The sequence below is a fragment of the Pipistrellus hanaki genome (assembly GCF_964339955.1).
Source record: "Pipistrellus hanaki genome assembly, chromosome: 10".
Lineage (NCBI taxonomy): Eukaryota > Metazoa > Chordata > Mammalia > Chiroptera > Vespertilionidae > Pipistrellus > Pipistrellus hanaki.
The window spans coordinates 69,454,641-69,515,588 of NC_140512.1; the positions used below are offsets into that span (position 1 = coordinate 69,454,641).

Consider the following 60,948-nt stretch of genomic DNA (forward strand, 5'->3'; position numbering starts at 1 on the left):
CAGTTTCTTCCCGGAGTGGTGGCGGGTGTTCGCTGGACCTGGGACATGGATGCCATCTCTGTCACTTCCCACCTTCTTTAGAGGGCTGATGTGCAGAGCACTGGCTAGAGCAGTGCCCAGCAGTGTCAGGGTCCCCGCCCTTTCCCAGGGAGCCCCCTGCTTTCAGATATCCCTTCCCCTGAGCCCAGAAACCTGAGAGGTCATTGCCCTAACCGGTTTGGCTCAGTGGGTAGAGTGTTGGCCTGTGGACTCAAGGTCCCAGGTTCGATTTCGGTCAAGGGCATGTACCTTGGTTGCGAGCACATCCCCAGTAGGGGGTGAGCAGGAGGTAGCTGGTCGATGTTTCTCTCTCATCGATGTTTCTAACTCTCTATCCCTCTCTCTTCCTCTTTGTAAAAAATCAATAAAATATTTTTAAAAACAAAAAACAAAACAAACACCTATGAGGTCATCAGTACCGGACTGGAGCGCCAGGATGGACAGCACCCACGATGGCCTCTGGGCCAGCTGCCATGAGGCCTGGCCCGCACGTTCCTGTAAGCACCTTGGGGACCCACACGCTCTTACATGCTGTAGACTCAGGGTCAAGAAGGTGGGAAAGGAGCTCTGGCCAGGTAACTGTTGGTTAGAGCATCGCACAATATGCAAAGCTTGTGGCTTGATCCCCAGCCAGGGTACATGCAGGGAGTCAACCAAAGAATGATTCTCACTCTCCTCCTTCCTCTCTCAAGTCAGTACAGTTTTTAAAACCCTGACTGGCGTTGCTCAGTTGATTGGAGCATCATCCTGTGCACCAAAAGGTGGCAGGTTTGATTCCGGTCAGGGCACATACCCAGGTTTCAGGTTCGATCCCCCTTTGGGATGTGTGGGAGAGACAACCAATCAATGTTTCTCTCTCTTCCTCCTTCCTAAAAACAATAAAGAATGTGGCTAAAGGAAGTTGGCACAGACATTAATGTCTTTCTCAGACTCTAGGGGTCGATAGAGCTCTGATCACAAGACTCTCTAGTCCCAACTGCTCTAAACGCCCTCTGGCAGCATTAGAGTATTTTGACACAGTGACCTTGAACTTAAAACAGAAGTACATCTCCAGAGAACCAAGATGGCAACCCATACTTGCCACCTCCCACAACCACATCAAAATTACAACTAAAACACAGAACTACCATCTTTCAGAACCACCTGACGTCTGGCTGAGTGGAGGTTCTACAACTAGAGAACTAAAGAAAGCACCCTGAGACTGGTCGGAGGGGGTGGTGAGGAACAGGGTGGTCTGACACCCAGTGTGGCGTTTTCAATGGGGAGGGATGTCCTGGCTGCAGAGGCCCCTGTGAGGAGCAAGGTTTTGGCTCCACACCAGCCTCCAGCCCGGGGTTCCAGAGCTGGGAATAGAATTCCTGTAACTTTGAACTTTAAAAAATTGCACTTGACAGAAATGCAAATTCTAGCCCTGGCCAGTTTTGCTCAGTGGATGGAGCATCAGCCTGCATACTAAAGGGTCCTGAGTTCAATTCTGGTCGAGGGCACATGCCCTGGTTGTGGGCTTGAACCCCAGTAGGGGGTGTGCAGGAGGCAGACAATCAATGATTCTCTCTCATCATAGATGTTTCTCTCTCCTTCTCCCTTACTCTCTGAAATCAACAAAAGTATGTATTAAAAAAAAGAAAAGTAATGCAAGTTCTAGGGATCTATGTGGCCCAGACAGACTGAGCCTGAACCTGCACTAAGTACCCCCAGCCCCAGGTTGTAGGGCTGCTCCTGCGTTCATTCAAGTGTGTACAGTGTCTGTATTCTGTGTATGCAAATAACCTGGGGGTCATGGTCAACTCTCAGAAATTGGATTTTACTCTTGGTCTCACATGATTTGCTAGGTTGGCCTTGGCAATTGCCATGGACTGAATGTTTGTGCCCCACCCCGCAGTTCATAGGTTGAAATCCCACTTTCCAGTGTACTGTGTGAGGTGGTGGGAAGTGCCTGGGTCATGAGGGTGGAGTTCTGATGACTGAGATTAGTGCCCTCATAAAGGAGACCCCAGAGATTTCTCTCTCCCTTTCCACCATGTGAGGACCATGTCTATGAAGCAGGACCTCACCGGATACTGAGTCTGCCACCACCTTGACTTTGGACTTCCAGCCTCCAGACCCTGAGACATAAATTTCCCTTGTGATAAGCCACCCAGCCTTAGCATTCTGTTTATAGACGCCCGAACGGACTGAGACAGCAGGTCAGGCTCTGAGCATCCATCTCCTCTGGTGGAAATGTGGGCTTCCCATTCCGGTTCATCAGGGCATCAGGGACTGTCCTGGGGTTTTTTTGTTTGTTTGTTTGTTTGTTTTTTTAAGTTTAAATATATTTTATTGATTTTTTTACAGAGAGGAAGAGAGAGGGATAGAGAGTTAGAAACATCGATGAGAGAGAAACGTCAATAAGCTGCCTCCTGCACGCCTCCCACTGGGGATATGCCCGCAACCAAGGTACATGCTCTTGACTGGAATCGAACCCTGGACCCTTCAGTCCACAGGCCGACGCTCTATCCACTGAGTCAAACCAGTCAAGGCACTGTCCTGGTTTGAAGAGTGAAAATCCCACATTGCAGGACCTCGTTGTATTTATTTCCTGTCACAACCATAATCTGCGCTGTTTGGAGGAGAGTCTGAAGTCCAGGTGTTGGCTGCTCCTCCTGGAGGCTGGGAGGGAAACTCTCATGCCCGGTCTAGCTTCTGGGGCTGCTGTCAGTCCTGTGTCCTTGAAGGTCACTTCAAGGTACTGGGAACTGGGGATTAAGACTTTTGGGGACACAGTTCAACCTGTAAGGGCCCGTCAGTCCCAGGCAGGTGGGGCAGTGGCCCCTCCTACAGTTCTGTTGTTATGGACACACACACACACACACACACACCCGCTGCGCCCCTCATTCTCAGGTACATTACCTGAGTCCACGGTTCTCAGATGTGGTCCCCGAGCTGACCCAGCACTGTACCCTGCCCTCCCCCGACTTTGCAAGCTCACACGAGGCTCCGTTACACGCAGACACAGTGGCCATGGGGATTGGTGTGAAGAGCGAACCGTCCCAGCCGCTCCTGCTCAGCGCCGGGGGGGCCTCTGCTTAAGCCTTTTAGAGGAAAGTTCAGGACACACCCACCCACAGCCACGCCACACATACATGCCAGAGACGCGCTTGTGGCTTTGTGTGGCTTCTCAGCTAACCTGCTAACGGCGGGCCCAGAGGAGGGGATGCAGTGATCGGCTGGCACAGTGGCTCCCAGCCCCCCGGGGCAGGCAAGCCCGCGGCAGTCTGGTTTGGGCACCCCCCTCCCCCTCTTGGGCAGCAGGAAAAACTGGATGAAAGATCTTGATTGCTGAGGCCATAATGTTTCCAGAATCCTCTGCTATTTCTTGAGAAACTTCAGACCTCTGCGGTAGAAGCCAAGGCCATTTCCCAGGCGGTGACAGAGTGGGCGCTGGAGGGACCGTCAGAGTAAGAGGAAGCCCTCCGTTGAAGGACCGAGGTCCCTGCTCGGAGTCGTCTGTCCCTGGACCGGAACACACTCCCTACCCTGAGTGTGGGACTGAGCCCCGGGTCTGACCGTGACCTCCAGGGCAGCTGATGTGTGGACAGAGGATGGCCCAAATGGTTTCTGATCGCGGCAGATCATGTTCTTGATACCTTGGGACAGACTAGGATGAAATATTTTATTTTTGGATTTGATGAACTTGCGTTTAATAGGCTCTGGGGGCGGCCCGGGCTCTCAGACTGTTAACAACAGCCCCTGGCAGAGGGCCGCTCAGGCCCTGGAACCAAGACCAGAGTTGAAGGGAGTTGCCCGAAGACACACATTCGCTGCAGAGCTGGGGCCACAGCTGCCGTGTTCTGTCCTAATCCGAAGCCCCGTGCGCTCAGGGCTCCCTGTGGAAACCGGGGTCCGGCTCACGGTGGTGTTCCACGCGGCGCAGTGCGGACATCGGCCTACGGGTCGTAACTCTCGGGCCTCGGGCCCCTCCTCTGAAAACAGGGGCGCTAAGTCAGATGCCCGCAGCTTCTTCCCAGTTCAGCTCCAGAGCAGGCGTCCCATGGTTATTCTAGGACAGGCAACAAACATTTGCTCGGTGTAAACTTTCCCCCCTAATGTAGATCTTTCCCTCGGGGGGGGGGGGGGGGAGGGAGAGGGGCTGGAGCTCTCAGCAACGCCGGGGAGGCGTTTCCCTCAGGGACGGCCTGGTGGCAGCCTCCGCTGGCCTTGCCAGGGCAGCCAGGCCTTCTGCAAGTTCATTGCTCCTGGAGACACAGCGCAGCCCCGACAGGGCCCGCCAGGGGAGCAGGGCAGCAGCTGGGGCTGCGCTCCCCAGAAGCTAGTTTCTTGGGAGTCCAGACCTGTCCCAGGTTGTGAAATGGAATTTTTGGACTGGAACCCGGATTCTTTGTCTGTCAGAGTCGAAGAATGAATCCACGGACAGAGGGTGGTATAGCAAAGGTGGAGATTTATTAAAGAACAAGTACAGACTCCCACGTGGGGCGGGGGAAGAGTCTCACAGAACGGACTCCCACGTGGGGCGGGGAAAGGGTCCGAGTTCCTTTCCCTGTGGCTTATAAAGGCTGCAGATCCTGGTGCCTTGACATCCCCTCTGATTGGTCACTATTTCCTTGGACTGGTTACTATAGTAACTCCTGGGTTCAAAGGTTGAATCTCACTTGAGACATGTGAGGTTCTTTACCCCGCCCCCCCTCCTTATTGTTTCCCTATTCTCTTTGGGCTTCCTTCCTCTCCTGGATGAAGGGCTTCCTTCTCTTTATTTTGTAAATATAGACCTTGCTGTTCTCAGCTCCCCCACTCTATGGAAATGTACCTTCTGCAGATCTGTAGCTCTGTGCTTCCTTCATGGTCCCCTTAATTTCTCAAATGTCCTAAATCCTGTCTTTTTTACCCCCCAAAATTTCCTGTTTCAGTGGTCAAACCTGTTTTCATTTAACAACAAGCCAGGAGCGACAGCACATTCTGGGTCCTGGTAGCAGAGCACTGGAGCCAGCTGCGTCCCAGGCACTTTGCAGGGCCAGTGGCAGGAGGCCCCCAGCGGTCTGCTTGCTCTGCGCCCACGGTGGCTGAACTCGGGAAGTGAAGGACTCAGGAGGTCCCGGCCCTGTGAACTGTGGGGAATTTCACCGCTCTGCCGCGGACACGGTCTAGTTCAAAGGAATGTGTCCAGAATGCTTCCCATTGAAAGGTTATTTACTCATCCACTCAACAGGCAGGAGCTGCTGTGAGGCCCCGTAGAGCCACATCAGGAGCAGTGCCCGGGGACCCTGAGGACCCAGGGAGAAGGCTGGCAAAACTTTCCCCAAAAGTCAACTTGGTCACGACTCTGAGCATGAAAGGGTTGGACAATCTGGGAGTCTTTAAGAAAACTGTGGCTGGCTGGGAGCGGCCAGGCCCGGAGCAGCCAGGTCGGGTGCAGCCAGGCCCGGAGCATCAGCTGCCAGGCTGGGAGCGGCCAGGCCCGGAGCAGCCGGGTCTGGTGTGGCCAGGCCCGGAGCAGCGGCTGCCAGGCTGGGAGCAGCCAGGCCCGGAGCAGCGGCTGCCAGGCTGGGAGCGGCCAGGCCCGGAGCAGCCGGGTCTGGTGCGGCCAGGCCCGGAGCAGCGGCTGCCAGGCTGGGAGCAGCCAGGTCTGGAGCAGCAGCTGCCAGACTTGGAGCGGCCAGGCCCAGAGCAGCTGGGTCTGGTGCGGCCAGGCCCGGAGCAGCAGCTGCCAGGCTGGGAGCAGCCAGGCCCGGAGCAGCCGGGTCTGGTGCGGCCAGGCCTGGAGCAGCAGCTGCCGGGCTGGGAGTGGCCAGGCCCGGAGCGGCCGGACCCGGAGCAGCCGGGCCCAGAGCAGCCGGGTCGGGTGCGGCCAGGCCCGGAGCAACTAGGTCGGGAGCGGCAGTGACCAGACCCGGAGCAGCTGGTTGTGAAACAGACCAGAGCAACAGAGGCCAGGCCCGGAGCAGCCAGGCCCGGAACAGCTCGCTCCTCGCCTGCCCCCACCCCAAGGCTGCCTCTCAGACATGGCTGGAAACTTTTGCGGGAACTTGAGGGTCTGTTGAATCAAGTGATGAAGGCTTAGATCTGGATGTGTTGAGTTAGTATAGCGCTGGGGTGTTGATCTGTGAGTGCCTTGGCTGGGGCCTGGATGAGGCTGGTTGACCTATTTGGAAATGTCTTTTGTGTGAAGTGTATCATTGGGCATGTGGAGGTATTATTGATAGGAGAAAATGCTAAGTAACTGATTTACTATCTGAAAAGGGATTTACTATCTGGGAAAGGGAGGGAGGAAGAGACTGAACATAAACTGTGCACCTATGGATGAGGACAATGGGGGATGGGGAGGGGGCGGAGGGTGGGGTGGGAACCTGGTGGAGGGGGGAAGAAATGAGGAACCTTTGTAATAATATGAACAATAAAGATTGATTTAAAAAAAAAGAAAAAAAAAAAAGAAAACTGTGGCTTCTCAGCAGCCCCTGGGACGGTCAAGATGGGGTTGGAGTGCATCAAAGCCTTTTGCTTTGAGGATTGTCAAAACCTGCAGTGATGCCCGGTCAGTGTGGCTCAGTGGTTGAACATTGACCTATGAACCAGACGATCATGGTTTGATTCCTGGTCAGTGCACATGCCCAGGTTTTAGGCTTGATCCCCAGTAGGGGGTGTGCAGGAGGCAGCTGATTGATGATTCTCTCTCATCATTGATGTTCTGTTCTCTCTCCCTTCCTCTCTGAAATCAATTTAAAATATCATATGGAGCTAAAATTGGTTTGGCTCAGTGGATAGAGTAGGGGTGTCGAACTCAATCAGAGAAGGTGCCAAAATCTAAAATCCAGCCTAAATCGTGGGCCGAATGGTTTACTGAACAGTCATAAACTGACAATGTTAACCAGAAATGTGAATTTAAAATGAGTGGAACAATCTTTTCCTTAACAGTGCTGTTAACCAACTCACATGCTATCAAGCAAAACAGTAATATTGGTATCAAGCAAAACAGTAATATTGGAATGTACCTAAAATGCTCATTGTTTTGTTTTCTGGCTAGATGTCTGACACCGTTTTCCCCGGATCAATGAGTCAATGTTCGGTTTTATTTCTTGGGCTGTAGCAACCCGCAAAACAGCATGGAGGTTGTCATTGGTAATGCGTGATCTGTGCTTGTTTTTGTTCAGATTCATTATTGAAAACATCTGTTCACAAAGATAGGTGCTCCCAAACATGTATAGAATACGGGCAGCATGAAGTCAGAGCTCTGGCATTGAGTCAGGGGGCAGTAGAGGGTAGAAGTCCTCAATTTCAACATCCTGAAACCTTGATTTCAGGCCACTGTCAGACTGAAGCTCGATTATCTCCATCTGAAGGTGATGGGGCACATTGTTGACATCAACTGTAAAAGGATTGGCAAAGATGTCAAAGCCTGAGTGCTGTGTTCTAAAGTCAGAGAAGCGCCGCTCAAATTCACTTAGTAAACGGCTAACTTTGGTAGCCAGCCGACTGCAAGGAAAAGTACCAGAAATAGTGGTTGAGATACTCAAACAAACGGGAAAGTGGGCAAGATTGTCCTGTTCCAGTTGGGACTTCCCTAGTTGAAGTTTATGCTGGAATGCTGTGATCATGTCAGACTTCTTCGTGATGACTTGTTTGCGTCCCTTCAGCTTCAGATTCAGTTGGGCGAGATGCTCGCATATGTCACACATCATAGCAAAATCACATAGCCAGGCGGGATCCGACAGTTCAGGCAAGGGCTTTCCTTTACTTTCCATGAAAAGAGCAATTTGTTCTGAGCTCAAAAAATCTTTTGAGGACTGCGCTCTTGCTCAGCCATCTTACTTCTGTGTGGTATGGCACGTCTCCATGCTCTGCACCCACCTCCTGTAAAAACTGCTGGAACTGGCGATGATTCAGGCCACGTGCCCGATAAAGTTAATAGTTTTAATGACTGTGGTCATTATGTCATTCATGTCCAGAACTTTTCCACACATAGCCTCTTGGTGGATAATGCAATGATAAGTAATCAAGGGTGTGTGGCAGTGACTTTTTTGCATTCTTTCCTTCATTAGTCCAACCAAGCCTTTCTTTTCTCCGCACATTGAAGGTGCGCCATCGGTAGTTAGCCCCACCAACTTTTCCCAGGGTAATTTAAAATTATTTATAGATTTCTCCACAGCCTCAAATATATCTCTACCAGTCGTCGTCCCATGCATGGCAGCTACATCCAAAAGTTCCTCAGTGACAGAGAGGTCGGTCTTCATAGCACGTATAAAGATGGACAGCTGCGCTGTATCAGTGTTGTCTGTGCTTTCATCGATAGCAAGTGAAAAAGCGAGATAACTGCATGCCTGTTTGGCCAGCTGTGATGATAGATTTCCTGAGAGTTCTTGAACTCTATCTGCAATGGTGTTTCTTGACAAACTGACATTTTGAAAACTCTGTATCTGGTCTGGGCATACTTGCTCACACACTTTTAGCATGCATTGCTTCAAAAAGGCACCCTCTGAAAAACACCTTGAAGTACGGGCAATTTCCTCAGCCACTATAAAGCTTGCTTTCACTGCAGCATCATTTTTCGCTGTAGCCTTTGTAAACATTTGCTGCTGTGATTGTAGTTTGCCTTTTAGTTCTTTAACAATTTTATGCTTTTCTTCCAAAGTATATTTGCCATACTTAACATTATGTTTGGTGTCAAAATGACGACGTATATTGTACTCTTTCATCACCGACACTGTCTCATAACACAATATACACACTGGTTTGCCCTCTCTAAGCACAAACATGTATTCATTTTCCCATTTGTCATTAAATTGTCTGCCTTCACCGTCAACTTTTCTTTTCCTGGACATTTTGGGATCAATATTGGCAGTAAAAGATGTAGTTTATTGGAAATCTGCGTTAGAAGGAAAAAGTTGAAAACTGCACAGGGATAGCTTGATTTGGCAGATGGAGTGGAGAAAAAAAAAGTCAGTCAATAAATGCCTGGCTGGGTACAGATAGCAGATTCTGTTGCGATTTTTATGCCTGCACTTTATGCCAGGAACTGGCAGCTTCTGCTGTGTATTTTTTATGCCCGCACACTCACTCTCTCCTCTGCTCTGCCACCTGCACAACCACATCGGATGCTGGACTATAGGTCACGCCTCCTGAATCTCGCATGACTTGTTATCTATGCGCATGCGTAATAGATAGCAAGTACGGCAGCCGGTGAGGCGGCCGGGGAGATCACAAGCCTCCTATGTCACCGCGCGTCATTGTGATGGAACGTAGCGGAATGCAGTGATGACAGCGCGGTGTGGGCCACGTTGCAAGGCCTGGCGGGCCGGATTTGGCCCGCGGGCCTTGTGTTTGACATGTGTGGGATAGAGCATCGGCCTACGGACTGAAAGGTCCCAGGTCCGATTCCGGTCAAGGGCATGTACTTTGGTTGCAGGCACATCCCCAGTGGGGAGTGTGCAGGAGGCAGCTGATCGATGTTTCTCTGTCATCGATGTTTCTGGCTCTCTATCCATCTTCTTTCCTCTCTGTAAAAAATCAATTAAAAAAAAAAATATATATATATACCAAAATCCTGCAGTGCTTGGCAGTTCTCTGGAAAACCCTACCCACAAGGCTTGTCTTTAATTGACTTGCCTTTTCCCTGAAGTCGTTTGTAAAAAACAATTAATGGCAATTTATTTGATATGGGAGGGGACGGGAGGGGGGGCGAGCAACAAGAAGTGAAGAAAAAAAAGCGTTTTTCCCCTTCCTCCCCCAAACAAGAAAAAGCTGGAAAATGATATCCCCAATGTGGGCCCTGAAAAGCAACACTCTCCTACCTCTCATGTACCTGCTCATGAAAGACCTGAACAAGGTGGGTCAAAAGGTGGGCTGAGCAAGGTGGGCTGAAAAACCCTCCACCAAGAACTTGACATCCAGGAGAAACCAAGATGGCAGCATAGATAAATACCTAAACTGCTGCCTCACACAACAATTTCAAAACTACAACTAAAAGACAAAACGGATATCATCCAGAACCACAAGAAGGCTGGCTGAGTGGAAATTCTACAACTGAAAGGAAAGAGAAAAGCACATTGAGACTCAGAGGAGCTGCAGGAGGCAGAGGTACTGAGATGAGCACAGAGAGAGAGAGCAACTGAGTACATATCTGGCTTTCTCAAGTCACGGAGACAAAAGCTCCCGACTGTGCTGAACTCCAGGTCCAGGCGAGACTCTAGGGACCCAGACTCGTTAGGGGAGAAATTGAACTGTCTGGCAGAGGGCAGAACTTGAGGGCAGCTTTCTCTCAGAGGTGCTTGCAGCAATTACTGAGGGACACTGAGACCCAAGGGCCTATTAGGGCAGGGCTGACAGAAAACCAATGCTGTCTGCTCCGCCCTGAGACTCTGCCCCATCCAAACTGAGCACAGAGGCTTTTGCAGGTATTGTCTCATAAAGGTGTCTCCAGCACAGAAGTTTTCCCAGTGTAGACACAGCTGATCCTCACAGCCAATTGGCCTAGAGGTCAATTCCTCCCAGTGATACCAACAACAATCAAGACTTAACTACAAGGCTGTGCACACAGTCCACAATGGGATGCACCAAAAGTGTCCACCTCAGGTAACTGGGGAGGCTGAGCCCCTGGGCCATATAGGATACCTAGCATACAAAGCCAACCTATCAACACAGGGAATCAGCCAAAATGAAGAGACAAAGAAAGAGATCACAAATGAAAGAAATGGAGGAAAGCAAATGACTGAATATAGAATTCAAAACCATGGTTATAAGGTTTTTCAAGAGTTTTCTAGAAATGGCTGATAAATTTAGCGAGACACTTGAGGATATGAAAAAGGACCAAATAGAAATTAAGCATACATTGGCTGAAATAAAAAAAAATATTATACAGAGATCCAACAGCAGACTAGAGGATTGCAAGAATTGAATCAAAGATTTGAAATACAAAGAAGCAAAAAACACCCAACCGGAAAAGCAAAAAGAATCCAAAAATATGAAGATAGTGTAAGGAGCCTCTGGGACAACTTTAAGCATACCAACATCAGAATTATGGGGGTGCCAGAAGAAGAGAGAGAGCAAGATACTGAAAACCTTTTTGAAGAAATAATGACAGCAAACGTCCCCCACCTGGTGAAAGAAATAGACTTACAAGTCCAGGAAGCTCACAGAACCCCAAACAAAAGGAATCCAAAGAGGACCACACCAAGACACATCATAATTAAAATGCCAAGAGCAAAAGACAAAGAGAGAATATTAAAAGTAGTATGAGAAAAACAGTTTCCAGGGAGCACACATACGACTGTCAGCTTATTTTTCAACAGAAGCTTTACAGGCCAGACAGGAGTGGTAAGAAATATTCAAAGTGATGAATAGCAAGAACCTACAACCAAGATTACTCTACCCAGCAAAGCTATCCTTCATAATTGAAGGCCAGATAAAGAGCTTCACAGATAAGAAAAAGCTAAAGGAGTTCATCAACACCAAATCAGTATTATATGAAATGCTGAAAGGTATTCTTTAAGAAGAGGAAGAAGAAGATAAAGATAAAAATTATGAACAACAGCCGAAACCGGTTTGGCTCAGTGGTAGAGCGTCGGTCTGCGGACTGAAAGGTCCCAGATTCGATTCCGGTCAAGGGCATGTACAATACATTGGTTGCGGGCACATCCCTGGTAGGGGGTGTGCAGGAGGCAGCTGGTTGATGTTTCTCTCTCATCAACATTTCTAGCTCTCTATCTCTCTCCCTTCCTCTCTGTAAGAAAAATCAATAAAAAATATATTTAAAAAAAATTATGAACAACAAATACATATCTATCAACAAGTGAATCTGAAAATCAAGTGAATAAAAAATCTGATGAACAGAATAAACTGGTGAATATAATAGAATCAGGGGCATAGAAAGGGAGTGGATTGACAATTCTCAGGGGGAAAGGGGTTTGGGGGGTGTGGAAAGAGACTGGACGAAAATCATACACCTATGGATGAGGACAATGTGGGGGGAGGTAAGGGCAGAGGAAGGGGAGCTATGAGAGGAAAAAGAGGAACAATTGTAATAATCTGAACAATAAAGATTTGTTTAATTTTTTAAAAAAAGAACATGACTGGAAAACAAAGGGAAGCGAAGGCAGAGAAGTCACCACTGGCACACTTGTTCCATAAGAAACACTAAAGGGAATATTTCAGGCTGAATCAAAGAACACAGTGGAACCTCGTTTCTCAAACTTAATCTGTTCCAGAAGGCTGTTGGAGAAATGATTTATTCGAAAATGGACTCATTTTTCCCATTAGAAATGATGTAAAGTGAATTAATCCATTCCAGAGCCCCAAGTGATTCCCTGCTTTAACCTTTCTTATATACAGCACATGTCTCATGTCCTGTTTAATTTATAAATAAACACTTCTTTTCTTAAACTGATGGAACCACTTTCTAACGGTCTTAAAGGAATTTTTCACTTATCACTACCTCTGAAATGCTGTCATCAGCTAACTGCTTTTCATTTATCCATTAACAGGTGTCTTTCCCCCCCCCCCCTATTCAATATCCAGTGCTTGTTCTTTTGTGAGCACTTCCACACCCTTAGCAACACCAGCACTCTTGGTGGCCTCTTTATGTTTTAAAACTGTGCTCATCTATTTTGCCAGCAGCAAAAGCATTCTCTCCTTTGCTTGTTGCCTGAGAGATGCTTTCTGTCTTGTTGAGGTTTCAGCATGAAAGGGTTGTCAGGTTGAAAACTTTAGTTTTGGTGGACAACTGAGACATTTTTTCTGTGAACAACTTAGTCAAGAACCAAATTGTTTGAGATGGAAGTTTGACTAACTCTAATCCACGTGAAGGAAAGAGCACCAGTAAAAGTAACAGGTGATTTCTCTAAAAGACAGGATACATGTAATTTTTAGTGATATTTCCTCTCCTATTTGATTTAAAAAGAGACTTCATAAAGCAATAGCAGGTCTGTTGATGGATATGCAACATATAAAAATGTAATTTGTATGATAATAGTACAAATGAGGTGGAGGGGATGGGACTATATACAGGGGATGGTATTTACCCAAACTGCATTGTTAATTGTAATTCCCAGGGTAACAATGAAGAAAATAGAAAATATATATATACTAGAGGCCTGGTCCCCCCCCCCCCCCCCCCGACCCTCCCGCCAGCCTAATTGCCCCCAACTGTCCCCCTCCCCCCCTGCCAGCCTGGTTGCCCTAATTGCTCCCCTCTGCTGGCCTGGTTGCTCCCTGCCTGCCTCATGGCCCCTTCACAGGCCCCCCCGCTGGCCTGGCCGCCCCATACAGGTGCTTGTTCAGTTGTTTGGTTGTCTCTCACTAACCCCCCTGTCGGCCTGGTGATAGGAGTCATCTTGTGATTGCCAATTTGCATATAACCTCTTTTATTATTTAGGATACGAAACTACAAGGACATTAAAATGGTATTCTGGAAATCTCTACAATAGTCACAGGCCCTGTGCTAGGAGCTGGGGAACCAAAGGTGTTGGGGACACACCGATAGGTCACCATCTCTGCTGTGGTCACATCTAGTCAGTACACACAATACAAGGACCCAAACTGACACATGCTGTGCTGTATGATTAACCTCAGGCTCTGACAGGTGCACGGAGCAGAGCCCATGTGGAGCCCCGAGGAGGAGAAGCCTTGGGAAGGGGCAGCCTGCGCAGAGGGCCGGCAGCACGGAGGTGTCAGGGGCAGAGCTTTTCCCTGGGAAGCAACTGGGCCCGGGTGATGGGAGCCTGGCCTCGTGGCAGGGGAGGGTGAGTCAGGCAGCACGGCTCAGGCTGGGCCCCGAGGAGAGGCAGCTCGGCTTGGGACCTGGTTAAGGACTCTAAGCCAGGGAGTAACACAAGACTGTGCTTTAAACAAGTTGACTTGTAAGTACTTTGGAGGGTGTGTGCTATGACAGACCAGCGTGCACTGGAGATGGAGGAAGTGGGAGGATGCAAGCTTGGTTCGGAAGGCAGGGCCTGAGCCTTTACTGGACTGGATGGACTGGAGGTGTGTAAGAAAGAGGTAGAGAATGGCCCCAAATCCCTGGCTTTAGTAACTGGTGGGCAATGTTGTTTCCCCAAAACAGGGTCTAGGAGAGGCCCAGGTTTTTGAGGAAAATCAAGAATTCAATTTCATAATAAACTAGTGGCCCAGTGCACAAAATTCATGCACGGGGGGAGGGGTGTAGAGAGCGCCTGGGCATTCATCCTTAATAACTGTCAGCTGAGCCATGTCTTGGATACACATCTTACCAAAAAGGCAGATGTGTTCTCAGCATTGACTCATCTTTGCCCACATGTCGGGGAGTGGGTTTTGATACGTAAATCCAGTCTAGCACCAGGAATGCTCGAGCCCACCCAAGCTCTTAAGTTTTGGTGAAACTTCCTGATATTTGGGGTATAAAATAAGCATGTTGCATCGGCTCTGGGCCACTGTCTCTCCATTAGTAGAGGACAACGGTCCACCCGGTCCTAGCTTTTTCCTTCTCTCTCTGTGCCTCTTTCTTCTATTTCTCAATCCCCAGCCCCTGTACTCAAAGAACTGGATCATTCTCTTTCCGTGCTGGACACAGAAAAGAGACCCCACCATAGGCATGGGAGTGTCCCTCAGCCTGGCCTGCACCTTCTCCAATCTGGGACCCCTTGGGGGATGTCCGATTACTGGGGGATGTCCCTGTGGGATTGGGCTTAAACCAGCAGTCGGACATCCCTCTCGCAATTTGGGACTGCTGGCTCCTATCTGCTCACCTGCCTGTCTGCCCAATCACCCCTAACCACTCTGCCTGCCAGCCTGCTTGCCCCCAACTGCCCCCTGCTGACCTGATCACCCCCAAATGCCCTCCCCTGCTGGCCTCATAGCCCCCCACTGCCCTCCCCAGCCTCCATGGCTGGGTGCAGAACACCTGCCCCGTCACCAGGTGATGATGCAAGCGTTCCACGTCTGGCCAATGCTGCTGCCAGGACAGCCAGGCCACCAGACAGAACATCCACTGTCATTGCATGCAATTGGTTCAGTTACATCATAAATTCTACCCCCAACTCCATTCAGTAGGAAATGCCAACTACCGGGAGCCTGTGGAATAGCACCTGGTGATTCCCTGCAGGTGTCTGAGCTGCGTATGTGGGAAAAGGTAATATGTGTGTGTATCATTACCTATCTATCTATCTATCTATTTATCTATCTATCTATCTATCTATCTATCTATATTTAACTATCATATATCTTTCTATCTATCATCTATCTATTATCTATATCTATCTATCTATCTATCTATCTATCTATCTATCTATCTATCTCACAGATGTGTGTGCATGTGTGTGCCGAGGGAAAGGACACAAATTCAAGAGAGTTGGCAGCTATGCCTCAGGAGCAATGACTGGCAGGGACTGGTTCTAGACTGTAACTTCCCAATCCCTTCACAGTACATTTCCAGGACGTGTCCTGCCTCTGTCATGCCACCTGCTGGCAGGAGGCTGGCTCCTTCACCACAGCTGTTTCATGTGGGTCCTTTTGACCCCTGACCTCCCAGCATCCTCGGCCAGTATGTCAGGCATGCTGGTCGTTCACAGGGGCCCTAGCCCCGGGCTGTGCAGGCCCTGGGCTGATGTCGTTAGTCACTCAGTGTGGGCAGGCAGAGCCGCCGAGAGGCTGGCACACAGCGGGAGGGGAAAGCAGGAGTGAGAGGCCCTCTATATGCTGGGTGCTCCTGAGAGCTCCCACCCTGGCAGGTGAGCATGTGACTCTCCCAGGTGGGAAGAGAAGCGGGTGGCCGTGAAAGGTAGGGTCCTCCCCAAAGGCGATCGTGAGGCAGGGGCATTATGGGCCTTCCCCTGCGTGCATGGTTTCTGAACTGCGTCACGGGACCTCCAGCCTCTTCAGCAGCAGGAGACTCCGAGGAGGGCTGTGCCGTAGACCCCTCTCTGAACGCACAGGCAAGGCGATTGACTGGCAGCACTTGGGGCTCCATGACCTGCCAAGGGCTGAGGCCGGCCAGGTGCCCTGCAGGGCTGCTCCTCCTGTCTGTGCTTGGCCTGGCCGGGAGGCCCTCTCTCCGCGGGTGCGGAATGCTTACCTTACCTTGTCACTGCGGCTACGAAGCAAGCATTCCGCCAGGTCACTCATGCTGCCCGCTTTCAGCGGCTGCCCCTGGGACTGGGGGACTCCGGGGACTGGGTTCACCATCTTGTGGCTATGGGCACCACCATATTTGTGATGGAGTGAGTTAATTTGCATATTACTCTTTTATTAGATAGGATTTGAGACCCTCTGAGGCATTAAGACAAGGTAAGTCTGGAATCCACAGAGGTGAGGATAGGAGATACAAATTTTGGCCTTCAGGCAACACGGTAGTGAAAGCTATGGGACTGGAAAAATCAAGGAAGGGGGAGGGTAGGAAAGGGGTGTGTTTAGAGGAAGCACACAGAGTGAGCTGGGAGGATGGGGGCCATGATGTCGGGGAAACAGACTTCCAGAGAAGGAGTTGTCATCAGTCTGCAATGCTAAGGGTCAAGGAAGAGACCAGAAAGCACCTATTGGACTTGGTGACAAGGGTGTGACGAGCAATTCACATGACAGCGAGAGTGCCCGGGGGGACATGCCCGGGGACGTGCAGGCTTGAGAGGTAAGAGTAGACAGATAATTCAGTTTTAGCGAAATCTCACCATGTTAATGTAAATTTGTGTAATTTGCATTTATTATGATTTGTGATGTAGTTTTAAATGTCTAGTTTAATATTTGCACTTAAAATACTTGCATAAATCTTAAGACTGCATTAGCTTTTATGACATAATGCTTTGTCACTGATTTTAGACTCATTTCGATTTCAAAACTGTTAAAATGTAAAAAAAAAAAAGTCTCAGAAGTGATGAAATACAGAACTTAATAACAAAACATTTAAGTGGAACCTGGCCGTTGTAAGAATTCCTTCAGCTCAGATAATAGGTTAGCATGGCGGACACAGAATGCATTTGGTTGACCTTGGCCAATTACGACCGTGGCCAGTGCAGTGTCCCCCCACGTAGATAGGGTGGCACCTTCTCCACAGGGGAAATGGAGAGTGAACAGAACCCTAGTGCAAGACAGGCCTACCTCCCCCACCCCCACCATTGGGGGGGATGAGTGCTCCATCACAGGAAGTCCTTGAGAGCCGCAGGCCCCTCGGAACCGTAACAAGCTGCCCGTCAGGGGAGTGAACCAACGGCCTGGTGTCGGACCGCTGCCCGGGGGAGCAGGGTTGGACCTACCCTGCGGTGTCCTGTGGGAACCCTGGTCAGGGTACGCCAGATGCTCAAGGCCAATCTGAGCGTGGGAATCCTAATCAGGTTTCAAGGCTACATTGCTATACGCAGGTGCAAAAGCAAGGGCACAACAATCCAGACCCTGTGCAGGCGGGCCTTTCTGGATCCCAAACTGCTTGGTGTGGCGCCTCTTTTGAGCTTGTTCACGCTTGTATGTAAGTTGCCACTGACCAGCCAGTACAGGGCTGCGTTATGGGAAGACGTACTACTGGCCTCCAGTGCCTGGCTGCTTGGTCAGGCTGTTTGTATAGCTCCCGTGGAGGCTGCTTTTAGGTCTGGTTGCTATGTGTACAGCGGCTGCTTGGTATAGCTCCTGTGTGAGACTCTGAAGAACTACGTTGTCTAATGGCTACTTGGCTACAATGAAGACTGTCTTATATACCTACGACTTCTCATGTCTTCTCTGTTGAGGAGGTCCAGTCTTAGGAGAGGGGCTCGGACCCAACAGTTGGCATAGTTGCACAGAGTCAGGGAGGGACCTGCTCCCGTGTCCCCAGGTCTGAGGTCAGATGTTTTACAAGGGTTCAGATTTCTGTTGTGTTTATGGCACTTAGAAGTGTCCAGCACATAGTAGGTGCTCAGGAAACTGAACAGTACATATACAGGGCATCACGCTGCTACCCAGCCCAGCCCTGTAGGCCTCCCCGGGCAGTAAACTGCTTCCAGGTGCATGTGCCACCGAGGTGCACGCCCACAGAGACAGCTGCCGAGAAGGCTGGCGGGGACCCGGCCCGGAGTTAACGTGGGCCACACCCTGAGCACTGAGTCTAACACCAGGCCTACGAACAGCCCTGTTATCAAGTCATGATACTATATTGTCAAAATTTATTTTATTTAAAAAGTATTTGGTGGAGGTCTCCTAAAGCTCAAATTTCATCCTGGAATGACGAGACAAATATTTAAACGATCCAAAATGGCATATTCTAAAAAATTTTCATTAAAAAATTAGTCACCAAGCAAAAATACCTTTTATTAGTGGCAACATTTTCTAATGATAGCAATGGCCCTGTGCAATTTAACTGGGATGGGGCAGCATTTAAAACACACTGGACTGGAACCGACTCCAGTGAGCAAGCAGGAGCTGCCACAGCAGACCTCGCTCTCCTCCAGCTGTGCCTGCAGAGCGGGCAGGTGTGGGCTGGGCCTAGAGTAGGTTCACGAAGGGCCCCCCCCTCCCCCACTTATTGGGCAATAGTCCCCATCCTTTAAACTACCGGAGGATTGGGATGGTTTTAGGCAAATCTATGCTCTAAGTCAGATGCTGTCTGCATGGGACGTAAAGTACATCGGGACTAGAGCCAATAGTATTCTAATAAACGTGTGTGGTGTCAGAGGGGTGCAAGAGTTACCGGGCGGGTGATCACTTAGTAAGTTATGCAATGGTCAGTCACTGGGTGGACACCTGGAATCACCATAATAATGTATAGCAACCGTAAATGAAAAATAAAAATTACTTAAAGTAAATCAGATCCAGTATGCCATGGATATCAAGCTAAGCATAAGGAAGGACAATAGCCCTAGCCAGTTTGGCTCAGTGGATAGAGCGCTGGCTTGCATACTGAAGGGTCCCAGGTTCGATTCTGGTCAAGGGCACATGCCTGGGTTGCAGGCTTGATCCCCCCTTGGGGCATGCAGGAGGCAGCCAATCGATGATTCTCTCTCATCACTGATGTTTCTCTCTGAAATCGATATTTTTTTTTTTTTGAAAGGAAGGACAGTGTCTCTAACATCTCTTTCCTTCATGCAGCTGAGATAAGCAGGAGGGTGAGAAGGCTTTGCCAAGTAACTGCCACAGCACCCCCTACAGGAAGCCCTCCAGTCAAGGCCGTGATGGTGGAGAGAACAGCCATTATTGGGAGTGCCTCCCTCACAGACCCCAGGGCCACTGGGCTTTAGTGAGCAGAGTTCCCTCCCCAATGCTGGCAGTCTACCCCCCGCCACTGCCATCCAGTGGGCCTGCCGGTGATCCGAGGGCCCCATTGGCCTCCGCCTGTGGCCATGTGTGTCGTCATGTGTCCACACACACACACACACACACACACACACACCCCGTTCCTGGAATCCAGCCCGAACCTTCCTGGGGCCGGGAAGAAGCCCTCACTGGACAAGGTTTTCTTCTGTAAAAGCCACACTAAGTAGCACGAGGGATTAAGGTTTGCAGCTATTTTATTTACAAGTATACATTTAACACAATGAAATAAACACTGATATATGGAAGCCTAGTTAATAGTAGTGTAACAATATGCATCTTTGATGATTACATTATTTTAAACATCAAACTACACTTAAAAATTAATGCCGATAAAATTCTTGGTCATAATATTATTAAGAAATACAATATATAAATTGAAAATATGATTGCTTAAAATTTGAAAGTGGACGTGAACTCAGGACAGTCAGAGTTCAACATAATCTGAAGGGGGAGGTGGGAAAGGCTCCGACCCAAACAAACCTCCCAGGTTAACAGAGGAAAACGAAGCGGAGTTTATCTTCGAGGATGACGGGCAGTTTGCTCTCCGGGCAGGACGGGTCCAGGGCCTCGGTCCCGCAGCGGATTACATCACCGAGCAGGAAGACTTTCCTTGTGAAGCGGCCCCATCAATTTTTTCTGCCTCCAAAATTATCCTCCTGAAGACATCCACAGCAGTCTGAGGAAGGAAGGAAGAAAACGTGACTGAGCTGGCTTTACAGCGGAAGCCTGAGAAACACTCTCATCGCGGCTGCCAGGACTGGAGAAGGCCACCATCCGCCCCCCAGCTGCAGGCACAGGCATGGCGGCCAAGGTCACCCCAGGACCCGGAGAGCAGAGCTCGTCTTCTCTCAAGCTGCTGACCCTGCTCCATGGGTCACCACAGGGAGCTGTCCGCTCCAGCCCTCCCCCTTCCTGCTCCCCCGAGGGCTGCCTTTCCCTCAGACACTTCTCCCAGGGCCAGGCTCCCTCTCCCCACACCCAGGGCCTCCGGCCAGGCAAACTCTCCTCTCACTGCCCTTCCTCCGAACCTGCCTTCCGCCCACTCCCCCACACTCTGTGCTGACTCTTACGCCATGAGACGGTATTTTTCACCGTTGAACGTGATTCTTCGGAGCCACTTCCCCTTCCTTCTCTGTCTGCAGACCCAGTACCTTGGCCTTCCAGAGCCCCCGGCCCCTCCTCCCAGGAGCACTGCCACTTTGGACAGGAAACCCTCCCTTAGGCTGCACAGCGTCCGGACCGCCAGGCCCCATCCTGTAAGCGTGCTCACTGTCCTGTACGTGTGCTCACCGTGATGAGGAAAGAGCACCCTGTTCTCCAAAGCCTCGGGACAGTCCTAGATCTTGTCACCACAGCAGCCACTCAGTGTCAAGTCTCCCACCACCTCACCTTCCTTTCCACTTTCAATAGTTCACCTCAGCAATCCCGGGTCCCACAGGGACCTGCCTCCCCGCTCTGACCACCTTCTCCCTGTCCCTTAACCACTTCTTGTTCGCTTTCCTCCTGGGGCCAGCCGATTCCATGGTCCACCATCGTGGTCATGGACATGAATTCCCTCTTTGCCAATAGCCCCAATGCAACTTGGGAACACACTTCGACAGCTGTCACCTCCAGACCCTGAATGCAGTGCACCCTCGGTGCCACCCAGCAGCCCAGCTCATTTCCCTCGTCCAGTCCTTCCCTTTCACCTGAATTCCTAAAGCCTCCCCATTCCTTGGCCACCCAGTTTTATATTTCACCAGGAAAACAGAACTGGCATTCAGAGAGGCCACCGTGTACCCTCTCCTCGGACTCAACCTGCCCCTGAATCTGGCTCACCTCCTCTGGTCCTCTCCCCCCCACTGGGAGGAAGCAGGACTCCTGGTCAAGCCAAAGCCAGCCCAGGCCTAGCCCTCCTGTCTCACTGAGTCACTGGTTCAGCAACTGTCCCTCTTCCTCATTACTAATCCTTACATGTCCCATGGTTATACAAACAAGTTATTTTTTTATTCTGAAAATAATCACAGAAAAATGTTTGGAATTATACTTACCACACTCTTACCAAGAAAATAGTGTGCCTGGGACTGGGCTTTCTAGATAAATCTTACAACTAAACAATCCATGTGGTCTGATTGTTAGAAAATTCTCTCTCTCTCTCTCTCTTTTTAAAAAAAATATATTTTATTGATTTTGTACAGAGAGGAAGGGAGAGAGATAGAAAGTTAGAAACATCAATGAGAGAGAGTCATCGATCAGCTGCCTCCTGCACGCCCCCCACTGGGGATGTGCCCGCAACCAAGGCACATGCTCTTGACCGGAATCGAACCCGGGACCCTTCATTCTGCAGGCCAACGCTATCCACTGAGCCAAACTGGTCTCAGCAGGAAACACTCTCTCTCATTAAATTGCTGAACAACAGCCGAAGGCCTCCATGGTAATAAACCAACTGCAAACGGCCCGGACTCCATTACAGTTAAACGCAGCATCTCACAGACGCAGCCACTTCCACTACCAGTTCCTCACGTTGTGATCCCCAACCGTAACATTATCTTCGTTGCTACTTCCTAACTGTAATTTTCTACTGTTATGAATCGTAATGTAAATATCTGGTTTTCTGATGGTCTTAGGCGATCCTGCTAGCAGTTCTCAACCTATGGGTCTGCTGTAGAGCTTAAGACCATCGGAAAACACAGATATTTACATTACGATTCATAACAGTAGCAACATTCCAGTTATGAAGAAGCAACGAAGATAATTTTATGGTTGGGGTCACCACAACGTGAGGAGCCGTGTTAAAGGGCCGAGAACCACTGCTCTAGAGGGTTCACGTCAGGCCTGACGGTGATGGTGAGAGCAGCCCAGACAGTGAGCCGTGGAACACCTGACTCAGCGCTCGCCTGCCCATGTCGGCAGCACCTTCACCTTTCAGCTGGGTCTTCGGAAGCAGAAAGTCACCTTTTACAGGAACGGAAAGATGAATGGGCAAACCTATTTAGAACCACATTTAACCCTTCAGCTACCGTAAAGTACAACATAAACTGGAGAAAAGGCCTGCACCCTGAGACCAAGTAACACTCGTTAACCTAACATTCAAGTTACTCTCAGAAACGTAAATTAACCTGAGCCAATGCCCCCCACCAGCAATCCTAACCGCTGGAGGAAGGCTCCACAAGGCATTTACACTCCTGAGGTTGCTAGAAGGAACAGCAACTTCCAGACACACACAGAAGAGCAATACAGTGAGCAGTGTCATGAATAGTCCACACTCTGCTGATGCCTCCTTACTCTAACGTCAGACAGAACAACTGCTTTAAGTCCTCAGATTCTCACCGAAGAGAAGCAAGCACAGTGAAGTCAGCAAACAGAATTGAACATAGCTTGAGGCCAACCATTCAACTTCACTCCCACCTCACAACTTTTCAATTATACAGAACAACAGAAAGAGCTGTACAATAACCACCTAGCTTGTCTGGACTCAGCAAATCTTTGCTGTATGTATTTGTTCTTTTTCTCTGTCCATCCTCCCATCCCATTTGGAAGTAAGTTGCCAACTAGCCAAAAATGCCTTGGACGCGAGGAACTTAGGTGCACAGACTCATCCAGAACAGTCTGTCTTTCCTCAAGCAGACCTGAGTCTACTACACTTGGTCATGCACACAGCCGCCTCTCCCCACCCAGGTGAGTCTAGACTGACTTCTGCAGCAGCCTTTAGTATAAAACAAACACGATAATGCATGTTCACAAAGGTAGTATTTCCTTTACAATGAATTTCTGTTTATCTTACAAACATTCCAGTCCAACGAGGTTGAACACGGGCTGAAATAAAACAGACTGTCCCCCTGAGGTAACCCAAAGCCTGGTGGAAGGAATGGTGGGAGGGTCAGGATTCACAGGAGTGCTGAGCTAGAGGAACACAGGCCTGGTCTGATCGGATGCAGTGCAGAGTGAGTTTTAAAAAATACCTACTTGGTTCTCTTTAGCAGAAGATTCCAAAAAAGCTGCATTCCAAGATTCTGCTAACGCCTTCCCTTCTTCATAACTGATCACCCTAAAGGATAAAAAACTCTCATTAAAGAGCATTGCTCTTAATTATATAACACATCTACCTGGGTTTCTGAAACAGGCTCCATGGTTATGAGCTTCTACTCCTGGAGCAGATGCATGCTCCGTTCCATCAGTGCCATCAGCTGGGGAGCACTCTGCTTTCTATACTGTACAACCCCCTTCAGTGCTCACAGCCCAAGGGTGAGGAGGCTGGGCAATGGTTTGAGGCTGCAACTTCCTCTGGCATGGGTCCACTAGGAGAGGCCCACAGGGAAGGGCCCTCCATAAATCATGACCATGCATCACTCCCACCTGAGCCGGGGAACATCAGACACTGTCTTATGGGAGCACTCACGCTCCGGCAGCCCTCACAGCTCACAGAAGGCATTTCCCAACACCCCAACATCTTAGAGAGCTGCACGTGCCCGAGGACAGGGCAACCCCCAAAGGGCCCTGGCTATGCTACACACAGGCTGCTGGGATCCAGCCAGCATCTCCTGCCACCAGAATCAGAATCTAGAGCCACTGCTCTAATCCTAACCCTGCCTCAAAAAATAATTTGTTGAATAAATGAATGCGCTCATTGTCTTTTTAGTGTCCGCTTTACACAAATGGTAGAAGAGATGAAGATAATTTTCTACAGTGTTTGCTCTCCCCCTTATCCAGGAAACGTTTTCAAGGCAGGTGAGCTGGCTTCTCCCAAGCAGCACTGTGCACCTGGCTGGCAAACAGCGAAACCCATGACTTCCAGGACTAAATATCTCAGACTCAATTCTAGGAATCAGCAATTATTAGAAGCTACATACCTTTCCATATGCAGGTCTTTCTTATTCCCAACCAACATAATAGGTATTCTGTTAACATAAGAAAAGCAAAGTCAGTTTGTCCAGAAGGAGCTATTAGAAAAGAGTGTATCTAACGAGAGAGAAACGTTCCTACTTACTGAACTTTCCCCACCATGTCCAACAACTTGCCATGAATAACTTTAATCACCTCAAAACTATAAAAGGAAAAACATGAAGTCAGACATCCAACTTAAAAAATTTTAAAATACTTCTTTTATTGATTTCAGAGAGAAAGGGAGGAGAGAGAGATAGAAACATCAATGATGAGAGAGAATCATTGATTGGCTGCCTCCTGTTTGCCCCCCACTAGGGATTAAGCCCGCAACCCAGGCATGTGCCCTTGGCTGGAAATGAATCTGGGACCCTGCAGTCTGCAGGCCAATGCTTTATCCACTGAGCCAAACCAGCTAGGGAAGACTTCCAATTTATTGTTCAGGTTTTAAATGTTTTAATGTTTTAGTGAGAAACAGAAAATGTCAGACTCACCATTTTATTTTTTTATTTTAATATATTTTTTATTGATTTTTTTTACAGAGAGGAAGGGAGAGAGATAGCTAGAAATGTCAATGAGAGAGAAACATTGACCAGCTGCCTCTTGCACACTCCCTACCGGGGATGTGCCCGCAACCAAGGTACATGCCCTTGACCAGAATTGAACCTGGGACCTTTCAGTCCGCAGACCGACGCTCTACCACTGAGCCAAACCGGTTTCGGCAGACTCACCATTTTAATAAAATGAACAGAACAAAAAGAATTCCTTTCTTTTTCCTACCAATATTTCACATGTACATGTATTTGACACTCAGTACCCCAATTAAGAACATTCAAAACGAAACAGGTCTGACATTTAATGGGAAAAGTCTAACACTGAGCTGACAAACCACATCATCTCTGCATAAACATTTGTAGAACATCCCTTAGCTAGAGGGCCACAGCAGTCAGCCCATGTTCCACATTTACATGATGAAAACACAGGAAAAGTAATCAATTTAAACTGGCAGATAAGCTCAGACTGTGTTCAGTCACTATCTATCTAGAACAACTATCAGGATATTGTTTTTCCTTTAACAACCTGTTTGTTCCAAAAACATTTAGCTTAGTAACTAAGTCTAACTGCTCCTACTACCAATTCCAGCGTAATCCTCTATAAGGATTACTGCCATCTCTGCATAGCAAATCAACTCAAGCAAGGAAGGAGCTGAGTCTTACCTTTTGATCGATGTCACAGAATACACGAGAATATAACCATTAATATCTATGGAGTATGTCTGGGGGAAGATGGAATATTCATCCTGTGGAAGAAAAAGGATTACACTTGGCATAACAAGCAATCTTCACCCAAAGTCCTTCACATATTTCCTGGTCAAAGAAATCAAAGTAAACAAAATGTGGATTACAATATTATTTTAGAAACATAGTCCACACACTCAAGATTTATTTAAAACTGGTCTGGGGTGATTATGTGCTTTAAGCCAATATTAAAAAATGACTCCCGTAAATCTTGGGAGAAGAGGATGTAAGGCATGAAAAGATGGCTGGTTTGTGTTCTCTTATGGATGGAAAGTCCAGAATCTCTTAGACCTCAGAGAAAAGTCACAAGTGCTACTGGTTTATTCCACACACCTGTACTTTCCTACATGAAGTGGTTATTTTGCCACTTGCCCTGTTTTCTGCATGGTCACAGGGGCCTGAGCACTGGTCACTGGGTTTTGAAACACGCTCCATGGTTATGAGTTTCTGCTCTGGAGCAGATGCATGCTCCGTTCCATCAGTGCCATCAGCTAGGAAGCACTCTGCTTTCTATACTGTACAGCCCCCTTCAGTGCTCACAGCCCAAGGGTGAGGAGGCTGGGCAATGGTTTGAGGCTGCAACTTCCTCTGGCATGGGTCCACTATGAGAGGCCCACAGGGAAGGGCCCTCCATAAATCATGACCATGCATGCTGGCTGGGTGACCACCAACACTCGGGACAGAAAGGAGGAGAAGAGAATGGAGAAACTATAGAGTGAGTACCCAGACATTTGAGGATGGGATGAGTTATTTACTGAGCAGCTTTAGGGACAAAGGTACACACTGTGCAACAGGGTACTGGGGCACCCAGTTTTAGGAGGCGTTATGAGACTGCTTTAGATCCGGAATCACCAAAGCACAGAGAGGCTAATGTCATCAGTGCAAACCTCTGCCCGGGACCAACATGTCACTCTCAGTTGAAACAGAACTGTCCACATACCACGCACACCAAGCACTATTAGAGAAAAACCAAGGCAAGTCACTATTATATCAAGTAACTGTCTCTGTAAAGTTTTCAATTCCATAGTATGGTTACAACTAGTGTCCATGACAACCTTGAATTTCTGCCCTATGGTAAAGTGTCTTTTAAATACAAAAAGAAAAATTTAGTTGTCCTACAACTCTCTAACATCAAAAATAGTGGCCATTAATCAGAAAATAACATTTCTACATCACAGAGCTTACTACTTATGCAAAATAAAACCTTTGTTTTCCTTATTAGTACTTTTATTAAGTTGAATTCATTTATGTTGCTTTTAAAAATGTTTTTATTGATTTTAGAGAGAGAGGAAGGAAGAGTGCAGGAGAGAAACACAGATCAGCTGCCTCCTATAACACCCTGTTCTGGGGGTCGAGCCCACAACCTGCGCATGCGCCCAGACTAGGCATCAAACCAGTGACCTCTTAGTACATGGGACAATGCTCAACCAACCCAACGCTCCAGCTGGGCTTAGTGTTGATTTTTAAAAACAAATTGTTAATGGAATGACAGATCTTTCTACCCAGATTAAAAACAAAATTCCAAACGATTTTAGTCACCAGCTTAGCTACAGTGGCTCAAAGTTCAAATTATGTTTCCTCTGAAGAAAGAAGTGAAAAAAGAAAAAGAAAAAAGAGTATTCCTATTTAAGTTGGTGCAAGCATCAACTAGTAAGAAAGTATAATGGAAGAACAAGACCTTCTGCTGCAGCAGTAACCAAAAAGAACAAAATTCCAAGGGATAAACTGAAGGAAACAAAATATATGCTTCATTTAAAGAAAATCTTAAAATACTCCTGAGATAAATGACTTAAATAAATGGAACAGCAAGTATAGCTGTCTTTAACAAGAATAAGCAGAATTGTAAGGATATCTACTGATTAAACCTAAATTATATAATTAACCCTAAATTAATATATAAATTATAAATTAATAAATATAAATATATTATAAATAAATGACGCTGAACAAAAAGCATACTTTTGTTGTTGTTAATCCTCACCTGAGAATATTTTTTCCATTTATTTTTAGAAAGAGTGGATGGGAAAGGGGAGAAAAGAGAGAAAGGTAGAAACATTGACGTAGGGGAGACACATCAATAGGTTACCTCCCACACATGCTCTAGCCAGGGCCAGGGATTGAATCTGCAACCCAGGTACGTGCCCTCGACTGGGAATGGAACCCGAGTCCCTCTGGTGCTTGGGCCCACACTCTAACCACTGAGTCACGCGGGCCAGGGCAAACAGCATACTTCCTGACAAAGAAAACCAACTGTGGAGGCAGGTGGGTGGGATCCGTAGAGCTTCAGTAATTAAAATAGCGCAGTACTGGCTCATGAATGGAGCCAACAGATATGGGAGTTAGGTATATGATAATGTTGGCATTCAAATCAGTAAGGATACAAAGTAGCACATAGGGAACAAATGTGGAGCCATCTGGGGTAAATGGCTAAACTTATGTCTAACTCACACCTCAGCAAACATGTACCCCAGAGGAATCAGACTTAAAGATGAAAATTGAAACTATGCATGGTAGACGGGAGAATCTATTTATTTATTTATTAATATATTTTATTGATATTTTACGGAGAGGAAGGGGGAGAGATAGAGCGCTAGAAACGTCGATGAGAGAAAAACATCCATCAGCTGCCTCTTGCACACCCCCTACCGGGGATGTGCCCGCAACCAATGGACATGTCCTGGACCGGAATCGAACCCGGGACCTTTCAGTCTGCAGACCGATGCTCTACCACTGAGCCAAACTGGTTTCGGCTAGACCAGAGAATTTAAATGGAAACCAAAACCTTGCCACTCAGTTCATGTACAAAATACTAATTTTCTTTAAATTATTAAGACCCCTTCATAAACGCTAATTAAAATGACAGTTACTTATAATTTTCAATTAGCAGATGGATAGATATAAAAATTTGGTAACACATTGTGTTGGTGACTCACTGCTAGTGAGAATATAAACCATGACCCTATGGCCCACAATCCCACACCAGGCATGTTCTTACACGCACACCATCTGTCGAAAACAGCGGTGCATAATGGAGCACTAATGGTGGGAGAGGCTGGAAACATCCCAATTGTGGACCAAGAGTTAAATGATGATACAGCCCAAATAACAGGACACTGTGCAGCCACGGGGAAAAGAGAGAGGCCGCATGTTCTGATACGGGATAATCTCCAAGATGGAGACATAGATCGATGTTACTTTTTGAGGTAAAAACAAACAAACAAACAAAAACCTTAAAACTATACTTGAATGTTGGTGATAAAATATCTTGGAAGCAATTTCTAGAAACTGGTAACAGGACTGCGGTTAGGGGTGAATTTAAGGTAGCTAGTAGAGTGGGAAAGACTTAAGCCTTACTATTTGCCTTTTTGTGTTGCTTTATTTCTATAACAGGTGCACTTATTACTATTTAAAAAAATACACTTAATTTGTTTTTTGAAGGGGAATTTGACATTATAAATCTGTCATGGATTCACTTGTCATTAAATCTACTGAAATTAGACCAAAACAAAATATTTCATGCCAACTAAAAATAATCCATTTGTATTTAACTATGTTCATCATCATCCCTCGCTGGACAATGACATCAGCTATAAAACAAACTACCATAGACAGCAACTGCTGTCAGGTATTGCTATGCAGCAATTTACTATGTGTAATTACTTTTCCTCCTAAAAAGCCCAAGCTAGTGAACAAGCTGACTAGGTTACTTTTAAAGAATTTGCCCCCACTCACCTTTCCCTCCTCCTAGTACTAGCAGTCTAACCACAGAATAAGCCCGAGTGACCTGTTACCCCATCCAGTTTTACAGAACCCGGGGGGCCACAGCAGGTAATGTCCGTGTCACACCATCATGAGTGGTAATACTAGCACAGCCTTTTATTTTCTGGTCTCCTAGTCATGAATACAGCCTTTAAGAACTGTTAGCTGCAGTGAGAACAAATTATTCCAAGTAGCTAAATTTGGATATTTTTTTTTTTTTTTTTTTTGGCGTAAATTCTCTAAGAATATTGTATAACAGAACCCGAAACAGCAAGACAAGCAGAGCTGGAAATGGACCTTGCTCTGGCCTCTCCCTCACTCCCGCACTCCCGCCCCGAGATGGGTTCCTTTTGGGGTCATTTCTGTAAAGCTCTATCATTAAGACAGTTACAGGAGTGTGATGGCCAAGTGTACACTTTTGCTTTAGAGCAAAACAAGAACCTCAGAGAAACACACCTCCCATGGTGGCCAAGAGAGTCAATATGAGAAATGATCTCTCCAGGCAAATGCTTTCAAGGACAGCTCTTCTCCAAGTAGGAGACATGCATTTCTCTATCCCAGTTGTTAATGGCCACTGAGTTGCAACGTGAGGCCGTTGTCTGGCCTCAGAAGCATCACAGATCCACAAATAGGACCAAATCCTCTCCAACCACACAGCGATGCTGTGAAGGCACGCACCACAATCACTGCCATCTTACACAGAAAAGCTCACTGACTTTCTCAAGGCCACTGGTAGGGACAGCAAGGGCTGGAACCAGGCACTGGGACTGCAGAACCCACACCCCAAACCACCAGGAAGTGCTGGTGTTCCTGGCTGACTACGAGGGGTGTTGCTACAGGAACGCTACCGGGATGTGACTGATCAATTTACACCTCAGCCCCAATTCCTACGAGCTTAGATGAAAATCCAAAACAGGGATATAGACAGCTCTGGCCAGGTGGCTCAGTTGGTTAGTGTTGTCCTTTGCAACGAAGATTGAGGGTTCAATCCCTGGTCAGGGCAGGTACAGGAGGCAACCAGTCGATGTTTGTTTCTCCCATATCCCCCCCCCCTCCCCCCCGCCCTCTTCCCACTCTCTTAAAAAAAAAAAAATCAACAAAAACATATCCTTGGGTGAGGATTAAAAAAAAAAAAAAAAAAGGTATAGCCGAAACCGGTTTGGCTCAGTGGATAGAGCGTCGGCCTGCGGACTGAAAGGTCCCGGGTTCTATTCCGGTCAAGGGCATGTACCTTGGTTGCAGGCACATCCCAGCAGGGGGCGTGCAAGAGGCAGCTGATCGATGACTCTCATCGATGTTTCTCTCTACTCTGTATCTCTTTCCCTTCCTCTCTGTAAAAAAATCAATAAAATATATTAAAAAAAACAAACCAAAAAGGTATAAAGGCAAACTGAAATCCTGATAATGCCCACTCCACTATAAACAGTGTGGCATTCTTTCTTTGCCCAGAACTCTGGTACATCTGCTGTCCCAGCATAATTACACCTGTGCCCTTCACTCTTAACGGTGTCTTATTTTAGGCAATAAATTATAGTCATTTTAACTGTAAGAGATAAGAAACCCACACCAGGCCCCACCTGAGTCTCCTCTACACTCGTTTACAGGACAGGCTGCGCCCCTGTGCCACACTCCCTTCTGGCGACTTCTCTTGCTTCCTTTCCAGCAGCTCCCAGACCCTTCTGCCCCAGGACAATAAGCCGAGGATGGCTCTGCTCTAAGAAAACCACGAGGTCTGAGATGCGAGCCAATCATTCCACCGCAGGCGCAGTGTGCAGGGGAATGACAGTCACATGTCACAGCTCTGGGACACACATGTTCAACTTATTTTATTTGAAGCTTCAGAACTGAAACTCCAGGGTTCCTCCAGTGCTGAAATGAGATACTTTCTTGCCTCACTTGGGGCTACGCTTTCCTTCTATGTTCACATCAAAGCATAAAGCAGAGGCAGTTGGTTCCAAACAAGACAGGACGACCCCAACTTCTCCAGGTTCCAGGGAAAAGCCTCCACGAACCGCTGGGCAGACTAGATTGCACCACACACCCCCTCCGCCAGGCGGTCCTTTGTCATTCTTAAGATGCAAGGTGAGGAGTCAGAATCCAACAATAAAAACCAGTGGCTTTCTTAGAGCAGAGCCATCCTCGGCTTACTGAATCCAACATTTCGGCTCCTCCCCACTCCCACCCGCCAGTGAACTGTAATAAAGCCAGCTAACAGAATGGCTTCTATACAGGCTGGCCTGGGTGCCATGGCAATAGGGAAGTGAAGCCGACAAAAAGGGGCTTCTTTGTTCCCTTCAAGTTCTCTTAATTTCTTCCACCCTTTGCTTCCAGTCAGTTCCCCTGGCGATCCAGTTCCCACATTAACCTGTAAAAAGGTCGGGTTTTTATTAAAATTACTTAACCCGGCAATTATCTCTGTCCAGCAAATCAAACTTGTAATCATATAATCAATTTATGAGCCCGCTGGTTTGCTCCGTACCTCTCATGCCTTTCCCCGGGAAGACTTACTTTTGTTCTTAATGGAGGGATCACACATCACAAAGGGAGAAAAAGCACTGACGAGAGTCTGACATAAAGTTTAGAAAACAGGTGCCTCTCCTGTAGTAAGCATTAACCTTCTCAATGTTATGAATATATCGGGTCTAGTAATAATTAATGTCGTTTTTAAACATTCGTTTAAAATCTTGCTTGTCATTGACTTGTATTGACATAACCTTCAAACACGTGGTATCTACAGAATGTGTGAAGTACAATTAACAAGTTTTGCTTGAAAAAGTTTGTGTTTGGTTTGGTTTTTGTTGCAGAACTGGGGCTAAGAAGATGGCGGATGAAGAGCATATTCGGCACTGCATGCTTTACGAGTTCCAATTAGGAAGAAAAGCAAGTGAGGCTGCAAAAAATATCTGTAGTGCTCTTGGTCAAGATGCAGTTAGCGCCAGAAAATGCCAGCGTTGGTTTGAGAAATTTCACGAGGGAAATTTTTCGTTAGATGACAAGAGTGGTCGAGGCCGTGTGTCCAATTTTGATCAAGAAGCTCTTCAAGCTCTTTTGGTGCAAAATCCTCAAATTACCCAACAAGAGCTTGCGACAACTTTAAATTGTTCACAAAAAACAATTTCCAATCAATTGCGTGCACTTGGCAAAGTCCAAAAGTTTGGAAAATGGGTTCCTCATGAGTTGACCGACAACAACCGTAATCAAAGAGTCACAATTTGCAGTTCGCTCCTCTCTCGTCAAAACCGTTTGCCGTTTTTAGAGCAAATTGTTACCGGAGATGAAGAATGGGTGCTGTATGTTAATTTGAAAAGGCGGCCTCAATGGTTGGACAAAAATGAGGCTCCACAGCCCATGCCAAAACCTGACTTGCATGCGAAAAAAGTGATGATGTGTGTTTGGTGGAATTTTAAAGGAATTCTTCATTACGAACTTTTACCATCTAACCAAACCATTACAAGTGCAGTGTATAGTGCCCAATTGGAAAGGTTAGCCCAAGCTTTAAGAGAAAAAGAACCCGCGCTGATTAATCGGAAGGGCGTAATTCTTCACCACGATAACGCACGACCGCATACTGCAAGAATCACTGCTGAAAAACTGCGCCAGTTGGAATGGGAAGTTCTCCCTCAACCTGCATATTCTCCTGATATTGCCCATTCCGATTACCATTTGTTTCGTTCTTTGCAAAACTTTCTTCTTGGAAAAAAATTTAATAATGAAGAATGCCTCAAAAATGCATTGACCGAATTTTTTGCATCAAAATCACAAGAATTTTACAACAGAGGGATTAAAGTGCTTCCTGAGTGTTGGGCACAAGTAGTAGAAAACAACGGCAACTATATTGTTGATTAAATTTTGTTGTATTGTTTAAATAAATTCGATTTAAAAAAAGTATTAGAAAATGACATTAATTATTACTAGACCTAATATTTAAAACAATTCTGAAGTAGGAAACCAAGTTAATTACTTGAAAAAAGAGCTACAAGTGACTTAAGGAAGACACAGTAGATGGCTGAAGTTCCTGGACTTGCTGCTGTGTAGTTAGTGCCTGGGCCAGCACCGAGGGAGAGAGAGAGACGAGAGATACTTACTTGCCCAGCTGTGTCTACAAGTTGAAGATGATATTCTTGTCCATTTACTGTGATCAATTTTGTGAAAGCTATAGGGGGAAAGGGAAATTAAATATTGGTTAGCTAAACAATTAACTTCAGATTGCTTAAAGCTTGAACAATGACAGCCAAGTAAGCAGAGTCCCTAATAATCTCCTAAAAAGGTTCCATAATACAAAAAGGACAAATCTCCGAGTGTACAGATTCTCCTCTACTCCCGTTACGTAGCTTAAAAACACTGCCCACTGACAGAAATCCAGACTGGGCAAACCTTGGACTTTTTCAAAGAAACTGAAATCAGGCAATAGTTCATATCCCGTAAAAAAATTTGAATGCTCTGTGGACAGTCCTTTCTCTTGTGAAAAAGTGAAATATATTACATAAAGCTTGATGACAAGAATAAATCAAAAGCACAAGCCTTTTCACTAACTTATAGGGAGTCTGGTGTCAGAGCACAAAGAGCTAATATTAACTGAAATGGTACTCCAATCTTACTGACAGGTAACACACATTGGAACAGATGTTCTATGTGAAGCCTTCATTCTCACTTAGCTTAGGATCCAAGCAATTTGTCACAACTTCTTTTCCCTACCAAGGAGGGAGAAATCAGACTCAAACAACTTCTGGAAAAGTTAATTCAGAATTTCAAGGAGAGAGATTTCAAGCAAATATAGACAAAAGATGAAAGACTATTAATAACAACTGACGATTACAAAGAACCACCTGGAACCCTGACAACCAAATGGAAAAGGTTGCTGCGCCCCATCCCAGCCCTCTTGGCTCACGAGGAGTCTCCATCTCCTGGCTGCCCGCTGGACTTGGTCAGAGCTGCCAGCAGACTACCCCATGCCAGCAGGGAAAGACAGACGCTGACAGCTAGGAGAGAAACTCTAAGTGACAGGGAGAGGAGCGGAGCAACAATCGGGGAGGACCACACCAGCATCAGGCTCTCCTAGTGCCAGGCCGCACTACTCAGCAATTGCACACTTGAGAGCATTCTCGTGCCCTTTCTGGAAATTATCACTTAAAGAAAGAATTCTAAGAAAAAGTTCTACTGTATTTTTTTTCTCACACTGCAACCTCTCTGAACTTGGGGTACACAGTGCATCAATTGCGTTCCCTCACTGTGGACCAGAGGGCAGCCACGAGGCACCACGGGGAAGACCTGCCTTCCACACCTCACCTAAGATCAACGCATTTCAGACTTGATGAAAATTCTAGAAGAAACGTTGGTGAGCAATAAAATAGCAACCTTTAGTTAGAACTAAGTAATTGTGGTTATAAAGTATAACTATTATGGGAAAATTATCTAAACTAAATACCATTCGCTCACTCTAGAACTACTTCTCGAGTACCTATTATTCTGGCCACTCGGTGCCGGAGCTCCTGCGGCCCTCACCTCAGAGCTGACACCATGAAGGAGGGAGGCTGGGCACAGGCCTGCTGTCAGGTGTCTGCTCTGGGAGCAGCACCAGGAGGTGCAGCGGCAAGGAGAGGCTCAGTGAGAAAAGCAAGCGCCAGTGCAGCTGGCCAGCTGGCTGAGCATTCTAATGTGCACTGGAAGGTTGCTGGTTCGATCCTGGCTGGAGCTAAGGTAACCGATTGGTGTTTCTCTTACATCAATATCTCCCCCTCCCCCTCCCCCTCTCCCTGAGCACGTCTTCAGGTGAAGATTAAAAAAAAAAAAGGCAGTGCAACTGAGGCTGAGAATGGTGGGCAGGCACTTAGGTAGGGGAAGGGCAGGCGGCCATAGGATTCATATTTTAAAAGGATCGCTCTGGTTAGGTTGTGAATAGAAAAATGGACAAGGGACATGGGTGGGAGCCCACAATAGAGTGACCAGGGGGCAGAGATGGAGGTGTGAGACATGTGGAATTCCGGATATACTTCAAAGGTAGAACCAAGAGGACTTTCCAATCCCAGTGACAGGATGTGAAGAACAGGCAGGCAGGAAGACTCCAATTTCTGGCCTGAGCAACTGGAGGCACGAGTGGCCGTGAACCGACACAGAAAAGCCTTCGGGAGAGGCCCAGGGAACAGCAGAGGAGGGGGCTGAGGGGCAGGGGTAGGCATGCTCAGTCTGAGAAGCCCATTCAAATACCCAAGGGACTGAGGGAGCTCAGTAGAAAGGCCTGGAGATCAGGGGAGAGGCTGGGCGGGTATGGTGAGATGGACAAATTCTCGAGGGGAAGACCACTGGACAGCAAGGGCAGAGAGCCTGAGCCTGACCTGCACACTCAGGGGCTCCCTGAGCTGCCAGGTCACAAACATGGGAAGATTCGGCCACAGAGACTGGAAAGTTCTGGCTGGGAGGTAGGAGTAAAAAGGCAGGAAATGAAACTGAACATAAGACAGAAAAGAAATAAAATATTAACAAACGTTTAGCATATCCTTGCACCTAAAAAGGATGTAAACCCTCCCACACAAAGCGGTGAGATGAAATGCAGATCTTCCATCTGCCTGGGAGAAGTGCCTCCTGCTGTCACCACAGAAAAAGGGAAGCATCTTGAGAGCGCCTGCCAGCGCACAGACCGGGAGCAAACTCTTCCACCGCCTTGTGGAGCAGAGGGAAGCTGGCTTTCCGACACCACTTTCCTTGAAACCATTCTCCCCTTTTTAATCCCCGGAGGAATTAATCTAATTTCTAGTTTAAAACCCTACAACATCTCTGAACAGGCAAATAGCTACTTACCAGTAAAATCTAATAAACAAGACCCAGCCTGAAGACTTCAGATCAGGTGTCCACAAAGTAAGGTCTGAGTTACTAACGTGCAAGGTGAACTCTTGTTCACCCACACCCCACTGGGCAGCCTGCCCACCACGCAAGGCTTGCTAAACTGATTCCCACTCTGGGATGGCAGAGCTGTGACTTGGTGCTATTCCTCCATGTCCTCATGTCAATCTAGTTTATGACTTGTCAGATTAGCACAGAGGTACACAAGAAAGCACATTTGCACAGGCAGTATATTGATGTAAACATTTCCCCAAACACAAAAATATGTGGTTTTATCGATGTTTTCTTCTATGTTTTAAAAGTCCCAGACTTTTTGCTTCTGCAGTGATATTGCCTATAAATGTGTCAACACTGAATGTTTGCTACAAACACCCTGTTCTATATTAGAGTTAAGTGTAAAATAATTACTGAATCATTTCCAGATTCACTGTGTTTTTTAGAACCACAAAACCATCTATTTATGTAGCTCGCAACAAGTTTATGACGATCATCCATTCCTCTCCAATCCCTTATTATCACTGAGCAATGTTTTTCTACTGAATAGTGGGGGAAGGTTGAGGAGGGTTTCTGTCCTGTGTTACTGTCAGAAGCATGGGAAATAGAATCAGGTATCTGAATATGTTCATGAATGTTTTTTAAAAATACATTTTTATTGATTTCTGAGAGGAAAGGGAGAGTGAGATAGAAACATCAATGATGAGAGAAAATCAATGATCAGTTGCCTCCTGCACGCCCCACACTGGGGATGGAGTCTGTAACCCAGGCATGTACCCTGACCAAAAAAATCAAACCATGACTTCCTGGTTCATAGGTCGATGCTCAGCCACAGAGCCACACTGATTGGCCGGGCACGCTCACGAACTTTTAAGGGATTCATATATTCTGATACTAATTTCTGCTCTTGCCTAAAGACTTTAAATAAAAAAAAGTTTTATTAAACACCAAGTATTAGATAGGAAAACATTAAAAGCACGATGATGCTGACAGCCTTCAAAGTAGGGTCCTTTCATTCTATTTCTGAGACAGTATCAAGGTAAGGAAGTTGGACTTTTGTCTGATCCATTACTTACACATAAACAAAATGCATTTATAGATAACACCTTGATTTTCCTTCCCACTGAATCTTAAATGGCACAAAGATACACAATTATAAAAATCACTTTATTAGCAGAGCTTACCATGAAAACTACCTTCTATTATCCTATGGATAAAACTCTCAAACAAGCTTTATCTCTTTAAGGAAACCACATTCTAAATTGCTATGGAGAGCAAATATCAAGGCCAAGAACATGGTTTTCTTGTGTTCCGGTTCCAATGGAGAGAGAACTGGACTTGTTCATTCAACATTCAAATTAACCTCACATGGCACACTATTCCGCAACAGCCAAGGAAATCAACAGGATGCCACCAGGACTCCTCCTTCCAGATAAGGCAGAGGTTACTTCCAAACACGTGACTTCCCAGTTAGCTTAACAACCAACACGCTTCCTTCCCTGCTACCAGCTTACGGGACAAAGGACAGCTGGATATTTTAAGCCAGAGGTCAGCAAACTTCCTGGAAAGGGCCAGACAGTAAATACTTTAGGCTCTGTGAGCCATATGGTCTCTGCTGCAACTTTCCATCTACTCTGCTGTTGCAGAGAAGCAGCAGCTAGAGTACGTACCTGAGTGAGAATGGCTGTGTTTCAATAAAACTTTACTTATGCTTGCTGAAATTTGAATTCCTAATTGTATATTTTCACGTCACTGCTAGCCTGCCTGCCTTCCTGATTGCCCCTAACCGCTTCTGCCTGCTAACCTGATCACCTCCTAACCACTCCCTATCAGCCTGATTGATGCTAAGCTGCTCCCCTGCCAGCCTGTTTGCCCCTAACTTCTCTCCTCTGCCAGCCTGGTCACCTCTAACTGCCCTCCCCTGCAGGCCTGGTTCCCCCCAACTGCTCTCCTCTACAGGCCTGGGTCCCTCCCAATTGCCCTTCCCTGCAGGCCTGATCACTCCCAACTTCCCTCTGCCAGCTTGGTCATCCCTAACTGCCCTCCCTGCAGGTTTGATTGCCCCCAACTGCCCTCCCTTGCAGGCCTGGTCCTTCTCAACTGCCCTCCCCTGCTGGTCATCTTGTGTCCACATGGGAGCAGGACCGTGGACCACATGGGGGCAGCCATCTTGTGTGTTGGAGTGATGGTCAATCTGTATATTACTCTTTTATTAGATAGAATAGAGGCTTGGTGCATGGGTGGGGGCCAGCTGGTTTGCCCTGAACGGTGTCCAGATCAGGGTGGGGTTCCCTTGGGGTGTGGGGTGGCCTGGGCAAGGGGCTTGTGGTGGTCTGCAGGCCAGCCACACACCCCGGCGACCCAAGCAAAGGCCCTGGTATCTGGGGTTTATTTATCTTCTACAATTGAAACTTTGTAGCCTTGATCAGAGCCAAGCCTTCTGCTTGCTCTGTGGTGGCAGTCATTTCTGTTGGAACTTATGTATCTTCTATAATTGAAACTTTGTAGCTTTAAGCAGAGGCCTGGGCTGGCTAGTGTGTGCGAAGAGCTTGGCTTCCTCCATTGCTGGGGGTAACCCAAGTCTCCCACTCTTTCCAGCTCCATGGCTGCCACCATTTCTGTTTGGATTTATGTATCTTCTATCATTGAAACTTTGTAGCCTGGAGTGGAGGCCTAGGCTGGCAAGGGCAGGTGGAAAGCTTGGCTTCCTCCATTGCCGAGGAAACCCAAGCCTTCCTCCTACTCTCTGTGGCCGTAGTCATCTTTGTTGGGTTTATTTGCATATTTTCTCCTGATTGGCTTGTGGGTGTAGCAGAGTGATTGTTAATTTGCATATTACTCTTTTATTAGATAGGATGTAAAAACTATTCTTAGCTCATAGGCAATTTGGTCCAAATTTGTCAACCCCCGTTGAGAGCCTCTTTTTAAATCTCTCTTGCAAGCTTTGGACAGGTGAAGTCTACGAATCAAGCTGTTAAAACTGGTGAGCCTGGCTATTAGGTAGGCTGCCTGTTTAATGTGCCAATCAGGTTTTTTTGGACCCCATGTTTAAATCTGCAAGTTCCTAGTGACAAGTCCCAGGTAAGCACTGCTGTCAACAATCTGAGAAGACTGGTTCCAGGCAAGCTGGGTTCAAAATGGCCTGAAACCAGATTAGCTTTTAACAAGTAACTTCATTCTCCTCTGTGATCCCCAGAATTAAGATTTGGCTCAAGGTCCTAAATCCTTCAGGGAGATTCTGAAACCATAGATTGAAACTGGACCAGGTAAAGATCATGGCTGGCTCTAGTCTTCCATGCTTTTGCTGCACACGGCCTGACGGGTGTGTTCTAATGCTGCGACTGCTCTGTCCTACCCCGAACAGCTGGCTCGCTTCTCCCAGACTTCCTTCCTTAAGTAGCCAGGACTGGAAGGGTCGGGCAGCTTGGGCTTCCACAAGAGTAAGGGACAAGGAACTCATAGTGTTTGCATCTTTCTTCTCTAGCTTAGAACCCCTAAAGAGGGCTACTGTTAAGAGGAAGAAAAAGGGAAAAAAGAAGTCTCTTCATCTTCCTAAAGCGGAATCTAGCACACGGGGTTCCGATACAGAATCTGATTCCTATGGAGATGAGTAACAATTTTTAGATGGCAGGGTCTGGATGTGAGATAAAAAAACCCACTCACTGTAAAGTGGGTCAAGTTTTTGGAAGCATTTTTTGGACCCTAGTTGGTGATCTATAAGTCTAACTGAATATCCTTCCATCAAAGCCTCCAAACACACAACGGCTGTTTGTATGCAAAAGGCAGGCTTCTCAGTTTATAAATCCTTGAAAACAATACTTACTGTTCTCTATGGTTGGGTCGTAGGAGTCAACAAATTGGCCTTCAACAAACTGAATTGTCAACGAGGATTTCCCTGTAAAAGAAAGTGACAACTAAGAATGCATTGGCATTATCAAGGCAAAAAATTTGTAATTCTAATATCTTACAAAAAACCCATCACTCTAACAGATGAAGAAACTAAAGGTATTGAGAGTAAGCTGAAAAATAAGGAAAGTTTTTAGTTTTAATACTTGGTGAAGGTATAAACCCTGTGCCTATCATCCAGTGTCAAAGGCCTACCAGTGTCCTGCACACAGACAGTTCAGAAATGTTCTGGACTCATCAAAACACTGTGATAACTGAGCCCTACATTCTCATGGCTACGTGTCATCTAAAATTTCTACTGGAGGACATTAGAGCAGGGCTCCCTGGAAAGAAACAGTCCAGACTATTTTATCAGCAGGAAGCAGGGAGTGGTTCCTCCCTAATTCCATCCCAAATCCTTCCTTCTCAGGTCCACCCTTAGACTCATTGCCGAACTTCCATCTCAGAACCTGCAGCGAGAGCCAGGGAGGGCGGGACTCCTGGAGTTTCTGGTCTGCCTGCCTTCCTGAAACCACAGAGAGGAGTTCACAGGGGGCATGAGGTTTTCTCACCAAAGGCAGGCAGTCCTCTTATACTTAGAAATTTATCAATAGATAAGCTGGTTTAAAAGTGGGAGCTCCTGGGAGACGACTAGAAAATCCCCAAGTTGGCAGGCTTGTTATTTACTCCTCCCAAGCAGCTAAGCACAAAGTTCACGGTGTCTCCAGAATTACTGACAACTGAACCACTCTCCCCACAAGGCAGCCTACAAGCGCTTTGGAAAATCAAGACATTACTTCTCTGCTTAACATCCTAACTGTGGTTAGAATGAATTCCCAAGTTGGAACCACGACCCACACACTACGGGGGAGAGGGCCTGCTTGCCCACCTCCCTAACATCTAAGCTACCACTCCCCCAGGGGCCCTCGCAGGCTCCAGTCACATTCTTCAGTCCCTGCCAAGTTCCTACTGGCCTTAGTGCCTTTGTTCGAAACAGCCCCCAGATCTCTGACTCACTTTTGTCGTTATTCTGGTCTGCACTCACATGTCCCTTCTTCAGAGGCCATCGCTAAAACTACCCCATCTAAGGTGGTGCCAACTCCCTGACGCCACTCTATCATACCATCCTGTTTTATTTCTTTTAGTGCTTGAAGTTATCTGAAAGTACCTTCATTAATTAGTCTTTGCACACCCTGCAGACACTCCAAAGGGCACTCTCATACATTCAGATACTGGAAAAGATCTCATTTTTATAAATGTGACTAGGAAACAGTTCAATAGAAATTAAGAAACAACTGTCTAGTACTTATTGGTCCCCAAACACGGGCCTGTCTGTGATACCGGATACAGTAGTTGTCCAGGAACTGCATGCATTTCAAAAGAATTGTGCTCAAAAGACTGTGTTATATAAGCTAGCTCGTAAAGAGGCATTTAGCTCAAGATATAGAACAGCTTTTATGTAATGAAAATAGCAATAAAAAACCCTTTTATGTGAGCAAAGCTGAAAAAATTTAAAGAATAAGAATATTCTTATTTATATTGAATGCTATTGTTTGAAGCAAAATATGTTTAATTAGGAAGAAAGAAAAGACCTTCTTAAGGGCTTCTAAAGAATACTTCCAGACACTCTGGGGGTTTTGTGTTTTTTCTGTCTTACAACCCCCTCACCCCCAAGATAAATGGTCAAGAGTTACAAAGCTAAAAAGTGACTTTTAAAAACTTTTTTTTAAAAGCAGAACTGGACTAAAACTAGTAAAGGAAGGGATTAAATATGATGTATGTGATGAACTCCCCCCAAAGTGGAGAAAAACCAATAGGAAACACTGGTTAGACGGCTCTCCACACTGGCACCAGGCGAGTCTCACCGGCAGGGGTGAGGGGAGGGGAGGAGAGCCCTGGAGTTAGCACAGGAAATTTAGGAAGTCACAACCAAATTGAAAAGAAAATCCTATACACTAAACAAGACAGCATGAGATAAACAGTTACAGCTAACAAGTGCCCCACATTTTAAAAATACAATTATTGGCTCATATCTAAAGAAGAGTTCCTCATTTATATCACAGAGGGCACACAGTATTTGCCTGGCTAACTTCACAATTAACTTGAAAACATAAGCAATTATTCTGGCAAAAGCAGACAATGCAATCCACCTGAGTCAAATGGAGGATCCGACAGCAAACTCTTCCTGAGTAACTGGGACAGCAGATCGGAAACCCCAGTCCTCAGGGAGCAGCTGGATTTCTCAATCAGTCGGACATGGGAGAAAGCGCTAATTCATCCAGAAGTGGGACTGAAGAGAAGCTAAGTTTCCCTTGGGTTTCTCCTCCACTGGGCTCTCCCTTAGGGGGAGACCATTAATTATTTAAATTAAGAAGGGACAGATAGGCTACATTTGCTGACATGACAGCTGTTTTCTGCTGTTTCCATTAAAAGCAGAGTTATTAGGCAACCAGTGTTGAAATCTTCAAGTCAGCACTAACTGATAATTAATCTTAGTAAATGAATCCCACTGCTCAGAGTGTTCTCAGTCCTGGTTCTAGTAATTTCTGGCTTTAAGGGACGTCCTCATCTAGAGCACTAATTTGGCTCCTTTGGCCAAGTTTCCCAATGCAGTTTGCTCGAAGCTACAAAAAGCCTTGTTGACCTATAGCAAATTATATTATTTACTTGATCCCCTTTTATATTTTCCCTCATAATAACATCTACATCTATTTGGGCCTTTGTCCTTGTCAAATTCAAAATTCTGGAACACCAATTTCCCGAAGATGTTTTAGCACCAATCAAGCTCTTAGAGGCTCATAGGTTTATATAACCTGGGGACAATCTCAAACTCCTGATCAACTCTTGGAGAAATGCTAAATGCTAACAATTCAGGCGTGAGCTAAAGTACGCTGAAAAGGAGCACATACCTGGATGGGTGTATCAACACAGAGACAAGTATTCTAATTTGATAACACATTATGCAAGATTTGAAAATAATGTAATCAAGTATCTCACAACAACTTTCTAATACATTTTCTCAAAACTAAAAACCACCTCAACTTTAAAAATCATAAAAACAATGAAAAAAAAGTCTCACATAAACTTTTACCAGGTAAAAACTGCACAGTGACATATACACTGAGTGGCCAGATTATTATGATCTCGGAGCACATAATAATCTGTCCACTCAGTGTATATCCTATATAATAGAAGGCTAATATGCAAATTGTCAGCAGGCAGGCTGGACCCCACCCATGCACAAATTCATGCACAGGGCCTCTCTCACACACACACACACACACACACACACACACACACACACAGAGTGGCCAGATTATTATGCATTCAGAGATCATAATAATCTGGCCACTCAGTGTATTTCACAATGACAATATGGCACAGAACGTTTTTCCACCCAATATTTTCATAAAAGAAGATGTATTTTCAAGGTTGTCAACTAAATCTTGTCTTCGTGATCTTTGCAAAATAGGTACCGTTTACACAAAACACTTGTTTTCAGATGAATTCTTAACTAGTTTTCATGCTTATTCTCCTAAAAACCCACAACTACTTGTACCTTACTCCCTCTTCCCCTGAAACCCACACTCCCTAGAACCGTAAGATATAACAGAAAGGAGAGGGTTTCAATCTAGCAACTAGTTTATCAAGTCACTGGGCAGAAGGATCCATGAGGACCACATGGTATATCTGGGACACAACCCATTCCAAGGGCTGCTTTCACTTTCACTTCAATTTCTTCATATCAGCTTCCAGAACTTTGATGTCCACATACACAAGCTGTCCTAACAGTTTAGCTTCAAAGCTCACTGGTCTTGCCACCAAAAACTGTCTCCATGCCACTTCAGTTACCCACCTCAGGAGCACACCATCGTGTGGTGACCACCGGTGACTCCACCTCCCATATCTACACGTATGGCTCATAAGCAGGGCAGCATTCTGCCAGTGCCCTCACTTTCTGACTCGAATCCCGACCATCCCTGGAAGCGATGTTTTCCCACCAGGTCATGAAATCCACATACTGTGCTAAGATCAGCACTGTTTTCAAAGAAACAGGAATACCAGAGTGGAATGTAAATAAGAAAGTTGTTATGAAACTTCTGATCAGTTATACATTCTTTTTAAAAAATATATATATATTTTATTGATTTTTTTTCTTTTTACAGAGAGGAAGAGAGAGGAATAGAGTTAGAAATATTGAAGAGAGAGAAACATGGATCAACTGCCCGCAACCAAGATACATGCCCTTGACCGGAATCGAACCTGGCCAATGCTCTATCCACTGAGCCAAACCGGTTTCAGCTATACTCACATTCTTGATTGTGGAGCAAAGTAAAATGTATTTCTTACTACAGGCTACAGTGAAAAAGGTTAGGAATATACCACTCTAAATGATTATAGCTGAATCTCCAATCTCCACCATTTCCTTCCCTATCAGTTGAAGCCCTAAAATCAATCACTGTCCACTAGCCTTTTATCAGAACCCTCCCATTTCCATTCCCTGGGCCCTCCAATAAACTGTGTGATTTAGTCACTTGCTTTGAGCTTATTGGACTTAGCTGCAGGCAAGTCCTATAACTATGTGGGTTAGAAACCGCTCTTAAGTTATGGTGTGTGCCTGCAACCCCACCAGGTCCTGTCATCTCAGGACCCTCTGTGCTTCTTTTTCTCCTACAACAGTCAAGTTTCCCCAGCAGGGTCACAGGGTAACTTATTCCAAATTCTTGAGTCCCACCCAAACCTACAGGATGGGAATATTAATCCCCTACCCATTCTGCTACACACTACAGTTTAAGAGCCACTGCTAGAAAAGTTCAAATTGAACAGATCACCCTAACTTCTCCAGCCTCCAGGCTGCTCCCAAATCCTCCAGTTCCTCCCAGCAGCTCAGACAATAAGCACTTTTTAAAAGTTAAAATACTAGAGGCCGGTACATGGGGGGTGAGGGGTGGTAGTGGTGGTATCCCTCAGCCCAGCCTGCACCCTCTCCAATCTGGGACCCCTAGAGGGATGTCCGACTGCTCTTTTAGGCCCAATCCCAGTGACTGGGATCGGGCCTAAAAGAGCAGTCGGACATCCCTCTCACAATCCAGGACTGCTGGATCCCAACTGCTAGCCTGCCTGCCTTACTGATTTCCCCTAACCACTCGCATGCCAGCCTGATTGATGTCTAACTGCTCCCCTGCCAGCCTGTTTGCCCCCAACTTCCCTCCTCTGCTGGCCTGGTCACCCTTAACTGCCCTTCCCTGCAGGGTTGATCACCCACAACTGCCTCCCTTGCAGGCCTGGTGCCCCCCACTGTCCTCCCTTTCTGGCCTGGTCCCTCCCAATTGCCCTCCCCTGCTGGCCATCTTGTGTCCACATGGGGGCAGCCATCTTGTGTGTTGGAGTGATGGTCAATCTGTATATTATTCTTTTATGAGACAGGATAGAGGCCTGATGCCCAGGTGGGGGCCAGCTGGTTTTCCCTGAAGGGTATCCTGGATCAGGGTGGGAGGGTGGGTGTTCCCTTGAAGCGTAGGGCGGCCTTGGTGAGGGGCCTGTGGTGGTTTGCAGGCCAGCCATACCCCTTCGCCCCCCTCCCGCAACACAAGCAGAGGCCCTGGTATTGGGATTTATGTATCTTCTACAATTGAAACTTTGTAGCCTTGAGCGGAGTCAAGCCTCCTGCTTGCTCTATGGCTGCCACCATTTCTGTTGGAATTTATGTATCTTCTATAATTGAAACTTTGTACCCTTGAGTGGAGGCCTGGGCCCACAAGGTGTGTGGAAAGCTTGGCTTCCTCCATTGTCAGGGAAACCCAAGCCTCCCTCCTACTCTCTCTGTGACTACAGCCATCTTGGTTGGGGTTAATTTGCATACTCACTCTGATTGGCTGGTGAGCATGGCTTGTGGGTGTAGTGGAGCAATGGTTAATTTGCATATTACTCTTTTATTAGATAGGATAGCCCCCTTGCCAAGTAGAAAACTAGTGTCAATTTCTCCACTGCTGTGAAACAAACTGCCCCACACTCATGGCTGAAGCTGAGACCAACATCCTCTTCATCTGTTTATGAGTCTACAGTTAAGACTGCACTGGACTGGGTCCTCTGCTGGTCTCATAGTCACTTGTGTTGGCCTTGGCTGGTAGTGGCCAGGACTAGACTCAGATGGGCCAACTGCACCTTCTCCCTTCCCATTGTCCTCTCCCCAGGCCCTCCAGCATGTCATTGGAAACTCCAGACAACACAAAAGCAGAAGCTGATGGCTCGTATGGAGCAAACCTGGCACTGGCATGAGCTTGCAGCATGCTGCAGTCCAGGAGTGCCACGGGGCTGGCACCAGTGCAGGAAGATGCTTCTCTGGGAGCCACCACAGAACAGATATCAATAAATGGACCAGGTTTGCAAACAGCAGAGAGACTACAGAATCACCTGGGTTCTAAGTGGACTGCCCCCTGAATATATCATCACTGATGAAGAGCCAGAGCTGCACAAAGGTTTGCCAATGTGTCCCATAATGATAGCAATGACAATTAACGCTTGCCAAGTGCTGCATCCGTTTCAGCAGCACTAAAAAGATGTAGTGCTGCCGACAACAGCATCAGGTTGCAGCTTCCGTGAGGGGTGGTGTTATATACACATATGTATATACATCAGTCACCAAGGAAGCCTTTAAAAATAAATACACTCATCTCAGCATTCTGATTTAAAAGGAGGTGCATAGGAGTTCCTGTGTGTTCTCCATCAGCGCCTACTAGCCCTCTAATACAGACCCACCCTGAATATCCACCACACACAGGGTCAGATGAGGGCATGTGAAGCAGGTAATTCAAATTTTAATTGTTCACCACAACCCACAAGCGAGACATTGTTTTAAGAGTTTACAAAAACAGTTTCGCATGAATTATCTCACTTGTGCCTATGAGTGAAGCAGGGTTGACATCATCTTATTCTTTCTCACACCCCCTTCCCAATATTTAAAAATAGATGCTAGGAGAGAAAAAAAACACATACAAAATCCAAGGTGCAATTATTATGACAAAGACAAGACAGAGACTAATCAAGTAAAACTTGTTCATAAGATTATTACTCAAATACTCCCTGGGTGCTTACTATTACTACCAAGCACTATGCTTCCAGATATATCCCCCTGAGAACATGGGAAATAAGTTTATAAAATGATAATAGATATGAGTTACAGAAATAAAAAAGAAATTATTAACTGTCAAGGTTATTTTTCATTTAAAAAATATATATTTTATTGATTTTTTACAGAGAGGAAGAGAGAGGGATAGAGAGTTAGAAACATCGATGAGAGAGAATCATCGATCAGCTGCCTCTTGCATACCCCACACTGGGGATGTGCCCGCAACCAAGGTACATGCCCTTGACCGGAATCGAACTCGGGACCTTTCAGTCTGCAGGCCGATGCTCTATCCACTGAGCCAAACCGGTTTCGGCAAACTGTCAAGGTTATTATATTAAAAAGAAACAAGTGACCTAGCCGGTTTGGCTCAATAGACAGAATATTGGTCTGCAGACCCAAGGGTCCCAGGTTTGATTCTGTTCAAGGAACATACCTGGGTCGAAGGCTTCTTACAACCAATCGATGTGTTTCTCTCACATCGATATTTCTCTCTCTCTTTCCCCCTCTCTTCCATTCTTTCTAAAAACTAATTAAAAAATATCCTCAGGTGAGGATAAATAAAAAAAGGAAAATAAGTGCTGCCAGGAGAGGCCATGAAACTGCCAAAGATGATTAAATAGGATAATCATGCTGGGCCAGTGTGTGGCTCAGCAGTTGTGCCTTGGCCATAACGGGGAGGTTGAGGGTTTGATTATCGGTCAGGGCACATTCCCTCCCCCGGTTGCAGGCTCAGTTCCCAACAGGAGGTGTTTTCTTTCTTATGGATGTTTCTACCCCTCTATTTTCTCCCTTCCTCTCTCTCTGAAGTCAATAAAAACATATTTTAAAAAAACTTTAAAAAATAATAGGATACTCATTTCTATAAGGAGAATTGGAGAGGAAGCCGATTTGGAAAGCAAGGGAGGCGATAGACCTGATAAACTGCAGTAAATTAAATATTTGGCAACAATAAAGAATGAATTTTGCTAGATTTGTGAGCAAATGGAAAGAAGGTTGAGGGTCAGAGTGGGAAAGAGCTGAAAAAAGCAAACAAGAGATGAATCCTCAAATTTTAACACAATCTTTAACATATTAAAGAGCACAAAGTTTAAGACTGATCAAAACTAGTAATGACAAAAAATTAGGACAATCAAGTAATAAAGCGTATTCACCACGAATAATTATAAAGATTACTAGAGGCCCGGTGGATGAAAATTCATGCACTGGAGGGGGATCCCTCAGGGGCGGGAGGTGGCCTAGCGACCAGGGGAAGGAGATGCCCCATCATATCTGCTGCTGCCAATGCAAGCCTCGCTGGCCCTGGTTACCAGAGCCTCGGGCAACCCTGGGCGGCTGAGGGGACTGGGCACTGCCATCTTGTAGCTGTGGGCTCTGTTATCTTTGAGGGTGCGTCAGTCAATTAGCATATTCCCTTTTTATTAGATAGGATTTCTTCAAGAGTTCTTCCAAATCTGCTCTGAGTCCATTTACTAACAACCCTGGCATTCCTCACTGTCCCTGCACGGTCCACCAGCCAGCAGCCACAGGGGGACAGTGAGCACTTGAAAGGTGGCCAGTCCTAACTGAGATAGCATAAAATGTACTTAAGACTTGAAAACTTAGCATAAACAATGTAAAAATATCAATATTCATTACATATTGAAATAATATTTTGAACATACTGGACTAAATTATACTAAATTATTTTCACCTCTTTCTTTTTACTTGTTTAATGTGGCTACTAGAAAATTTTAAATTCCACATGTGCTTGCATTCTATTTCTCTTGGACAATGCTGCTCAATACCATAGCTGAAGGAAACAGGGGTCTTCAAACTATGGCCTGCGGGCCACATGCAGCCCCCAGGGGAGTCTGATCCTGCCCGCCAGGTTTTTTGGGCAGTGAGCGCAGCCAAGGTGTTACAGTAGGAATTAGTAGTTCATATAGTCCGGCCCTCCAGCTCTCTGAGGGACCGTGATCTGGCCCCCACTTTAAAAAGTTTGAGGACCCCTGGAATAGGAACATCTTACTTGTATAAACACAGCTGCTTATAAGAAAGACTTCTGCAGAAGTATAAGAAATAGAAGGTATGTTCATTTTGTCCAGTTTTTTAGGATAATGCTCATTCAGAAACATGGCCAGAGTAAGAGAACAATTTATTTCATTAAGTATATTCACTCATTTTGGTAGCAATTATGCAAAATGAAAAGGTTTAGACATGAAGCCCAACTTCCCCTTCTCCCAACAGGAAAATGGGAACATCCTGTAGTTGGTCAGGAACCTCAGCACCCTCCCCGGCACAGTGAGCAGTGTGCGGCCAAGTAGGTTTTGCAACCTCCTTTGCTGCCAAGGCAACAACCCTGCAGTATGAGGGTGTGTTGGGGCAGATTCTCAGGCAACATAAGGACCCAGGAGCAGCACACCCCAGAGCCCCAGTTGCAGGAGCAGCCACCCATCGAAAAGACAAGTGTGTGGACTAGTATGTAGACCATCGCCAAATCTTGGTTCTTTTCTACCATTTCTCATTTTAGCCAGTGGCACCATTACCCACTCAGACACTCATGCTAACCACTGAATGTTATCCTAACATCCCCCACATCGAAGTTTGATTCTTCCTCTAATTAACAATCCTTAACATATTAAAGAGCATCTCAAATCTGTCTCCTCGTCATCCCTCCAGCACTCCACTAGTCCATGACTCCTTTAAAAAAATATTTTTATTGATTTCCGAGAGGAGGGGAGAGGGAGGGAGAGACAGAAAAATCGATGAGAATCATTGATTGGCTGCCTCTTGCACATGCCACACTGGGGATTGAGCCCACAACCTGGGCACATGCGACCTCCTGGTTCATAGGTCCACGCTCAAGTACTGAGCCACACTGCTGGGGTGTCTGCGAGATCTTGATGGTGAACTTCAATATGTGACTGTCTTCCCACTTCCATTCCTGACTGCCTTCATCCCTGACACAGAGCAGTGGGAAGGATCCTGTTGAGGATATAAAACAGGAGAAGCTAACTACAGACCAGGGGCCAAATTTGCTCAGCCTATGAGCTATGAATAAGAATGGTTTTTACATCTTTATTTTATTTTTATTGTGTTAATCCTCATTTGAGGATATATATTCTATCACTTTTCAGAGTGGAAAGGAGGGAGGGAAGAGGAGAAAGAAAAAAACCACAGACGTCTCAAGACACATTGATTGGTTGATTCCAGCACAAGCCCTGACGGGGGCAGGGAGTGAACCAGTACCCCAGGTATGTGCCCTTGACCTGGAATCCAACCCACAACCTCTGGCCAGGGCTTACACTCTAACCATTGAGCAACACCTCCCCAGGGCTGTGTTTTACATCTTTAAATAGCTGAAAAGACTCAATAATATGTCATACCATGTAAAAATTAGATGAAATTCAAATGTCAGTGTCCATAAAGTTTTGTTGGCACACAGCCACGCCCATTTGTTATATGCTGTCTGTAACCGCTGTGCGCTACAAAAGCAGAAGGGAGTAGTTGCGAAAGAGGCCATGTGGCCTACAAAGCCTGACATAAATTTACCATCTGGCCTTTTACAAAAAACGTTTGCCAAGCCTGGTATAGACAAATCACCTCATTGCTGCTTACAACACTTCAGTGACTTTCCACGTTTCTAGGAAAAGTCTAAAACTTCCCACAGGGCCACAAGGCTGTTCTTGGTAGACAACTGGCATACAGATTAGTCCCACGTGATCTCCTTGCCATTCACATCTTACTCTTCTCCTCATCCACCAGCCAACACCCAGCCTTCTCTTTACTTCCGAGTGCCAACCTCTTTCTCCACGCTAGGAGGTCTGCACATGCTGTTCCTTTCTACTGGAAGGCCCTGCCCTTCTCCTGCCCCCATGCTCCCCACCCTCTGCCTGGCCAACTCCAGCTCTAATGACAGCTTGCGAGGGACAAGTCTTCTGCTCCACCCATGGTTATGTTAGCTCTCCCTTAAATTATTTCTCTAAGCATTTATTCAAATTGTTTTTAAATATATTTTATTGATTTTGTACAGAGAGGAAGGGAGAAAGATAGAGAGTTAGAAACATCGATGAGAGAGAGTCATCGATCAGCTGCCTCTTGCACACCCCCTACTGGGGATATGCCCGCAACCAAGGTACATGCCCTTGACCGGAATCGAACCCGGGACTCTTCAGTCCCCAAGCCGACGCTCTATCCATTGAGCCAAACCGGTCCCGGCTCAAATTGTTTTTAAATAGTAATTTGTATTATTTAGTGTTGGTTCTGGGACCACTGCTTAAATTCAAATCCTAGCTCTGCCACTTAATAACTGGCCTAGGCCAAATCATTTAACCTTTCTGTAGCTCAGTTTCCTGTTCTGCAAAATAGGCATAATTATGGTACTTAGAGTTCAGTAAGTACTTTAAAAACACCTGCCAATATCATTATTAGTAGCAACTGTTTTACAGTGGTTCCTCACTAGATTGAGGCTCCCTGAGGGCAGAGATCAGGATGGCCCTAGCTTTCTGACTAGAATAGGGCCTGGTAAACAGTGATGACCACCTATTTGAACTACATGTGACACTTAAATCACACACTGTTCTCTTCAAACAGTCATTTTAGAAATTCAATCTTTTGGGGACTGAAATCCTCTGGATAGAAGATGGATGATAAAAGCACTTGACTCTTCCCCTGGAAATATGCACATCTCAGGGAAGCTCATGAACAGCGAGTGAAGAAGCATGACTCTAAGTTGGCACTGGTCTTCAACACATGCCACCCAGGCTGCAGAGAAGGCTACCAGTGGCTCAGAATTCACAGTGAGAGCACGGCCAGCTAAAATGTTCAGAAACAGAATCCAGGTCTCTCTCAGCCTGTATACACACAGGAGGTTTCTTCTGATATATTGTATAACACTAGGCTTTAACTTCAGGGCTTGCATTTTTGTGGTCCTCCTGCCCTCCAGTATGGAGCTCGGAGATGCTGTCAGCCACTCCTGCCCCCTGGTATACTCCAGGCCACACAAACCAGGCCAGAAATTCACTATCCCACATCCAGTTACTCCCCAGCAGGCAGACTAGAGAGTCCATAGTGTGTTCCACTTCTGCTCACGTCAGGGAGTGTCTCCAGTTTGCGAAGGTCATTCTGAACCTCTCCATCTATGTTAAGCCATGGCTGAATTTCACCATATATTTTATCCAGTAACTCATCAAGTCATGAACAAGAATAAAGAGAATCTATATTTGAAAATATTCTCTTTAAAATAAATTCCAAATGTGATTGAGATTTGAAGAAAAGCAAGTGATCAGCTAGATGCACTTATATCTAAGGCATACAAGTGTTACAAAAGCATTTCCACTTCAGAAAATTATATTAACTGTAAAAGCCAGTATCTTTATTTCCATGATCACAAATTATTTGCCCTGCCATCACAGTTACTTTTTAATCTTGAAAAAAGTAGGATCACACATATTGTTAAAACACCAATTTGTTTAGAAATTCCACTCCCACCTCAGGCTTTCTTCAAGTAAGCAAGCAAGCACAGAGAAATGGAGGAAGGGTGATGAGAAGGTAAGGGAACTCAATTATATTACAGTTATACCACCAACAAAGGACAGGAAGGAGTGAACTTGGTTGAGATCCTTAAATTGCCTACTTCTACTTGTCCACAGAGCCCTGGAATATCTGTGCTAAACCAACATCAATTTAGACTTCACATACCATCTTCCATGGAACTCTTTTTTTAACAAAAGCCCAATATACATTTAGAAATATCAAAATACTAAATTAGTATTCTTACACACAAAAAATAAAATAAAGTAGTATTCCAGGACCTCTGTGCTTTGAGCTATTAAATTACATTTCTAAATCAAACACTTCCTGTTGAAGGTACCCAGCAGTCTGCATTCTGACAGTTATCGGTTTAAGACAGCAATTTCTCTAGCAACTGTTAAGCCTTAATTTGGTACTTCAGGATAAACTAGAAGCAAGAATAAAGGTTCCCTTAAGTGTGAGCACTAAAGACTTCATAATGCTTTAACTTGTACAATCATGTCCAAGTTCAGTTTTGGTTTAGCCCAATAACTAAGTACAATCTACTCATGAGCAATATTAAAATCACTAATATTGTAGACCTAAACTAAGGAAAGTGGTGTATGTTTTAACTGCATCATCACAGGTAGAGATGGCTAGTTCTCATTTGTGATAAAGTGGCTATTTTTACTTTCACCCTATTACCTGTGTTTGAACCATGTCAGTATTAGTATACAGGTCTTGGGTACACTGCTATTCTCGGTGATTTTTATTATTTTAGGGGATCCTCAATCTTACCAGGTCAAAAAACAACACACCCCAAACTGCACCACAATCAGAGGCCATGTCAGCCAGTACTGAGATATCCTAACTCTCCTGAGGCTTTAGCAACTCCTTGCTTATTGCTCAGAAGGAATGATTCCCTAATGTTCCTGCCAGGCCCTGCAAAATCCAGCTACTGACTACCTTTCCAACTTAATTTCCTACTCCCACCTCATTATGCTCGAGCCACCCCCGCTTCCTTCTGTGGGATGCAGGCAGGCCAAGTTCTTCCTGTCCCCTCCCCTCCTTGTCTCTCATGCCCCATCCTTGCCTCAGGATGCTGCAGGGCCTCCTAGGAAGGCTCCTCAGGACTCACCACAACAGCTAGGATGCAGCTGGTCTTGATTTGACTCCGCACAACAGTGAGTAGTCTAGAAAGATTCTGTACACTACAGTTTAATGGTTCTCATAGTGCAGCCTACAAACCTTTTGAAGGAACTCATGAGGTCAAAACTATTTTCATAGAAATGCTACGATATTATCTGCCTTTTAAACTGTTTCCATATTTGCAATAATGGTGCAAAACCAATGGTGGGCAATACCATTAGCTGGGTGCCCCTCAGCACTAATCAGGACAGTGGGAGCAAGCTGTAGAAAGTCACCATATTCTTCACTACCATGCACCCACATTAAAAAACAACCACCATTTTCACTTGGCATGATCCTGAGGAAGCAGTAAAATTATTACTTTTATTAAATCTTGTCCCTTAAGAGCATGTCTTTTTAGTATTCTGCATGACAAAATAGGATATGTGCACGGAGCATCCTACTGCGTACTGAAGTGTGATGGTTGTCTCCAAGCGAAGCAATATGTTGCGAAGTGATCTGATATAGCCACTTTACTCAGGGAACACCATTTTTCCTTTCAAAACTAACCAACAAACGATCATTATTTCAAATGTGGGTATTTGGCAGGCATTTTCTTGAAAATGAAAGAAATGAGACTGTCACTCCAAGTAAAACTGCTAGCACTTAGCCAACAATTAAATTCGATCTTTCAAGAGGAAATTAGGTTTGCATCACTCATGGCTAGCTTAACAGCCTCCCAATATCTAGTTTTTTTCTGTTACTGGTGATGATATTTAATGTGACTTTTAAAAGTATTTTCATATTGAAATGTATCAAAATGCAGAAGGCTCTACAAAACAGTGGACCAATATTTCCCAAATGATCAATGTATGATGTAATAAAATCAGGCATGGGCGGAAGACCCATTCAAAGTGCAAAACAACCCAATAGAGTCCAATGTAACAAGCCAGAAACTTAAACCACATGATTTCATATTGCAAACTACAACTAACCTTTAAAAAACTACCACCTATGACATTTAGGTGGGTTATCAAAGAATAGCCACAATTACCTGAAAAAGCTACTAAAATACACCCTCTTTCCCAATTATGTAGCTGTGCAGGCTGGACTCCCTTCATATACTTCATTGGAGTAAGTATCACATTGCAATGAAATGAACTCTGAGAAGGGATTTGGGAATCAGCTGTTTTTTAAACCAGACATTTAAAGATACTTGCAAAACTGTAAAACACTCTATCAAAACCCCAGTTGCTTTTATTCGTAGAAACTGATGGAAATGCAAGGGACTCAGAAGAGCCAAAACAATCTTGAAAAAGAATAAAGTTAGAAGACTCACTCATCCCTATTTTGAAACTTACTACAACACTACAATAATCAAGACAGTGTGATACTGGCATATGGACACACATATAGATCAGAGGGATAGAGTCCAGAAATAAATTTCCCCTCACATTTCTGGTCATTCAGTTTTTGACAAAGACATCAAGACAATTCAATGAGGGAAGAATAATCTTTTAAAAAACGGGGGGCTAAAAAGGGGGGGGGGGGTTGGAACAACTTGATGCCCCACATGCAAAAGAATGAAGTTGTACCTCTACTTCCTATCATATGCAAAAATTAACTCTGAATATATCATAAACTCAAATGTAAGAGCTAAAATATAAAACACCGAGGAGAAACCGCAGTATTTAAGTCCACTTGGCCCTGGATAAAGCTTCACAGGAAGCAAAAAGTTTCCATCCACAGAATGAAAATTATTTGCAAATCATGTATGATACCACTGTTCCATAAAGATGGCTAGAATAAAAAAGACAGACAATAACAAGTGTTGGTGATTGGTGAGGATGTGGAGAAACTGAAAGCAATGACAGTTGTTGATGGGAATATAAAAATGGCACAGCTTATTTGGAAAACAATTTTGACAGTTCCTCATAATGTTAAACATAAAGTTACTCTATGTTCCAAAAATTCCACTCCCAGAAATATACCCAAGATAAATAAAAACATACACTTCAACACTTAAGACAAAAATTTGTACAGGAATGTTCATAACATTATTCATAATAGCCAAAATGAAGAACAACTTACGTGTCCACCAGTTGACGAATATAGAAATAAAATGTGTTATATTCAAACAATGGAATATTATTTGGTAATAAAAAGGTAAATTCATAGAAACAGAAAGTGGATGCCAGGGGCTGAGGGGAAGAGAGGATAGGGAGTGACTGCTAATGGGCACAGTTTCTTTCTGGGGTGATGAGGGTAAGTATGGATGAGTATATCCTACATGGACATTTAGTAACATTCAGCAATGAAAGTGATAACCACAAATGCAAACTCTGGTTATTCTCTTGTACAGAAGATTGAATGATTAAAAAAAAAGTTAACAGCCAGCGTGATTCCGTGGTCGAGTGTTGACCTATGAACCAGGAGGTCATGTTAGATGCCAGGTCAAACAGGGCACCTGCCCAGATTGTGGGTCGCTCTCCAGTAGGGGGGCATACAGGAGGCAGCCAATCAATGATTTTTTTCCTCATCATTGATGTTTCTCTCTCTCTCCCTCTCTGAAATCAATATATTTTAAAGTATATTCTCATTTGTGACCACACACACACACACACATTTCAAAGTATAACCCTAGCTGGTTTGATTCAGTGGATAGTGTTGGGCCTGTGGACTGAAGGGTCCTGAGCTCAATTCCAGTCAAGGGCACATATCTTGGTTGCAGGCTCAGGGCACGTGCAGGAGGCAACCAATGGATGTGTTTCTCTCACATTGATATTTTTCCCCCTCTCTAAAATTAATGGAAAAACCTCCTCGGGTGAGGATTTTTTAAAAAAAGTATAAAAATAATTTCAAGCTTCAATGCAAGGTGACCACTGCAGGACTACCAACCCCCACACACAACCTCAAAATGTTACTAAGCACTTGAACATACAATTTCACATACTAACAGATTTTATACATGTTTTACCTTAAAATATTTCAGTGAAACGTGTCCAAAAGGGATAATTTAAAAACAGACAGTAAAACAGAAGACAATTGGCTTGTATTCTGTTTGGAACAAATCTGATGCTATCTTTTCTTGTGAAGTATACAAATCAAAGAAAGCATCTTCGCTACTACCTAAAACATCCGAGAAGGTAAAAGTGAAGTTACTTTTTGCTAAATTGCCTTTTATAAAAGAGTGGTTTCATTTTCTCTCATGATTGTTCACACTCCTGGGATCCCCTCTGGTTAACCTCAGAGGCTTACATATGGCAAACCACTTTTGGATTATGCTCTGATGGTAAACTAGATTATCAAAGCCTCTCTAGAAAATTCCAGTGAAAGATGCACCAGATTTTATTTGAGATAGTCACCTGACACTACAACTTTTACTTGATTGAGTTGAGTTACCTCCTACCCTGGGACTACTTGTTTGCATCAGAAACAATGGATGTAAGGGAGCTGGGACACTGGTGACTGCTGGACAATGAATACAGAGCGCTCCCTGAAAGCCAGCCTGCGTTATGGGTGACGTGTCCTTAACGCTTAGCATTGTAAACAACAGGAAAAGTACTTCAGGGGAAGAAGAGTCGTATAAATTATCTGAGAACTGTCTTTTCCTTATTGATCATTTCATCAGTGTTTAAAAGTTGTAACATTTAGTAGTTTTATCTGAAGGCAAAATTTAAAAATTAAGTCTGTGGCATGTTAAGTATTTACTAGTCAAAATGGCTTAAGATTTTTAATCAAGAGAACATTCTGAGAAAAGTATGGTTTCTAGTTGTGCCTTTTTCTACCACTCTACCCCATCAAAATGACACAACAGCTTAACAATACAAAACAACACAATTTAGAAACCCAATACTCCAATTTCTCTAGTACAGCACCATCTGTAAGCAGACATGCCAGTAAACTCTTGGGAGTCTGAATACTGAATCATTTCCCCAAGAGTGGCTAGTAGGTGGAATCAGGGAATTACTTACTTCCTTTTTGATGCAGACAAACAAAACAGAAGACCCCACAAACCACAAAATGTCCTGGTTCATAACAAAGGTCAAGAGCTCAAAAATCAAATACAAAGACTGGGAATAACTTAACCTCTCCAAAATACCTTTACTTCACTCATCACTACCCTTGAAAGTAAATGCGGAGAAAATGGAAGAGGTTACTATATTGAGGGCATAGGAAATAGGGACTAGAACTTAATCTGTGTCCCATGGGAGGCTACTTAGAAGAGTATTTAACAAACAGAAGCTCACACTAAATGTCTTGAAGTGACCTGTCACATCTGGGTATTTAGGAGGGGGATGACTAGAAGGAAGACAAAACAGAAGGATTTCAATTGAACATAAGGAACTTCTTCAGCAAAAATGATAAAACAGTAGGCTTGCTTACTGATAAAACCCCAGAATCATCTCAAGAATTTCAAGGGCAAGTAAGTCTGGATCTTTGGGGCATCTTTTGAGTTAAATCAGGTAGGCCAGGTACACGTCACCGGTAACCTGATTATTCAGACTGCTAGTGGGCACTGCTTGTGTGCTTAGATAGGTCTCACACAAGAGCCAGGCTATTCCATAGTCCCGTTCTTCAAAATGCAGAGGAGGAAACAGTACAGATAAGCAAGGGCTGGTGATTCCCGCTGCCAATAAAGGCTGAAAGGCGGGTTCCATATGGGCATTTGGGGACTGCTAGCCTCACTTGGACGCATGGTACTTCCGGCGGCAGCTGTGAGGGCTGTCACTTATCTCCCCCACATATGCTTATGACCCGGCACTGCACCTTACAAGAGGGGTCCCTATGATTCTTGGAACCTCCTATCTCCACACAAGTGCCTTTGATCCCTCGCGCCGGCACTCGGAGGAAGCGTGACAAAAGGATGAGTAAGCAAGCTGCAGCTCATCTTGGTCAAAGAGCACGGACCCTGGCACGGGCGGTGGAAAATGGGGGGCGGGGAGGGGGGGAGCAGAACAGAAAGTGGAGTCGGGGAGATCTTCCAAGGAACTGTAGGCAGCTAGCTACACGCTTTCCTATGGCAGCGGTTACCTCCTCCTGCGACCACCGCTGATTCCAAACTCTCGCCTTCACCACTAGGATCAAGTGCACATTTTCCGTAGACAGCTACTTCTTAAAAACAACACGAAAACATAAAAATTCTCCAGCCTTCTGCTTGTCAAAGACAATAAATAAGGCCTCACCTGAAACACGGTTAAGTTCAACGGTTCTGCTCTCTTTCTCTCTCTTTTTATTTTTATTTTTGGCATCCTGTCCACCCCGCACCCCATCACAGATCAACCCGGATCGGCCAAGAGGCGACTGCCAGTAAGTTTCAAATCCATGTCAACCTCTTGGGGGGAAACAACAACAACAAACTTCTGAATTACTTCAATAGCATGGTTGCAAGTACCTGACCTTATTTTTATCAGAAGGAAAATAGGCCACGGAGACCAGACAGTTGTCTGTCCCGGCCCTGCCGCTCCGCAGCAGCACGCGGGGCTTCCGCCGCCTTTAGGGCTCTTCGGCAGGAAACTTGCCCTCGGCAGCTAAACGTCCCCGGTTTTCTCTAGAATGTGAACTTCAACGCAGACAGAAAACCCGAGGTGCCGTTTCCTTTGTTAAAACCCCACGGACTCGATTCACTTTGGGAGAGGCTGCCGGCAGCGATCACGACCGCGCGCCGCGGAGAGGCGGGGAGACAGGTGCGACTCCCGCCCCGGCGGCGGCGGCGGCCCGGGCCCCTCCGGCGCCACCCCGGCCTCGGCCGAACCCAACTCCCCGCCGTCCGCGGCCTCCCCGACTCGCCCTCCGCGCGCCCCGCCGCCGCGCGGGCCCGGCCTCCCCGCCGCCTCCGCTCCAAACGGCTATGGCGGCGGCGGGCGACTGGTTACGAAACGCGCGGCCGCCACATGGCCGCGCCGGCCCCAAACTTGGCCGGGCCCGCCGAGCCCCGGCGCCCAGGCGAGGCCGGGCCGCGCGCTAGGAGGCCGCGCGGCGCCGCCACTCACCCACAGACCGGTAGCCCAGGATCGCGATCTTCCGGGACTTGGACTGCGGCATCTTGGCGGCCTCCTCAGCCCCGGGCCAACCACATGAACCGCGGCGGCGGCGGCGGCGGCGACTCCTGTGCTGCGATCGGCGGCGGCCGCGCCGGGGCAGAGCGGCATCCAGGGGCGGGGCGGGCGGGCGCGGCTGCCTCCGCTCCTCGCTCGCGCGCCCAACCGCCCGGAACCGCCGCGCGGCCCCGCCCCCAAACACGCCCACGTGACCCTCGCCGCCGCCCGCCGTCGCCCGCGTCAGCCTCGCGCCGCCGGCAGCGGCGGCCGCCCCCGCCCCTGAAACGCACGGAGATGGGTCGGACGACGTTTTACTTTAAAGGGGAAGAGAAGGGGCACTGAGACGCCTCGGGAAAAGTCACGACTGAAACTCGCTGCGTCATGACCCTCCCACCGTCTTCCGCCGATGTTTAATTACGCCAGTCCTCCCGGAGCCCTGATTGGGCCGCTCCCGTCCGCCCGCGCGATGACGCGACGGAAACTCCGTCTCCCATTGGGGGCGGCGGAGCGGCAGCCTCAGGGCGGGGCCGCTCTAACGAAACCTAAAAATAAGCCGGGCGGCGGCCGCGCGTCGGGGCGCCAGCGAGGTTTGAAGGCTTTGAAGATCGCAGGGTGTGGGGGGCCGGGGGCGGGGAGGAAGACGCTAGCTTCTCAGTGATTGGTTAAGAGCAAGGTGAGGGGCGGGGTGAGCTGTGGGAGGCACGGTCATTGGTGGAACGCGGAGAGAGTGGCGGTCTGGCTCCCGCTGAGACCTTAAAAGGCGCGAGACGCCGGCTGTTACCTGCGGGCCTCTGGGTTTGCCTGGGTTCCCTTTTTTAGCCCCTTCTCTGGGTTGGTGTTAGTGAGTCTGGATTTGATGAAGTATTTGGTGGTTAAACGTAATTCGCTGGTGATGGGAACGATAAAGTAAAATAAAAGACACCCGCAGTGAAGGACGGTGGGAAGAATAAAATGTGTTAATTCAAAATGTTTTGCAGTTCATTCAGAAAGTTTGCACGTCATCAGTTCTGATTACTACTCTGCGACATGCGGACCCCACAAACCTCACAGATCAACACCTTTAATTGTCAACACTCGCGTGGCTAATTCAGTAGACAAACTGAGTGGCCTGAGCATCATCTTATGGTCCCATGGACCGGGAGGTCCAGGTTCGATTCCCAGTCGGGACACGTGCCCAGGTTGCGGGTTCAGTCCCCAATAGGGGGCGTGCAGAAGGTTCTCAATATTGATGTTTCCCCCCCCCCCCCTCTTTCTTTCTGAA

At 46.3% G+C, this 60,948-nt stretch overlaps 1 protein-coding gene across 1 annotated transcript; it reads right to left on the reverse strand.

Moving 5' to 3' along the window:
* Window positions 1–19,442: 19,442 nt before the first annotated feature.
* RHEB (Ras homolog, mTORC1 binding) lies at window positions 19,443–60,018 on the reverse strand. The gene is made up of 8 exons (XM_084897565.1): window positions 59,640–60,018; window positions 39,838–39,909; window positions 33,269–33,336; window positions 25,344–25,426; window positions 24,233–24,289; window positions 24,096–24,143; window positions 23,212–23,293; window positions 19,443–19,942 (listed from the first exon to the last, which is right to left on the reverse strand). Exons 1-8 carry the CDS (start codon window positions 59,689–59,691, stop codon window positions 19,850–19,852), a joined length of 555 nt encoding a protein of 184 aa, XP_084753691.1. The 5' UTR covers window positions 59,692–60,018; the 3' UTR covers window positions 19,443–19,849.
* Between the last annotated feature and the right edge of the window lie 930 nt (window positions 60,019–60,948).

What these genes read in the sequence shown, in the direction of transcription:
- RHEB (XM_084897565.1), bottom strand. Translation starts at nt 59,691, where the DNA reads ATGCCGCAGTCCAAGTCCCGGAAGATCGCGATCCTGGGCTACCGGTCT. An exon ending in CCTGGGCTACCGGTCTGTGG is followed by an intron (nt 39,910 to 59,639) that starts GTGAGTGGCGGC and finishes TTTCTTTTACAG; the next exon opens with GGAAATCCTCGTTGACAATT. An exon ending in AAAGACCTGCATATGGAAAG is followed by an intron (nt 23,294 to 24,095) that starts GTATGTAGCTTC and finishes TTTATCCTTTAG; the next exon opens with GGTGATCAGTTATGAAGAAG.